The sequence below is a fragment of the Taudactylus pleione genome, unplaced genomic scaffold, assembly GCF_031769625.1.
Source record: "Taudactylus pleione unplaced genomic scaffold, aTauple2 ptg000161l, whole genome shotgun sequence".
Lineage (NCBI taxonomy): Eukaryota > Metazoa > Chordata > Amphibia > Anura > Myobatrachidae > Taudactylus > Taudactylus pleione.
This window is the reverse complement of record NW_028284563.1, coordinates 3,801,717-3,873,805: the sequence shown is the minus strand read 5'-3', so window position 1 is coordinate 3,873,805 and position 72,089 is coordinate 3,801,717.

Here is a 72,089-nt window from a genome sequence, read left to right as displayed (position 1 = left end):
TTGGTGCAGCCCCTGGCTGAAGAATTGATAATTGGTGCAGCCACTGGCTAAAGAATTGATAGTTGTTGCAGCCACTGGCTGAAGTAAGAAGAGTTGACACTGGATAATTGGTGCAGCCCCTGGCTGAAGAATTGATAGTTGGTGCAGCCACTGGCAGAAGTCAGAAGAGTTGATATTGACAATTGGTGCAGCCCCTGGCTGAAGAATTGATAGTTGGCACAGCCACTGGCTGAAGTAAGAAGAGTTGATATTGATAATTAGTGCAGCCCCTGGCTGAAGAATTGATAATTGGTGCAGCTTGATAGTTGGTGCAGCCACTGGCTGAAGTATGAAGAGTTGACACTGGATAATTGGCACAGCCCCTGGTTGAAGAATTCATAGTTGGCACAGCCACTGGCTGAAGTAAGAAGAGTTGATTTTGATAATTGGTGCAGCCACTGGCTGAAGTCAGAAGAGTTGATATTGATAATTGTTGCTGCCACTGGCTGAAGTCAGAAGAGTTGATATTGATAAATTGGTGCAGCCCCTGGCTGACGAATTGATAATTGGTGCAGCCCCTGACTAAAGAATTGATAATTTGTGCAGCCTCTGGCTGAAGAATTGATAGTTGGTGCAGCCACTGGCTGAAGTAAGAAGAGTTGACACTGGATAATTGGAGCAGCCCCTGGCTGAAGGATTGATAGTTGACGCAGCCACTGGCTGAAGTAAGAAGAGTTGTTATTGATAATTTGTGCAGCCATTGGCTGAAGTCAGAAGAGTTGATATTGATAAATTGGTGCAGCCCCTGGCTGAAGAATTGCTAATTAGTGCAGCCCCTGGCTGAAGAGTTGATAGTTGATAATTATTGTTGATGCAGACTCCGGGCTGAGTAGTAGTGGAATACAGAGCTATCAGGGCCTGCTCTAAGGGTGTTCCCCCTGTGCGGTCGCACAGGGGCACCACCCATAGAGGGCGCACCCCTCCCCAACATCCCAATTTCAGCAAAGTGGCCTGCCCACCACAGCAGCTGTGCGGTGGTGCCGGACCCTGGACACTCTGAATGGATGCTGTGCGCATATGCGCGACATCCATTCAGTGACGGGAGAGGGGCTGAGGGAAGCACAGCTAGTGAGCCTACCCCCAGTCTGACGTTATTTGGAGGCGGGCACGCCTCATAATAATGTCACATAGGGGGCGAGGCCTATGGTAATTAGGTCACACCCCCATTTTAGGTCGCACGCGGCTTTGCTGCATGAGAAGATAGGGCGCACTGGAGAGGGCTGGCACAGGGTGCTCGGACCCCTGGAGCCAGCACTGCGAGCTATGATTAGGAAGGAACTAGTCCTGCAACAGCCTTGAGGCCTGGAACTCTTGGCAAGTTGCGGCCGTTACAGCCTTGAGGGCTGGTGAGAACTGACTACAGGTTGCTTTTGGGCCGTGAAGCAGGATGCGGCCTTTGGGTCGTGTAGCAGTCTTAAGGGCTGAGAACCCTTGGCTGAATGTCACTGTTGTGCGACTTGTGCCGTCGGGTTGACACAAAAAGCAGTAATTGGTTCAGAATTTTTTTTTCAAAAAATGAAAGGGGCATGCAGGAGATGCTGTCTGTGGCCATTACAATTTCTGGACATTCATAAACCATAACATTAAAAATGTCAGGCAGCAATGCCCCAACCAGCACATAATGGAAAGGAAAAAGGTGCAAGATGGAATTGTCCTTGTGCCCTCCAACACACCCATATGTTGTATATATATGAAACAGGACAGTTTACCAAACCAATCACTTCAGTGACAGGGACTGCCACTTGTGGCTGAAATGATTGGTTTGTTTGGACCCCCTACAAAACAAGCTGCCAATGCGCAGTGGAAATTGGTGGCAATGATCCCATACACAAACTGGCTTTACAATACATTAGATGTCATCATCGTCATCTCCATCAGTGTGTGCATCCTCCTCTTCTTCACACAATATTAATTTGTCCCCGCTGGAATCCACCATTACAGACGCTTCTGTATTTTTTGGACGTAAGTGCTGGTAAAGGTCTTCCTCGTGGAATTGTAGTTCATTTTGATGAACACCATCTTTTCCACATTTTGGGGAAGTAACCTCTTACGACGATCACTGACAAGGTTCCTGGCTGTGCTGAAAACTCTTTCAGACTACACACTGGAGGGTGGGCAACTTAAGTACAGCAAAGCCAGTTTATCTGACATGCCTATTTGGATGGTATCCCTAAAATAGTCATCCACCATTCTCTGAATAGTGACTGTATCAGACAAAATCACGGTAGACATGTCACTCATTGCAGCCAGTTATTTCAGACCCAACCAGATGTCATGATGTTTTGCTGAGTGATCTGCATCACCACCAGCAGTTGGTCTCTTAAGAAAATGTCATTTTTTCAGCTGTAGAAACTGAAGGAGGAGATGCTGCCGTGTCACGTTCCACTTGAGCTAACAATATTTTCACCACCAGCTCTTTGCATCCTTTAGATTTGTGTTATCGGAGAGAAAGACACAAGGTATGACTTAAACCTAGGATTAAGTATGGTCACCAAAATATAGTGATCTGATTTCAAGAGATTGATGACCCTTGGATCCTGTCGAAGCGAATGAAGGGCTTGATCTACAAGTCCGACATACTTAGCGGAATCACTCTGTTTCAGCTCCTCCTTCACTTTCTCTAGCTGCTTTTGCAAAAGTCTGATTAGGGGAATGACCTGACTCAAGCTGGCAGAGTCGGAACTAACTTCACATGTGGCAAGTTCAAAGGGTTTGAGAACCTTGCACAACATGGAAATTATTCTCCACTGAGTAAGGTGCATTCCCGTTCCTCTCCCTATGTCATAGGCGGCAGTGTAGCCTTGGATGGCCTTTTTCTGCTCCTCCATCCGCTGAAGCATATAGAGGGTAGAATTCCACCTAGTTACTACCTCTTGCTTCAGCTGATAGCAGGGCAAATTCAACAGTTCATGCTGGTGCTGCAATCTTCGACATGCACTTGCTGAATGTTGAAAATGTCCAGGAATCTTTTAAAAAATGTTTCACCACCAAATTCATTGTGTGAGCAGAACATGGGATGTGTTCGAATTTGCCCAGATGTAATGCTCACACAATATTGCTGGCATTGTCAGAAATCACAAATCCTGAGGAGAGTCCAAGCAGGGTATGCCATTTTGCAATGATTTCCCTGAGTTTTTCTAAGAGGTTCTCAGCGATATGCCTCTTAGTGAAACTGGTGATACACAGAGTAGCCTGCCTCTGAATCAGCTGGCATTTGTTAGATGCTGCTGCTGTTTGCACTGTTGGAGGCAATACACATATCCAGTGGGATGTCACAGTCATGTAATCTTTAATTTGTCCTGTCCCACCTGTCCACATATCTGTGGTTAAGTGGACAGTGGGCATGATGGCATTTCGTAAGACATTAATAAGGTTTTATTTAATGTCCTTGTACAGATTGGGAATTGCTATATTAGAGAAGTGGAATCTAGAAGGGACACGGTAGCGGGGACACAGGACCTCCATTAACTGTCTAAAACCCACTGCATTAATGGCGGATACTGGACGCACATCTAATACCAGCTGTTATGGCGTCAGTAATCCGCTATGCAACTGGGTGTTTACTGTTATACTTGTTTGCCAATGCAATGGATTGTGTGATTGTCAATTGTTTGGTTGTACTTGAACTACAAAAAGTAGTCTTCATCCTGGTCCCCTTCTGGGATGAAGATCCAGTCATAGCAACAGCAGTAGCAGCAGCAGCAGCAGCAGGTGTAACACTCAAGGATCCTTCTGAGGAACAACGGATAGGAGAGGAGTCAGTCCTTATGATATTGGATGCAGGACTACTTCTGAGCATGAATGAGGATGTTGATGATGATACAGGTGTTGGTGGTGGAGATTGCAGGTGCTTGGATCCAGATAGAAGGGTACAGCTAGGTGACACTGGACTGATTGTTGTTTGTTTTTTTGTCCTCAAAGTTTCTATACCTTTTCCAATTTGATGAATGTGCCGCAAGTGATGTAACAGGGAGGGGGTTCCAAGATGGTTAAGGTCCTTACCTCTAGTTACTGTTACATGGCAATGGTTTCAAGTGGCTTGGCAAAAGTTGTCCGGATTTGGGAGGAAATGATTCCACACATGAGATGTGGATCTTTTGGTCCTTTGCCCAGGCATGGCAACACTGGGATTTTTCCCACCATGGGCAACTGTTGCCTGATTTACAGTTTTTACACAAACATCCTCGCCATCAACATCCTCATGATCATCAACATCCTCATCATCCTTGTTGTTATCGCCAACTACATAAATATCCTCATCCTCCTCATGCAATTCCACAGAAGCATCCTCGATTTTTATGTCAGCATGTTGACTTGTGCTGCTCATCCCCACACAAATGGTGGAAGGAGGATCCAAAAGGTCAGGCTCACACATGGCAACCGTGGACACACTTGGACTCTCCTCAGGGATTGTGATTTTTCGGAGCACACAGTTGGTTCCGGTGTCTTACTCATCTTTACAATTTTAATTTTTTTGGTACCTCTCCTACAAACAGAGGAGCTTAAACCATCACGTGTGCATGTGGCAGGCTAACACGCACACCCAAAAAATTGTTTTTATTTGAACACTGATGGTGTGGCAGGCTAACATGCACACACAAAAATTTGTTTTAATTTCAACACTGGTGGTGTGGCAGGCTAACGCGCACACAGAAAAAAAATTATTTTATTTTTTTCACACTGGGGGTGAAGAGCACCCCTGAATGAGGCAGCAGCCCCTTGATAATGAGACACAGGCAGCACAGCACCCCTGTGCACCCACGTTGCGTATAAGTGTGGCTAACGGGCGTGCACACACACAGAAATAAAAATACTTTTTTTCACAATGGGGGTTAATAGCACCCCTGATGGACAGAGCACCCCCTGGACAACACAACAGCACAGCCAGCCCATATAGACAACAGCCAGCCAGCCCCTATGGAGTGGACAGGACAACAGCCATCCAGCCCCAGTATATAACTATATGTGGATATTATGGACAACAGCCAGCCCGTATGGAGTGGACAGGACAACAGCAAGCCAGCCCCAATATATAACTTGCTATATATGGATTGGATATTAAATTATGGACAACAGCCAGCCCATATGAAGTGGACAGGACAACAGCAAGCCAGCCCAAGTAAATGGACAACAGCCAGCCCCACCCCCTATGGACATAAGCAGCCAGCCCCTGACACAATAGTAGCCTAGCCAGCCCCTATGCACATATGGACATAATAAGCAGCCAGCCCCTGACACAACAGTAGCCAGCCCCTATGCACAGCAGAACAGCACAGCTCCCAGCTCCCTCCCTCTTCAATCTCCACAGTCGGAATGAAAAATGGTGGCGAGCTTTTATAGAATCCAAAACCTGCGAAAATCCAACAGCGGAATGATGACGTTTTGCCTCGTTTTCAGATCTGAGTCAGGTGGGAAAACCCGAGCCGACTCGGATCGGATCTGACTCGGATTCCCTAACTTCGGGTGAAATCCGAACCCGCTCATCTGTATTATAGACTATTGTTTTTATTGTTCATCTATATTATGCTTCAGATATAAAACTGATGAACTACAAAATAAATATTATTGCATTTTGCACTAGCTTGATCTTACTACGATTGGTAATTTCTATACATGAAGCTTCCACAAACAACCCTGGCACAATTTGTGCAGAGAGCCATAAGCGCAAAATGCGAGTCGCAAGGGCATAAGGTGCACAGCGCAAAAAGATATGCATGTGTAGTAGAAAAACAGCAAGATGCGGGTACGGAATCAGAATGTAAAAATCCATTTCAAATCCATACACAAGAAGCCCAACAGTAGGAGATCCAGACGCCGGCTTGTAAGTACCCTAACCCTCCCCTCTCCCCCCACTAACCCTAACCCTCCCTTAAGGGTGCCTAACCCTAAAACTCCCGGGGTGTGTGCCTAACCCTAAGTTGTCCCCCCCAAGGGTGCCTAAACCTAACCCCCCCTTCCCACACCCTAAACCCTAACCCTCCTGGGGGGGGTGCCTAACTCTAACCTACCCCTTGGGGTACCTTACCCTCCCCCCTAGGGGTGCCTAACCCTAATCTTCCCCCCAAAAACCTAACCTGACTACACTCCTTAAACCTAACCCCCCCACGCGCGCGGCTAATGCTAAGGACGCCCCAGACTTACCTCATACGGGCAGTTGTACTTCTGTGTTCCAGCATTGGGATTCAGACAGATTTTGGTATTTTGACGCCTATCTGAAGTCCCCTGTGGGGCTTCTCTTGTCGAGTTATAAACAGGCGGCATCCCATGGGTACGTCCAACTCTGGATGATATCCTTACTGTATAAAAATGTAAAGTGTGAATGTTATACCATTGAAAATAGTGGCTGAGTACTGAGTAGAGCTGCTTCTGGGGTGGTGTAAGAAACTGAGGCTGCGGACATTGGCTGTAACAGAACTGCACTCAAATACATATTATACCCCACCCTTCCAAACTTATTAAAATGGAGCCAGTTCTGCACATGATATTGTGCGACGTTTGCTCCTTCTGTGAATGGGGTCTTGCTGTAATACCTGTGTGCATTTTTATTTTAAAAAAGGTGCAATTGAGCAATAATAATAATAATAATAATAATAATAATAATATTTTTTTATTTATATAACACCTTTATCCAGCAGGACTCAAGGTTCTCAAATCTGGACTTTATTTATATACTGATGCTTTATACAATATTCCCTGTGGAACCAGTTTTTCTTTTGGATAGACGGAGTTAATCAAACCACACAGACAAATAATCCAGCTAAAAATAATATCTAATATAAAAGTATCAAAGTATATAATAAACTACACTTAGCTGTGGATTTCAGTTGGGTTAAATGTTCAAGCTGCCGTTCCAGGAGCCCGTCTTCATCTGGAGCTGGAAGCTGGGGATAAAGGACACCGATGCAGTCAGTCCCGAGGTGAGACTGCCTGGAATTTGCTATGTCCTAACTCTTATACTATCCTACCTATGGGATCTGGAAACAACTTACAAATATGGGTATAAACATGTTTCCAACTACACTATTGGTTAAATACTGATAATAAAACCTAAAACAATCTAGTACATGCGCAGATACTGAAAGACAATGCCCTGAGGATATATGACGTGTCTTGTTTACACATTCTTTGTACAATCTAATGCAGGGATGGGGAACCTCCTGCCCGGGGGCCGTATAAGGCCCTCTGAATCATTTGGAATAATTTTGTCTGTCCCTCTGAGCTTTTTTCTGCTAGCCTCATCTGGCTAGCAGGGTACCTAGAATGGCACACTGGGGCGAGAACTGTGCAGCAGTGCCACCTGGATCGTCCTTAGGATGCTTTAGGCTGTCACAGCACTGCTCTTACAGCTCCCTGGATCATCCTCAGGATGCTCTGGGCATTGCTGTGATCACCGGTGATTGTGGCCCTGCCCCCCGTGTCAGGCCACGCTGAGGGAGTGTGGCCTGCACTGGGCCCGCAAATAATGTTATATTTTTCAAAATGGCCTTCTGCAGAAAAAAGTTTTCCCACCCCTGATCTAATGCCAGACACACTCATGAAATCACTGAAATACAGTAAGGTCATGGCTTTCTGCAGCCATTTTTTCTCCCTATGATAATTGTATATACTGTAAGTGCATAAATCTTGACATTATTTATATACTGATCCTTTGCACAATATTTTCCTACTTTTGGATTCAAGTCTTGGGCCCGCTTAATCCTTCCCAATAGAGCAGTGGTTCTCAAAAGGGCTGCCATGACATTCTGGAGTGCGCAGGGTACTTGCAGGGGTGCCATAAATTGATAATCCAGTACCAAATTATTTATTTAAGTTAACGTGAAAGCCAAAACCAGTGCCTGTGGCTGCTACTCATAAAATATGTGGACAAACAGAACCAAAACCCTGTTCACAACCACATAACTGAACCTAAGGAAGACAGATAAGCACAAATTTACTTAATTTAATATTTTTTGTTGAACTTCTCAACAAGAAACTTTTGGCCTAGGGGTGCCATAAAAAAAATGCTGATACTCTAGAGCAGTGGTTCAAACTCCAGCCATCCAGCTGTAGAGGAACTACACATCCCAGCATGCACTGTCACAGTTTTGCTCTTAGGGCATGCTAAAACTGTTGCAGGGCATGCTGGGATGTGTAGTTTCACTGCAGCTGGAAGGCCGAGTTTGATACCATTGCTCTAGAGCACCGTGATTCAAGAAAGGTTGGGAACCACTGCAATAGTAAATAGCTACATTACATTTACAGGTTTCTGCTATAATGCAATGATCATTATTACAAAAGTCAGGGAACTTGATACATATAGTTATATAGAGCACAAGGTTAAGAATTCTACCAGCCATTGGGGCTCATAACTAAAACAGCAAATCCACTGGAATCAGTCTAGCTACATACTGTATATAAATGTAGAAGCTCCTATTATAGATAACATGATTTTTATTTTATTTAGCCTAATTATTGACAAAAAAATCAGTGTGTGCAACAAACTAAGGAAATATATAGGATAGTATATAGTATATATTTTTAGGTATCATACTTCAGATGCCTACATGAGAATCTTCTGAATTGGAGATAATTAATGGAAAGTTTATAAATTAGCTATTTTGATAACTAAAATTAAAGTCATTGTTTGTTTGTTTCTAAATTATGCCTTCTGTTTTTCTACTGAAAAAACCATTTGATCTGCTGTAATTAATTTAACAGCCAGATGGAGTACCCCCATCCGAATAGTATATAAAACACAAAGCTGAACAGATGTTCTCTGTATGTACCAGATGCCAGACATTCAGGATAGTTTTTATCCAGTTGGGGGGTGCGTTGGATTAGTTACAGTTATGTATAAATAAAATATTTCAAACACAGCCGAATAGAAATATGTATTGGTTGTCATGCATTATAATTTAATAAATCAAGTTTTTTTTCATTTACTAAGCATTGTAAGGCTGAACATCATTGCAGCTGTCGTAGGACAACAGCTTGAGTTTCAATAATTGCTCATGCCCACTCTATGGAGAGCTAAAGCCATTTCATGTCATGCTTTAATTAGGCACTACCATACTGAAAATGAGTTACATAAAATCCTTGTTGATTACAAATAACTTTCTCATGAAAGAACAGTTGACCTGAGCATCAGGTCTTCAGTTCTTAGACTGGGGCCTATTTCAGAGGAGGACGCTGATGCATGTGCGGCTGGCATTTTCTTCAAATTCGCAGCTACAATAGTATGCAAATTAGTGATGTGCGCAGACCCCTGTGAATTGATTTTGGGTCTCATCCATCATCGTGTTTTGGTTTTTGGCAAAACCACCCTCAAGTATTTTGATCGGATTCGGTTCGGTTTTGGGTTCCTTAAATTTCTATAAAAAGATTGATTAAAAATTGATAAAACATCTAAAATCATGTAACTTGGACCTGTTTCCATGCAATCCAAAACCCCAGTTTCGTTTTTAAATCCAATTTCAGAACTCACTACAGAACCGGACTGGGACGTGGAACCCCAAAGTAATTCTGAACTGGAACTCGATTTGACACAGAACCCCTAAGTTTGGGTGTGTTCATATTTCAGCAAAACCGCACATCTATAATGCAGATGCTAGTTTCAGCCTTCCCCCTATGTGCTAGTGTACAACAGACTAAGCTCTGAGGTGCCCAATTTCAATGCTCATGGACAGTGCAACTCTGCCGGCGGTTGTAAACATTCCACCATCAGAGCACCCAGCAGTGCCGACGCTTGCTGGAGAGGGCCACTAAGGGGTCCGTGTCTGCTGCTCCAACCCCTCCCACTTCCTGTCAATGGCAGCAGAACCCAGCAAACACCCTTGCCATTACCAGAGCCTGGCCAGGGTCTCTACAGCCCTGGGCACACTCTATGTTTGGTGTAGTGTCTCCATCTGAAAAATCTCAAAACATGGCCTCTGTTGTTGTGGATCTGCGTTTGAGAACATCGCCTTGTACACCGATACACCCATGAAACTCCCATAACACGACCATTAGACGGCTTATTTTTGTGCTCACTTCAGGCCACCTTCCAGACACCATACAGGAACGCCCATGGCTCTCTGCTGTCAACTGAAATGGGAGCGATTCGGTATGCAGCAGCGGTCTCTGCATACACTCAGTGGTGCGCATGCACCATGGGGGTTTCCGGGAGTTTTTGCGCATGCGCAGTAGCAAATAATCACTCAACTGCATAGACATCGACACTGTATCCACATGTGGATAAGGCCCCCGGACAGAGCTGATAAGGCAAATGAGTAGGAAGTGGGCAAATTGACTTCAGATTTTGCCAGAGGTATGTGGCCATAAGTGCTTCTAGTCTTCCCAGACCACACAACACAGATGGATTAATGGACTGGCATCACCCCAGCTCTATTAATACTGTATATTCAAATGCAAAATGAGTAATACAGACTTTGTGCAAAGCTAGCAACAGCATGGGGTCTATGGGGGTCATTCAGACCTAGTCGTTAGCGCCGATGCGCTCGGACCGGGTCGATGGCTCCCCACAGAGCATGCGCACGACGGCGCCGGTGCCGTCGTGCGCATGCGTGAGACCAGCTACGACCGACAGCGCCGGTCGTAGCGGGTCTCGATCCAAAGGGGACGAGCTGTCGATGTTGATTGACAGCTCGTCCCGCTTGGAAGGCGGGCCGGGGGGGTGGTAGCCCAAACGGAGGCGTTCCCAGAGAGCTTCTGGCTCAGACAGAGCCAGAAGCTCTCAGGGGCTTACGACAAGGGAGACCCTACCCTAGGGTCTCGTCGTAAGCCCCGATGGTCGCTGTGGGCTCTGACCAATGCGACCATCACCGGAGCGGTCGTTAGAGCTGTGGGTGTTAACCCCCAGCCTAACGGCCGCAACAGAGGCGGGCGGTCAGGATGCAAGCGGCCGCCCAGTTTCTGAGCGACCGCTTGCATCCTCCGACCGCCTCTGAATGAGGCCCTATTTGCTAAAGTGAGAGTCTTTAGAAGTGAAGATGTTGCCCATAGCAACCAATCAGATTCTACCTATTATCTTCCAGAAGGTACTAGTTAAATGATAAGTGGAATCTGATTGATTTGCTATGGGCAACATCTCCACTTCTAAAAACTCTCACTTTAGTAAATATACCCCCAGGACTCAATGATTGTATTGTGCTTGTGAAAATTGGCCTGTTCTGCCACAAAAGTCGCTTGGCGCATGGTTTTGCTGCTATTTCTCTCATCTCTGCAGACAACCCACACTGTCAGGAAGAGCGCTTTTCTGCCCTAAGGCGGTATGTATCAAACATTCAAACTCAGGTAAAATCTCAGACATGTTTTTGGTGGTTTACTGTGATACATATGAATCGACATAAACTTATTAAAAATGTCTGCAGCAGATATCAGAAAACATCGGCTCTACATCAGAAGAGATGTCCCGATGGGTAAATGCATACCAATAAAAAATTCTGGAATGCAGATGAATAGAGGTGGGGCTTGATATATCCAGCTCCTACACTGATAGCCTGTTTGAGGGGCACATGGCCGCAGGGAGCTGACAGCCGGGCTGCCTGTCATGTTGCAAATAAAAAAATTACAGCCGGGTGACGTGATTCGGGGGGTGAGGCAACAGTTGAAAAGCAGCCCCACAGACCAATTGGCCCCACTAAAGGTAGGTGCCAATCCGCCCCTGGGTGTCGGGATTCTGGTGCTCACAGTACTCGGAACTGGAATTCCAATGCCAGTCTGAATCACAAACGTCGGGATTTAAAGTACATCCCAAATCAGGCACATGTATCAAACCTTCTACAGAATGGAGAAGTGGGGGAGTTGCCTATAGAAATTGATCAGCCTATAGCTAACATTTATTAAGTACATTCTATAAAATGATAGGCAGAAGCTGATTGGCTGCTAGGTGGAAACTTCTTCACTTGTTCACTTCTACACTCTTTAGAAGGCTTGATACATTTCCCCCCATATAGCTCCTTCAGTATCACTGTACTATTCCCAAGTCAAATTGCCACTCTGTAGCATTAATTATTGCTAAATGGCAGTTTACTTACTGATCCAATTCAGGATTTAGGGATGCACAATGGACATTCACAAAATAATGAGCTGTCAGTGGGCAAATGGAATTCAACAATGGTTTATCATTTAAGATCCAATCCATCCTCTTGCATCTTATGCTGTGAATGCCTAATTAGGATTCACCAGTCACAGTTAGGTCTTCACAGGTTGTATATATTTTACAGAAATTGGATGTGGGTGAATGTGACTGCCATTTATTATCATTTGCAGATGTATCTAGTTCTGTAGCTCTTATAATTCAAATTTTAAAAGTATCGAATGAAATACATTTTATATACTACATTATGAAAAGTAATTATACATTCTTATTAAGCTGGTCTAGATATTATCCATGATGACAATTGTCCAAGCATCATCGTTATTTGAATGGACATTTAAAATGAAGCAGTATGTCATTTGGACCAGTGGATTGTAGTAATAGGTGACAGGAATCACGCCAAAGTCCTGGGGCAATGTCATGATTCAGGTGTTGATGCCAATTACTGTACCATTTTAAAATATTAGATGTAAGTGAAAATATGCCAGGGTGACATTGGCTGCTCCTGACTGCCCCAGGCATTACAGAAGTTATGCTCGTTAGTCAAATAATTGTTCATATTTCCAAACCTAAAATAAATTGGTGAACAATAAATATATATATATATATATATATATATATATATATATATATATATATATATATAGTGGCAGTATCACCAGAGTTGGCGCTGGTGAGCAGCAGATTCTGTGTGGGGCAGGACATATCCGCCCACACAGAGGAGAAAAGCATTGTGGGAAGATGCCTAATTGCTGCCTTGTGGAGAGAGCTCAGGTGTGGCTGATGAGAAGGCAGACTAGTCAGGCTGCTGCTGGAAACAGTCTGTGTGAGACTGTGGCAGCCAGAGAGCCCAGTGAAGCTAAGCGAGCCATTGGGGGCCAGGAGGCCTGTGTCTGGACCTTGCAGGAGGCAAGGAGGGACCATGAACCTCTCAAACTGTGTGACATTGAAGCAGCGGGGCTGCAGGCTGAGGAAGCCAGGGCCTACTGTATACCTGGAGGATACAGGGAAGGCATAGAGACTGTGAGAGATGTTATTGGAAGATTAGCTGCACACCTTGATAGTGAGCTAGTGCCCTAAGAGAAGGCTAGGTTTTTTGTTATTTTCTGTTTGTTTCCTGACTTTCCATGCTGGAAGTAAAAGCATCATTTATTTACTTGAAAGCTATGTGTGGACTCTAATTCTGCACCTAATCACTGCACCACAGACCCCAGTCTACCGAGCTAATTACCCCAAGTTATCACAATATATATCTCCAGTAGATGGTGAACTAAGACAAATACTACATATCATATAGTCGCTGTCATGTTACTTGCAACCTTTCAGTGTTACTTTAGGTTAAGTAGCTTACTCATGTAGTAGTCTCAAGCCTGTTAATCCCTGAAGGAAAACTGGCAAATATTGTTTGCAAAGACATTTTGTGATCAATGTCTACAATATAAAATATACATCACAATATTAGATGCCAATACTGTCTTAGTAGAATTAGTTCGGCTGAGCAGTAACAGACATCAGTGCGAGCTAAGCTGCGGGAAGACGCTAGAAATTAATAAAATACATCTTACTGGATGCATGCTGTTGTTTTGCATTTTAATTCTAAACGCCTGAACTGTTTCCAAACATAGTTTGTGCTGCTTTAGGTATGACACCCCTTTTGGTCTCACCTCATTCTAAGGCTGGGTACACACTACACAAGGGGCCTGATTCAGACCCGCTCACAAGCGCTATGCGCTCACAAGTGGGTCGATGGAGGGGCACTGCGCACACTGCGTATGCGCAAGCCCCGGCGTGAGTGAGAAATTCACTCGCTCCGGGGCTCGCTACAAACGGGGCGGCTGTCAATGTTGATCGACAGCTCGCCCCGTTTTGTAGGTGGGGAGGGGGATGGCTGGCCAAATGGAGGCGTTCCCAAAGGAACGCCTGCCATTTGAGGGCGGTCCTACTGACATCACTAGTGATGTCAGTAGTGAGCTTTCTGCTCTACTAGAGCAGGAAGCTCACTGGGGCTTGCGGCAGATGAGACCCTACCACAAGGATCTCGTCGCAAGCCCGATGGTCGTGATGGTCGCGACCATCGCAACTGTCACATGGCTGCTCGCAAAAGCTGTGGGTGGTCACCCACAGCTTAGCGAGCAGCCAGGAGGCCGGTTTTTACAAAAAAAGTTGCCACCCTGATTCAGAGTGAACGCTCGCTTTTTGCAAGTGGCTCTGAATCAGGCCCAATGTGTGTACCCAGCAACAACACAATGCGATGGCACGATACATTGTGCCAGCCATACACACTGCATGATGCAGTGGACGATGAGGCAATTTGTAGTTCCATGCTGTCCAACAGATGGAACAATGCGCTGAATGACCCGTGGGCATGCAAAATGGGGGGGGGGGGGATACACACTATGCGATCTGCACGATATGTTGTTCCGATCCATATGATATATCACGCAATGGAACGCGCAGTGTGTACTCAGCTTTAGTCATGCTCAGCGGTGATGTCAGACATAGTGGAGCGACTTTTTTCTTCTGCTCTTTTCCTTCTGCTTGTGAATCTAAGTCGCACTGCGCATGTGTTCAGTCTAAGTGCACACAGAGTTGGAGTTTTGATTGAGGTGCGTTGGGCATTCCATGCCGGTGACAGGGAGGTAGCTTAGTGCACGCACAGAGATGGTGCATTTTAAGGGCGTGTTATGGGAGTGTCGCGGGCATGCCGGTGAAAGTGGTTGTGTACATAGACGCTCAACTGCTCACACAGGAGTCCTTACTTGGATGGAGAAACTGAGGAGCTCATTCAGACCCGCTCGCTAGATGCGTTCGCTTGCAACCAGCGTATGCAAATCTGGCACACACCCAGCAAGGAAGGCGATCGCACGGCAAGGCATAAGCACGCCCAATATGTCTTGGCGTTTGATCACTTTGTGTATGCAGAAGCCCACCAGCCTGTCTTAAGACGTCCACTTGCGCACATCATCTCCAGGAAGTGTATGTAACCATCATTACATCGGGAACCATCAGATGCGAGCTTGAGGTTGACTATACCTTGCCGCAAACACTGTGATCACTTCAGTGTGAAATACATCCAGATGACGTGTGCAATGACGCTGCCTGTTAATTATGAACGCCTCTGAAACGGCGTTAAAACGCTCAATTACGTCTGTGTTCACACCTCCACTCCCCCGTTTCTAGTGGCCTGCCCATGTTACCACCCACAAAGGGCTTCTCCTGTCACTCACTCTGCTGGGCAGTCTATGCGCAGCGAGCGAACACACCCCGAGCTTTCGCACTGGTTTGCGCACTGCGATGCATATGTATGCGCAGAATGTGAACATCGGCCAGCTACAAGTGAACGCTTCTTAGCGTCCGAGTCTGAATCAGTTCCTGATCTGCCTTAGGGCTCATGCAAGTCTCGATGGAGTTACGCACGGTGCATTTAAAGATGCACCAAATGGTATTTCAGAATCTACGGACGCTGACAGTGGGCATCTAAATTGGGCTGATTCTGAGTCATCATTAGTATTGTCCCTTGCACCAGCCCCATGCTAGGTACAAGAGATGCAAATAGAGGGGCTGATAATGAGTTGGGAGCAGCGGGTAGGGAATGGGTGTGTGTCTGTCATTATGCACATGCACAGGATCATGATCCAGCACATGTGCACACATTAGCAAGCTGGCCGACTTCAATGGATTTCCTGGACTGGCTGTCCCAGGGGGAGAAATGTCATTTGCCAGGCGGTCCCTGTTAATGGCAGATTTTACTGAAGGGACTGTAGCTCTGCAGTCACTAGAAGAAATTTGCCACTTGGGAGCAAAGCAAAAAATGCGATTGACTTTGACATGGGCAAATCCATGTTACACTGTAAGGTGGAAGAGCTTTACAATGTTCAGAGAGATTTAAGTTGGATACACAATAGAGGATATGTCATCGAATGGGCCCGACATATCCACATCAGTCAGCATGTACCCACTATGAACAACCCTGGGCCTTATTCAGAGCCGGACACTCTGACCAGAGCGCTCGCTCTGAATCAGGGCCCTCCTACCTAAACTTGGAGAGGCCTCCTGGCCGCTCGCATAGCTGTGGGTGACCACCCACAGCATATGCAAGCGGCCAAAAAGATGGTCGCGATGGTCAAGACCATCGCGACCATCGGGCTTGCGACGAGACCCTGCGGTAGGGTCTCGGTGACCGCAAGCCCTGGAGTGATTTTGGCTCTACCAGAGCCAAAATCAGTCCCGCTGACATCACTAGTGATGTCAGTGGGGGCGGACCCAGACGGTAGGCGTTCCCATGGGAACACCTCCGTCTGGCAGCCACGCCCCCGGCACGCCCACCAAAGGGGGCGTGCTGTCAATCAACATCGACAGCACGCCCCCTTTGGTGCGAGACCCATAACGACGGCTACCCCATCGTTATTCGGGTCTCGCGCATGCGCACGACGGAGCTCCCTCCGTCGTGCGCATGCGCACTAGGGCACCATCGACCCGCTTGCGAGCGCTCAGCACTCACGAGCAGGTCTGAATCAGGCCCCCAGTGCACTCCCGCGGGGTCATTCATCACAGCAACAGATCGAGCCTACATGCAGCTCAATCTGTTAATGTGATGGAACGACCCCATGCATTTGGAGGCGGCTGGTGAGTGACATATCGTGCGCTCATTCACCAGATTGTGTGGTGTGTATGGACCACACAATATGTCGCCCATCGCATCATGGGTCAGCTGGGTACACAGTATACAATCGGAAAGCCGGCTGCCGGAGTCCCGACAGGCGGCTTCCTGACTGTCATATCCCGGCGAGGGTGAAATGGCGGGCATCTATATCTAGACGCCTGTCATTTCCCCGATGACCAGAGACAGGCGCCCGGCATCCGATCGAAGGGATGCCGGGTGCGGCGAGCGGACAGCCGTGGGGCGAGAGGGTTAGGTTTAGAGCACCCGGGGGGGACTTAGGGTTAGGCACCCCCCGGGAGGGTTAGGGTTAGGCTAGGGGGAGGGAGGGTTAGGATTAGGCACCCCCGGGGGGATTTAGGGTTAGGCATCCCCCAGGGGGACTTAGGTTTAGGCAGCGGAGAAGGGTTGGTGTTAGGGTTAGGCACTTAGAGGGGGGATTAGGGTTAGGCACTTGGGGGGGATGTTAGGGTTAGGCACCCCTAAGGAGGGTTAGGATTAGGGGGGTTAGGTTAGGTTAGTTTATACTTACCTTAGCGACGATCGGGATTTCCAGCACTGTCGGGCTTCCGCTGCCGGGAACTCTACTTTTGTCGGCCAGGCGCTGGAATCGAACCGCCGGCCATATTCATCTAATGTGTACCAAGCTTTAGGTTTAAGAGGGGCGTATCCAAAATCAACTCTAAATTGCAGTGTAAAAATAAAGCTGTCCAGCAATTGTGGGCTACATGCGGCCAGTGGTTACCGATTGCATTGGTTTGAGCTTAGGTGCAGAATTAGTTACTTGCTTTTTCTGCTTTGCTCCCAACTCAAAATCAGGCCCCCAATTTATGTCACAGGAAACTAGTTATCGTTACCCTTTATTCACACATTGGACCCCAATGACAGGGAAACTAGCATAAATATAGTAATATATAGTGATAAACCACAGTGTCTTGCAGTATCAGGCCACACACAGGGCCTGATTCAGACCCGCTCACGAGCGCACAGCGATGGACGAGACCCTACCACAAGAGTCTCGTCGCAAGCCAGATGGTCGTGATGGTCGCGAGAGACCATCGCGACCATCACCAGGCCGCTTGCAAAAACTGTAGGTGGTCACTCACAGCTTAGCGAGAGGCCAGGAGGCCATTAAAAAAAAAAAAATACCGCCCTGATTCAGAGCAAGCGCTCTGAAAGAGCGTCAGGCTCTGAATCAGGGCTACAGGGCCTGATTCAAACCCGCTCGCAAGCGTTATGCGCTCGTCAATGGCCGGGCAGTGTGCACGTGTGACTCCCGGATCGATCGAGAAATCACTCGCTCAGGCGCTCGCATCCAAAATGGGCGGCTGTCGATGTTGATCGACAGCTCGCCCCGTCTGGTAGGCAGCCGGGGGGGTGGCGGGCCAAACGGAGGCATTCCACGAGTGATGTCAGTGGTGAGCATAAGGCTCTATTAGAGCCGGAAACTCACCGGGGCTTGCGACGGCCGAGACCCTACCACAAGGGTCTCGTCGCAAGCCCGATGGTCGCGACCATCGCGACCATCATCTGGCCGCTCGCTAAAGCTGTGGGTGGTCACCCACAGCTTAGTAAGCGGCCAGGAGACCGAACAAAAAAAAACATGCGGCCGCCCTGATTCAGAGCGAGTCCTCTGAATCAGGCCCACGGTTCATAGTAATACAGTCCAAGGACCTGATTCAGATGCTATTTGCGGACGGTCGTTCCAAAAAAGGGACCGGCTATTTAAATTGAGCGCTCGCTCTTTGCGGTTTGTTGACGCCTCTATGTCTGAGCGAGCGAACAAAAAAATGCGCTCGCTATTTTGTAAAGACGCCCCTTTGCCGTGGTTGTGGCAGGATTTTCCTACTGCAATCACTGCGAGCAGTTCAGGCTAAAAGACAACCAAGTGGCGTGGTCGATGACGCTCCTTTACTAATTATGCACTCCCATTTTGACCGTTAGGCACGCCTGCGTTCGGATCTCCAATACCCCGTTTTCAAGCACCTTCCCCTGTTACCACCCACAAACGGTACATTCTGTCAATCAAATTAGCAGCCCCTCGCTGTTTTGCGAGTGCACGATTTCCGACCGCAATGACTGGTTTGCGCATGCGCATTATGACCCATACGCATGTGCAGCATACCTGCCGACATTCTGGCTGCTCCTTCCGGGAGGGAGCAGCCAGATCGGCAGGACGGGGTGGGCGTGGCCGAGACAAGGGGGAGTGGCCGGTCAGGTGACGTCACTTGTGGGCGTGGCGGGGGCGGAGTCACGCGCTCGCGTCAGTTTGGCCCCGCCCCCGCTACACAATGCCGATAAAATAGGCATTGAGCAGCAGGGGGCGGGGCCAATATGACGCGAATTGCGTCACCGCCCCCCCGCTGCGGGGGTTACAGGGGTTATAGCGGGGGGGATAGGAGGGGTGAGCGGCAGCCGGGAGAATTGCCTGCCTTCCCGGGAGGCTACCGACCAAATCGGGAGGGTAGGCAAGTATGATGTGCAGTTTAGTGAACATCGCTAAGAGCGAACGAGCGGCCGCTTACGAAAGGCTCTGAATCAGGCCCCAAGTTCGGTACACAGCTAGCAGGGATCAGCAGACAAGGATTATGCAAATGAAAGTCCAATGTCTGGTGCACAAGAAGTCACTGGTAACAGAATGGGATGAGACAAGAGTATGATCCAGGGACAAGTCCAGTAGTTGGTACACAGCAGTGGAAATAGCAGCCTAGGGGATAAGTAAAGTGTGGTCACATAAAAGCCAAGTCGGTACACAGAAATCCAAATAGCAGACAGGGGGATGATTAATGAAGAAGCCAGAGGTCAGAAGTAAATTTTGCATGTGAATGTTTGCAGGCAGGGCCGGTTCTAGACGTTGCAGAGCTCAGGGCAAAATATCCTTTGGTGCCCTGAGCTCAGGGGGCGTGGCCAAAAAGAAATGTGCTGCATGGGGGGGGAAGCTTTCTTTGTCAGGGAGGGGGTCCATTTTCCAGGGGTGAGGAGCTTGCCTAACTCTTACCTTAACTTGAAGGCAGGCGGATCCCTGCTGAAGTTTTGGAGACTGATGTATTTTGCTCTGGACTGGGGAAAATATCGCAAACATACATATAACAACAGAAGAGTAAGGGCCTGATTCAGACCCACCCGCGAGCGCACAGCACTCGCAAGCGGGTCGATGATCCCCCACTGCACATGCGCACGCCGGAGCTCCTGGGCTCACTACAAGATGGGGCAGCTGTCGATATTGATTGACAGCTCGCCCCATTTTGTGGGCGGGTCCTAGGGGGGTGGCTTGCCAAACGGAGGCATTCCCGAAGGAACGCCTGCATTTGGGGGCGGCCCCACTGACATCACGAGTGATGTCAGTGATGAGCTTCCGGCTCTAATAGAGGGGGTCTTCACTGGGGTCTTGTCGCAAGGGTCTCGTCGCAAGCCCCGATTGTCGCAATCATGATGGTCACCCACAGCTTAGCGAGTGGCCAGAAGGCCGGCTCAAAAAAAAAGTGCCGCCCTGATTCAGAGCGAGCGCTCTGAATTAGGGCCTAAATGCACAGAAACATTTCATTTGGTTGACAAAAAAGCCTAGCTACAACTGATGCTTTGACATAGGTTATGATAATGACAAATACATCAATTATTACACATAATGAATTTGTATTGATTGACTGCTGTCACAAGATTGCTTGACACATTTATATTAGCTATAATAATAAAAAAAAATACTATTTTATACATAATTGCCACCTTTTAAACCAGTTAAACTACTACAGCACATTTCAATTACTAATAGCAAAGGTCAGTTATTTCTTTATTATGCATAATCAACATTTTAATTATGCTCTACTTTGGTAATATAAATTCCATTAAATATGCACTGTAATTACCACCCCATCATCACATTTTTAAATGTACTGCAGCTAAAATGGTAAGTAAATGTAAGTGTATTTATAGCAGACATTGTCTAAATTGAAATAAAGGTCTTTAAAATATTTAAAAAAAATGTTTTTATTAAAATACAAAAAAAAATACTTTCTTGTTAAAATGGTAGATTAACTGTTTAGTTTATCCTTCTATATCTCAACAAGGCAAGTAACACCTGGAAGGTTTATGTTTTGTGATCCAGTATCTTGACGGATGAAGGTGCTGATTACTAAAATTAAAGAATAGAAACAGATTTATGTTAAAATTTAAAAACATAATAAATAAATAAAAAATGTTTGGATATGTGACCAAACTATTGACCAATATACACTCTGGTAATTAAATTATTAAATACAATGCAGATTTTTTTTATTGATTATAGAAAGTAACAAGAAAATCCCTACAAACTTAACATAGACTCCTGTCATTGGTTGGAAGTACATGTACTATTGTATTATTAATGCACCTCATCCCTCAAGCTCTTATCCTCTTTTTCCCTGGTGCTTAGGTACCCAAGGAGAGCCTGTAAACACTTTATATTGTCTGTTGATACAGGTATAGCAGCACATTGGCAAACATATATCACAGATATCTGTTTCCAGACTATAGCTAGTTCACACTACGTGATGTCATTTGTACAACCGACGAACGACATATCACTAAGAGCATATGTCCATGTTGGCAGTTCGGCCCTGCAGTACAGCCAATGCCAATCTATCTTGCAGATATATTGGTATGTCTGTCTCGGTGTACAGGGGACATGCCAAACACCCGTACACTGGCCACTGGAACTGCTAACACTGACATCGCAACTGGGAAGGCCAATTTAAATGCCCGCCTAGTAGTGATGTCAGGGCAGACATTTCAAGTGGTCCATATGCAAGTGTGTATAGCTTACCAAATCGGTCGCTCTGTCGGCGGGACGAGCCTTAAATAGTTTCTGCTCATGGACTTGCACAGGAATGTGAAGTGTATGGGATTCACTTGTGCTACACATGGAAGCCGAGGAGTCAGCTGGAGGCTGCAGGGAAGAGGAGTGCATGATAATGATAACTAGGGATGAGCGGGTACGGTTCCCTGAAAACCGAACCCACCCGAACTTTGGGGATCCGAGGCAGATTCGAGTCGATTCGGGTTTTCCCGCCTGACTCGGATCTGAAAATGAGGCAAAATGTCATCATCCCGCTGTTGGATTCTCGCAAGTTTTGGATTCTATAAAGATCCCACGATCGCCACCATTTTTCATTCCGACTGAGGAGAGTGAAGAGGGAGGGAGCTGGGAGCTGTGCATAGGGGCTGGCTACAGTTGTGTTGCTTAATGTACATAGGGGCTGGCTGTTGTTGTGACTGAGGTTGTCCTGTCCACCCATAGGGGCTGGCTGGCTGTTGTCCATATATAGGGGCTGGCTTGTCCTGTCCATAGGGGCTGGTTGTAGTCCATAGGGGCTGGATAGCTGTAGTGCTGTGTTGTCCAGGGGGTGCTCTGTCCTTCAGGGGTGATCTTCACCCAACCCCAGTGTGAAAAAAAAAAAAAAATTAGTTTTAGCCACACTTGTCATCAGTGCAGGAGTGCTGTGCTGCTGTCTGTCAAAGGGCTGCTGCCCAAAAACTAAACTAGTTTTTTGTGCGCATGTTAGCCACACCTGTCATTGGCGAAGGTGCGCAGGGGTGCTGTGCTCCAGTCTTTCAAAGGGCTGCTGCCCAAAAAATAAATAAACAAAATTTTTTTGTGTGTTAGCCACACCTGTCATCAACGTAGCTGCGCAGGTGTGCTGTGCTCCTGTCTGTGAAAGGACTGCTTCTCAAAAAATAAACATTTTTTTTTGTGTGCATATTAGCCACACCTGTCATCATCGTAGCTATGCAGGGGTGCTGTGCTCCTGTCTGTGAGAGGGCTGGTGCCCAAAACATAAATAAACAATTTTTTGTGTGTGTGTTAGCCACACCTGTCATCAATGTAGCTGCGCAAGGGTGCTGTGCCCCTGTCTGTCAAAGAGCTGCTGCCCAAAAAATAAATAAACAATATTTTTTGTGTGCGTGTTAGCCACACCTGTCATTGGCGTAGATGTGCAGGGGTGCTATGCACCTGTCTGTAAAAGGGCTGCTACCCAAAAAATAAACAATATTTTTTGTGTGCATGTTAGCCACACCTATCATCAGTGTAGCTGCGCAAGGGTGCTGTGCCCCTGTCTGTCAAAGAGCTGCTGCCCAAAAAATAAATAAACAATTTTTTTGTGTGCGTGTTGCCCACACCTGTCATCGGCGTAGCTGCGCAGGGGTGCTTTGCTCCTGTCTGTCAGAAGGCTGCTGCCCAAAAAATAAATAAACAATATTTTTTGTGTGCGTGTTAGCCACACCTGTTATCGGTGTAGCTGTGCAGGGGTGCTGTGCTGCTGTCTGTCAAGGGGCTGCTGCCTCTTTCAGGGGTTCACCCCCAGTGTGAAAAATGCAAAAACAAAAATCTTTGTGCGTGTTAGCCATAACATCAGTAAAAAAATAAAAACTATTTTTTTTAGTTTGATAAATATTTTTATTGCATTTTGTAAACAAAACCAGTAATAAAAAAATCTTTTTTTATAAAAAAACAAACATGAATATTGCAATGAAAACAATTTTTTTTAAGTTATTGGGTTACAAAAAGTTGTTTTTTTATCTTAAACATAGCAGAAATGTTATCCTAACAGCTTATAAAATTATATGCTCTAAAAAAACTAAAGCCTATATTTACAAACCTAAATTCTAAAACTGTTCTATTCAAAAACATAAACAAAAGCAAAGTTATAAGTCTAGTGTGTTATAGTGTGTTATTATGATGTTAGAATGAAGAAGGCCAAAATTTGGGTGCACCACACATGGCTGATTGATCAACCATGGAGACTGGATTGTGTCATAAGGAAGAGGAGACTGCAAACTGGGTGTCATGTTATGAGTTGGCCATATGGGGTATGTTGCTGTTAAGGAATCAGGCTGGTTATCAGTGGACACATTATTATAGTTGTTGTTATTCTGGGTTGCCATCTCCTGAACGGTGTTTAACAACGGACAGAGACTACCTATCAGCTCAGGCATAGACACTTCCTGAGGAACAAAGTTCTGCTCTCTGGAGGGAAGCCAAATAGGTGGGAGCCCCTGCTCCAACATCTGAAGCTCTTCTCTCCCCACATCATCTATTATAGATGAAAAAAAATGTAATCGGGGACAACTAGCTCCTCTTTCTGTACCCTGCTCACCCTTTTTGGACAGGTAGTCCAGGATGGATGGTTTGGAAGAAGAAGGCCTAGCAACAGATGAGGATGGTCATTATCAAGACCTGGTCCCCCAAGTGGGTGTAGTCTGGGAGATATTGGTTGGCATACAGGCAGTGGAATAACAAAGGCCTCCATGTTGTCTGTGCTCACTATTCCGTATTTCAGTTTGCGATTCAGGTAGGAATAAAGTCGACTACAGAACACAGAATCACTGGATGTCTTAGTGCATTCAGGCCAGATACGATCCATGACTTCCCAGACAGATTCCGGCTTGTGATAATCTTTGGTAATTCCTGGCTAAGGTGGGTGTTATAGCAAGACACTTTGAAGGCTGTAACTTTGAACTGCTTTATAGAAAGCATGTGAATTAAACTTTTCCACAATGCAGAACATGATGGGGAAATCCCTTGAAGTTCAGCACCTAGAGCATCTTTTTTCATGTTCTCTGAGGCCTCTCCAAACTGTGAAGAAAGATTCTCCACACTGTAGTCTTCCATTGTGACTTTTAATGGTGATTTCAATGTTGTCCACTGGCTGAGATCCATCTCATCTGAGGGTTGGGTTTTCCCCATGCAAATGAAATAATTCACATCCAGAAGGTGACTCTTATGTTTAGCTGTGGTGTCAGTCTCTCTTTTGGCAGAATTTGCACAATCTTGGGGGCACTATGATGAATGCATCCCACCTCTCTTGCCTATTGATCACTTCCTTCCACTCCTGCCTCCAAGATCTCGCCCGTGCTGCTCACTTCCTCTGGAACTCTCTCCCTCTCCCTATCAGACTCTCCACCTCTCTACATATCTTCAAATGGGCTCTTAAGACTCACTATTTCAAAGCCTTCCAGCTCTCATCCTAACCTGCTGCTTACATGCTTCTTCCTCACTGTCTACCCTATCTGTGTCACCCCTGTCTGTCTCCCCCCCTATAGAATGTAAGCTCTCACGAGCAGGGCCCTCTCCCCTTATGTGCTTTTCATTCCCTCACTCATATGATCATCTACTCAAAACTCTCCACAAGGGCACTTTACACTTGGTAACTGACGCCCTACTGCTATTTTGAGTGTTATGATGGCTGCAGCAATGTTTATATACCATTTTCTTATTCTGTATTGTCTTGTACTGTAAGTCACTGTTTTACAAGTTTGCTCATTTGTTTATGTACTTTGTGAGGCACTGCCGAACCCTTGTGGCACCATATAAATAAAGGATAATAATAATAATAATCCTCCAGGGTAAACATCTATTTTGGTGTTGTTGGTATCTATTTCTGTTAAACCTTTTTCTGCTTTCTCAATGATCTCCAGACATGATGTAAAACTTAAACCTTAAACTGAAATGTTGCATTTAATGCTCTGTTCCGCTTGTTCACATATCTAAGTAATATGGTTAAGTGGACAGTGGGAACAACGGCAATTTGAAGGCCACTTACTAACTGTTTTTTTAATGTCCCTGTACAGGTTCGGAAATTCCTTTACAGAAGGTTTGCAAATGATTATTTAAGTCAATTGTTTATTTCTTTTTGGAAAGCATGCTTCCTGGTCCTCTTCTGGGATAAAAAAATCCACTCCCAGCAAGCAGGCATGGCGCTGAAGAATTCCCAAGAAAGACACAATGTAAGACTTAAACCAAAAATCTGAAATGTTGCATTGAATGCTCTGTTCCACTTGTTCACATATCTGATATGGTTAAGTGGACAGTGGGAACAATGGCAGTTTGAACTAAGGGCCTGATTCAGACCCGGACGCTATTTGCGGCTGCTCGCTGGCTAAAAGGGGCCGGCTATTTAAATCATGTGCTCACACTGCATCGCATAAAGCCACCCACTAAGTAATAGCGAGCAGCCGCACTATGCTTTCGCACCTGTATAAAGACGCCACTCGTAACGCACATCATCTCCGGCAGTTGTAGGCTTAATCGGGAACATCGAGAGCCATCGGAGCTGCTCGCAGTGCTTGTGGTAGCCTTTTCCCACCACAACATTGCGAGCAGTTCTGGCTAAAATACAACCCAGTCACGTGTGTAATGACGCTACTTTGCTAATTATGCGCACCCATTAAACGCAGTTCTGATGGTCGTGCACGCCTGCGTTCGCACATCCACACCCCCGTTTTCAAGCACATTCCCCTGTTACCACCCACAAATGACACTATCTGTCACTCAAATTAGCAGCCCGACTGCTGGCTATGGACGAGAACTTTCCCATTGCAATGACTGGTTTGCGCACGGGCATTGCGACATACGCATGCGCTGATTGTGAAAACTCGATCAAAGCGAGTGAACGCAGCTTTGCGTCTGGGTCTGAATCAGGCCCTAAGGCTACTAAAACTAACTCTGTTTTTTTTAATGTCCCTGTACAGGTTGGGAAATGCCTTTACAGAAGATAATACAAAGGATTATTTAAGTCAATTGTTTTTGGAAGCACTCCTTCCTGGTCCCCTTCTGGGATGAAAATCCACTCCCGCAGAAGCAGGCACAGGATTCTCAAGAAAGACTCAACTTAAGGCCTTAAATCAGGGGTAGCCACCCTCGGTCCTTGAGAGCTCACATTTTCCAGATGACCTAACTGGTGCACAATTGTATTCATTACTCACCAACACATTTAGAAAGATCCACAGGTGGAGTTAATTATTATAGTTGTGATTCTGTGAGGAAACCTGGAAAACATTCACTGTTGGTAGCTCTCGAGAACCAGGGTTAACTACCCCTAACTTAAATCATAGATCTTACGCTTTTGACCACTAACTAACTATGTTTTTTTTTATGTCCCTGTACAGGTTGTGAAATGCTTTTTCATGTGGAAAGCACTACTAGAAGTCTTCCTGGTCCCCTTCTGGGATGAGAAAATCAACTCCCAGCAGCAGCAGCCATGCTCAAGGATTCTTCTATTTCAAGGACTGATGTGAATATATCACATTTTTTTGTAAATGCCTCCTCCCCTCCCCTTCTCCCTCATAAATTTTCTTTGGAATCAAAAAATGAAATTTAGTTTACTACCAATCAAATCAACCCTTCCTGTCCCTGTCCTGCCTTCATCTACATACATAGTCCAACTCCCTCAGACCTCTCTTGAATAATAAAAGTGTTTCCTGATGTGCCATGTGTTTGTGCCACCCACTACTGCCACTTAGCTTAGTCAGCCAGCTAGCTTGGTGCAAATTTTGGGCCTAAACTGGATGAAAACAATATAGTGAGCTGTGAGGTGGTCAAAATTGGCTGTAAACGAGTGTAAATAAATGTTTTTGAGGTTAATAATACTGTAGGAACCAAAAAAGGCCAATTTTATGTGATTTTAGCTGTTTTATGATTTTTTAAGAAAAAATCCAGATCCAAAACCAAAACCGAGAAACAAAACACAGAGGTGAAGTTTTGGCAAAAACCCATCCAAAACCAAATCACGGGGGTCAGTGCACATCTCTAATGATAACTAGAGATTAGCACATTCAGTTCCCTGAGAACCGATCCCACTCGAATTATGGGGATCCGAGGCAGATACAAGTCGGCTCGGGTTTTCCTGCCTGTCTCGGATCTGAAAACAAGGCAAAACATTATCATCCCGCTGTCAGATTATCGCGGGTTTTGGATTCTATATAGGTCCCGCAATTTGCCGCCATTTTTCATTCCGGCTGTGGAAAGTGAAGAGAGAGGGACCTGGGAGCTGTGCTGTTGTGTTGTGTTAGGGACTGGCTACTGTTGTCCATAAGGGCTGGCTGTTGTTGTGTCCATAGGGACTGGCTGGCTGTCGTCCTGTCCATAGGGGCTCGTTGGCTGTCGTTGTACTGTCTATAGCTGGCTGTTGTACTTATCCTGTCCATAGAGGCTGCCTGGCTGTAGTGCTGTGTTGTCCAGGGGGTGCTCTGTCCTTCAGAGGTGCTCTTCACCCACCCCCAGTGTGAAAAAAATAAAAAAAATTTTTGTGTTCGTGGCAGCCACACCTGGCTGTAACTGTCATCGGCGTTGCTGCGCAGGGGTGCTGTGCTCCTGTCTGTCGAGGGGCTGCTGCCCAAAAAATAAATAAACAATTATTTTTGTGTGCATGTCAGCCACACCTGGCTGTCACTGTCATTGAGTTAGCTGCGCAAGGGTGCTGTGCTCCTGTCTGTCGAGGGGCTGCTGCCCAAAAAATAAATAAACATTTTTTTTGCCACACCTGGCTGTCAATACTAAAAATACTAAAAAAAAACATTTTTGTGTTCAAGTCAGCCACACCTGGCTGTCACTGTCATTGAGGTAGCTGCGCAAGGGTGCTGTGCTCCTGTCTGTCGAGGGGCTGCTGCCCAAAAAATAAATAAACAATTTTTTTGTGTGTGTTAGCCACACCTGACTGTCAATGTCAACGGCGTAGCTGCGCAGGGGTGCTGTGCTCCTGTCTGTTGAGGGGCTGCTGGCCAAAATATAAATAATCACATTTTTTTTGTGCATGACCACCACACCTGGCTGTCACTGTCATTGGCATAGCTGCGCAGGGGTGCTGTGCTCCTGTCTGTCGAAGGGGCTGCTGCCCAAAAAATAAATAAACAATTATTTTTGTGTGCATGTCAGCCACACCTGGCTGTCACTGTCATTGGCGTAGCTGCGCAAGGGTGCTGTGCTCCTGTCTGTCGAGGGGCTGCTGCCCAAAAAATAAATAAACAATTTTTTTGTGTGTGTTAGCCACACCTGGCTGTCATTGTCATCGCGTAGCTGCGCAGGGGTGCTGTGCTCCTGTCTGTCGAGGGGCTGCTGGCCAAAATAATAAAAATAAAGCCAACAATTTTTTTTTTGTGTGGTTGTGTGCATATTGAGTATGGAGGACAGTCACATGACCGGAGAGCAGGATCCACATACCAGACTTGTAGCTGCCAGCAGCAGTCAAGATGATGATGCAAGGCAGTCACTGTCATCTATGAAGGCCGATGTACCAGGGCTTAAGTTAGGCCAAAATGTCAGGCTAAAAAAATCTACTTTTACCCTGTTAAAGAAAAAAAAATGTAAAGCTAAGTCAGCTTTAGAGAAACACAAAATTTGCAATATGCCATTCACTACACGAAGTGGCAAAGAAAGGATAAAGCATTGGCCTGTATTTATGACTGATGGTTCTGGTGATAATTTAAGCCCCTCTGCTTATAGGAGAGGCAAAAAAATAAATAAAATTGTTAAGACGAGTAAGACACCGGAATACACTATGTGCTCGGAAAAATCAGAAATCCCAGAGGAGAGTCCAAGTGTGTCCGCTGTTGCCATGTGTGAGCCTGACCTTTCTAATACTGTACTTAAAGAGGATCCTCCTTCCACCATTTGTGTGCCTTCTGATTTAGAAATCGAGGATGCTTCTGTGGAATTGCACGAGGAGGATGAGGAGGATATTTATGTAGTTGACGATAACAACAAGGATGATGAGAATGTTGATGATGATGAGGATGTTAATGGCGGGGATGTTTGTGTAAAAACTATAAATCAGGCAACAGTTGTTGCCCATGGTGGGAAAAATCCCATTCTTGCCATGCCCGGACAAAGGATCAAAAAATCCACTTCTCATGTGTGGAATTATTTCCACCCAAATCCAGACAATTTTTTCCAAGCCATTTGCAACCATTACCAAGTAACAGTGAGTAGAGGTAAGGTCCTTAAATTAACCATCTTGGAACCTCCTCCCTGTTACGCCACTTGCAGCGCATTCATCAAATTGGAAAGGGTAATTCAAATTCTAAAACGTTGAGGTAAATAAACCAAACAACAATCAGTCCAGTGTCACCTAGCTGCTCCCTTCTATCTGGATCCAAGCGCCTGCAACCTCCACCACCAACACCTGCATCATCATCAACATCCTCATTCATGATTGGATGTAGTCCTGCATCCAATTTCATAAGCATGACTGACTTCTCTCCTATCCGTGATTCCACAGAAGGATCCTTGAGTGCGACGCCTGTTGCTACTGCTGGGGGTGGATCTTTATCCCAGAAAGGGACCAAGAAGACTACTACTAGTAGTAATTTAAAAAACCAATTGACTATTTAACAGTCCTTTGATAGAGGAAGTAAGTATAACAACTGTCACCCAGTTTCACAGCGGATCACTGACGCCATGACGGCTGTGCTAGTATTAGATGGTGTAATAATAGAAAATGAGGATGATAGTGTGGAGGACGTGCAAAAGGAGGATGGGGGGAAATTAGCTGCTACACTTCTGGTCTGTCTTACACTTCCCACCATCACTGCTGTTTGTGCTCTATGCTGTAAATATTAGAGATGTGAGAGGACCCCTGTGTTATGTTTTTGGTTTTGGAAAAACCACCCTCAAATGTTATGGTTTTGGTTTTTGTAAAACCACCCTCAAGTGTTTTGGTTTTGGATTTTTTATTTTTTTTATTTTATATAAACAGCTAAAATCATGTAACTTGGACCTGGTTTTGTTCCTATAGTATAATTAACATCAATAACATTCATTTCCAGTGATTTCCAGTGAATTTGACCATTTTTTGCACCTTAAATCATGAGGGAGGGACTTACATGCAATCAAAAATACACAAGATCTGGCTTTTAGGTTCGAGATCTGACTTATGGGGAGACCTGAGCAGGGACCCGGTTCTATTCCGAACTTCAAAAGTGACCTGAGTCGGGACCCGGTTACCCAAAGTTCGAGTGTGTTGAGTTTTCAGCAAAATCGAACTATAGTATATATTAATATGAATTAGGATGTATTTTGTGGACAGTCAGCTACACAGTTTTACACAAACACTCATTGTAATTTGAAGACATCATTTTTTCTTCTTTACCATAATTTTGGTCACTGGTAACTACAGTATACCAGTCCAACCCCCTTACTTGTCCATCCTCACTAAACCTACATCCTCTCTCCATTTCACCCTCTCTTGTGTCACCCTCTTCCATTTATATTGCAAGCTCTCACAGGCTGGTCTCCTCTTCCTCCCGAATTCTTACCTGCTCCCATCTTGTCCACCTATGTGTCCTTGTCCTGTACCTCCTGTATGTTATCTCTGTCTCTATGTTTGCATCATGAGCCCCTCAATGTGCATTGCTGAGACAATGTTGGCATTTTATAAATAAAAGATAATAACAATATGTCATCTATAATTACGCTATGCACTGTACACTGTGTTTATTGTCCAGCTTTTAGGTTATCTTATGCCTGCATGCTTCCAGTATGTCTCTTGTTTAGCTGTTCTATCTTATGTAACCTTTGTTATATTTGCTTTATTCCCCATTGTGTTGCAGGCTTATGTGGTGCAGCAGCCTTATAAATAAATAATAAAAGTCATTGTAATAACAATAATTATACCAGTCTCAGACTAGTACTACACAACAGTAATAAAGCTTATTAGAATAAGTGCTTGGCACAGCTGGGCAATGTAGGAATTCCTTTGAACATTACATCATTGTTCTACAGTAAGAAACAGAACATAACCTTCACTTTTAAAGTATAAGTGGTCTGTAAAACATACCAGTATACATTTCATAAAATAAAGTAATAATTATATAAAATTAGAGATATGTAATGACCCCCATTTTTTGGTTTTGGTTTTGTATTCATCTTCGTGTTTTGGTTTTGCAACCCTCAAGTGTTTTGGTTTTGGTTTTGGATCTGGGATTTTTAAAAAGAAAAAAGTGATAAAAAGTTTTTTAAAATAGCTAAAATAATGTAATTTTTGCAATCCAAAAAACTCCGAATTGTGAACCATGGGAAGATAAGAACCACGACTTTGATTTGTCCGGATTCACAAAATTTGGATGGATTTGGATTTCTGGGGAACCGAACCGCATATCTCTATATAAAAGTAAACATCCAATATTATTTATTAACAGTTATTTACATAGCGCCCACAGTGGTGTATCTCTGTGGGGTCGAGCGGGGCACGTGCCCTGGGCCCTCAGCGATGTGTTTGTTTTAGCATTGCAGCCAACAAGAGTCAGACAGACTCTTATTGGTTGCTGCTCCCAGGGCCAGAGCCAGGCTGGAGCTCACTCATGAGCTCCACCTTCTGGCTCCCGCAGTTGGTGAAGGGAGAGACATCATGCCATCTCTCCCATAGTGCTGAGTGGGACTGGAGAAGCAGACAGTGGCGGGTGCAGGAGTGGAGATTTGGTTAAGTATAATTATATGTTTTTGTGTTTGTCTTATGTGTATGCGGCACTACTACTTGAGGCACTGTATAAGTGGCACTGCATAAGGAGTGTTACTGAAGGCATTGCATAGGGGCAATACTACTGGGGGCACTGCATGAGGCACTACTGGGGCCACTGTATAAAGGGCACTACTGCGGGCACTGCATAAGGGGCACTTCTCAGGCCACCATATAAGGGACACTGCATAAGGTGCACTACTGGGGGCACTGTATAAGGAGCACTACTGGGGGCACTGTATAAGGGGCATTTCTGAGAGCAATGTATAAGGGGCACTACTGGGGACACTGCATAAGGGTCACTACTGGGGACACTGTATAAGGGGCACTGTATAAGAGGCACTACTGGGGGCACTGCTTGTTAAGTGTTATATATTATTTTAAATGATGTGGGGCCCCCCTAAAACCACAACCAGCCCCGCACTTTTCATAGCCAGTCCTGGTCTAAGTACAGGGGAAACATTGCGTAGGGTTACCCTGTACTTAGCGCAACCAGCACCAGGCTCTGATCATGTCCTGGAATTACAGGGGAGAAAAAGCATAGGGTTCCCCTTTAATTTCCGCAACCAGCACTGGATCCTTTCTAGTGGTGGGGAGGATAATGTCACAGCCAGGGAAACCCTATCATAACCGCTAGTCAGTCGCAGGGTTGCTAAAGGTTAGCCTGCAGTTCTCACCATTAACTTCAATGGTGGGAGCTGTTCACTGGCTGAGAGAGGCTGGGACTGACCTCTCTCAGGCAATGAATGCTCAGACAGGGCACTTCAATGGTAAATGCTGTGTCTGAGCCCGTCATTCGGGAGGTGCCATCCTTCGAGGATGATACTTGAGTTCGTTGGTCGGTTTTTTCATTTAGTTATTTTCGGAAGACCAAGGATGCCTACAGGGAGAAGGGGACCGGTCCAAGTAATGTAGGTGAGTGTGTATGTATGTATTAAATGTATACTGTCACGGTGTGTGTGTATTGTCTTTATTTAAACATTTCTTTACAGGTGAAATACAGGTACAGTACCAGTGGGCCTTTAATGCCTCGCATACTAGTACTTGTGGTTCTCCAAGTACCAGCATGTGAGGGAGGCTTGCTGGGAATAGCAGTTCAACTGGTAAAGACAATGTTTACACCTCTTTTTACACTACACTTTGACACTATCAACCCGGCACCCACGGCTATCAGCCTAGGCCTGGGGTACCCTGGAGAGGGGACCCCTTTATTGAAGGGGTCCCCAACTCCCCAGGGATCCCAGGCCTGGGCTGACTAGTGGTCAGGAGTAATGTTTCAGCCGGGGGAACTAAAATCGAAAACATGTAGCTCTTTTGGGGATTTGCAGTTCGATTTGGTGTTCGTTTTTTCATTCGATTTGCAAATCGAACGTTAGTAAATGAAGGGATCCTATACACATCGATGTTTTTCAGAAATTCGATTTAATTTTAAATTAATTTTTCTGTTCGATTTGACTTTCTATTTGGGCTTTAGTAAATCCTTTCATAAAAAAATCTAAACAAAACTGAAACAAAATTGAATGAAAAATTGAACAGAAAATAAAATTGAACCTTGGTAAATATGGTAACATTGGATCCCAGAAGACATACTAGGGGGTTGAGGTCCTGGACAGACCTCCCTTAAATGTAGGGATGAGCTGTTTGGATTCTGTGGAATCCGAACCGCTCCGAACACTGGAGATCCGAGCTTACCCGAGCCATGGCTCAAGTGTTCCCGCCAGACTCGGATGCCCAGCTGAGGCCGAACGTCATCTTCTCGGAGTCAGATTCTCTTGGGACTTGGATGGCTTTGCATCTTTTCACAGCACGCGCGTACTTTGCTGTGTTCAAGGGGCTGTGGGCCTGATTCAGAGCTGGACGCTATTTGCGGACGGTCATTCTGAAAAAGGGGCCGGACATTTAAATCAAGCGCTTGCTCTTTGCGGTCTGTTGACGCCTCTATGTCTGAATGAGCAAACAAAACATATGCTCGCTATTTTGAAAAAAACTCCCCCTGGCCGCTCACATCATATGTCATCTCCGCTATTTATTAGATTAATCGAGTACAACGAACGGCGTATGAACTGCTCGCTATTCTTGTGGTAGCTTTTTCCTACCGCAATCATGCGAGCAGTTCAGACTAATAAACAACCAAGTGACATGGTCGATGACGCTGCTTTGTTAATTATGCACACCCTTAAAACGCCCGTTTTGACCGTTTGGCACGCCTGCGTTCGGATCTCCACTCCCCGTTTTCAAGCACCTTCCCCTGTTACCACCCACAAACGCCTCATTCTGTCACTCAAATTAGCAGGCATTCGCTATTTTGCGAGAACATGAATTTCGACTGCACTGACTGGTTCGCGCATGTGTATTACAACCCATACGCATGCGCAGATGTGCGAACATCGCTCGGAACGAGTGAGCGGCCTCTTACGAGCGGGTCTGAATCAGGCCCTGTGTTCAGATGGCTATGTTCACGTGGCTGTGTTCAGGTGGCTGTGTTCAGAGCCAGGCGGCTATATTCAGACGGCTGTGTTAGGGGCTGTGTTCAGGCCGCTATGTGTATAGGAGGCATGCTACTGTTTGCTGCACTGACTCTTCATATATAATATATATAATATAACATTTAACAATGGCGCCAGTATCTCACAAGGGTTAGAGCTGTAGCCATTGTGTGTATAGGGGGGCATGCTGCTGTGCTGTTTGCTGCGCTGACTCTACATATATTATTTAATAATATATATTAATTTAACAACTGTGCTGCTGTGTCCAGAGGGCCTGATTCAGAGCCGCTCATAAGCGGCCGCTCGTTCGCTCCGAGCGATGTTCGCACATCTGCACATGCGTATGGGCTGTAATGCGCATGCGCCAACCAGTCAGTGCGGTCGGAAATCATGTGCTCGCAAAATAGCGAATGCCTGCTAATTTGAGTGACAGGATGAGGTGTTTGTGGGTGGTAACAGGGGAAGGTGCTTGAAAACGGGGAGTGGGGATCCGAACGCAGGCATGCCAAACGGTCAAAACGGGCATTTTAAGGGTGTGCATAATTAACAAAGAAGCATCATCGACCAAGTCAGTTGGTTGTCTTTTAGCCTGAACTGCTCGCATGATTGCGGTAGGAAAATGCTACCACAAGAATAGCGAGCAGTTCATATGCCTTTTGATGTACTCGATTAATCTAATAAATAGCAGAGATGACGTATGATGCGAGCGGCCAAGGGGCGTCTTTACAAAATAGCGAGCGCATGTTTCGGATGCTCTCTCAAACAAAGAGGCGTCAACAGACCGCAAAGAGCGAGTGCTCAATTTAAATAGCCAGCCCCTTTTTCAGAACGAGCGTCCGCAAATAGCGTCTGGCTCTGAATCAGGCCCAGCGTCTCACATGGGGCTGTGCTGTATTCAGTGTGTATAGTCAGCACGCTGCTGTATGCTGTTCTGACTCTGCTATATATATATATTAATATAATAACTGTGCTGTGTCCAGAGTATCCCACCTTGTATATAAGTACTGTGACTCTGCTGGCCAAACCCCACTGTGTATATAAGCACTGTGACTCCTTGGTCCTTAGCCCTCTGTGTATACAAGCACCATAACTTCTTGGACTTTAGCACTCTGTGTATACAAGCACCATAACTCCTTGGGCCTTAGCCATCTGTGTATACAATTATGGTGACTCCTTGCCTTTAGCCTTCTGTGAATACAAGCACTGTGACTCCATGTGCCTTAGCCTTCTGTGTATACAAGCACTGTGACTCCTTGGGCCTTAGCTCTCTGTGTATACAAGCACTGTGACTCCTTGGGCCTCAGCTCTCTGTGTATACAAGCACTGTGACTCCTTGGGCTTTAGCCCTCTGTGTATACAAGCTCTGTGACTCCTTGGGCATTAGCCCTCTGTGAATACAAGCACTGTAAATCTTTGGGCTTTAGCCCACTGTGTTTACAAGCACCATAAATCCTTGGGCCTTAGCCCTCTGTGTATACAAGCATTTTGAATACTTGGGCCTTAGCCATCTGTGTATACAAGCACCGTGACTACTTCGGCCTTAGCCCTCTGTGTATACAAGCACCATAACTTCTTGCGCTTTAGCACTCTGTGTATACAAGCACCGTAACTCCTTGGGGCTTAGTTTTCTGTGTATACAAGCACTGTGACTCCTTGGGCCGTAGTGCTCTGTGTATACAAGCACCGTAATTCCTTGGGCCTTAGGACCTCATTCAGAGTTGGTTGTAAGCGGCCGCTCGGTTGAATGCATACGATTTTTCCATTCTACGCATGTGCATGGTTAGTTGTGTGCATGTGCGTACGAGGCTTTGCAATCCAAAATGCTGTAGATCATACGGCTTACGAGCAGGAAGTGGCTTCCGAGAGTTGATTGACATGAAAGGCCGTTTGTGGGTGTTGGCGGGGGTGGTGGTCTGAAAATGCAGGCGTGCCTCAGCGTTTTGAGGGTGTTTTAGGGGCGTACATAATTTACCTGCTACGACCGACATAGAAGGCCAGAAGTAGTAAAACGTCACTCTGCGAGCAGGTTCGAGGCCTGACTGATCATACAGCTTGAAATTGGGTACGTGCTCTCGCAAACCCCAGAGTACAATCGATACTATCGAATGTTATTGATGTTAGGATTGATGTTTCTATTTTGAGCCACACAATGCAAGCAGCTAATAATCATTTGTTGAAGCTAATAACACTGCTAATTGGCTTGTAATTGATTCAGCTGTGTTAGCATTAGTGAATAATAAGAATAAATAAATTTCATGGGGATGGCTTATTCTATGCGTTTTTTTGTTCATTTTAAAATGCATTTAACAACAACACAACATTATTATTCCAAAATCCGGGTTTAAAATCTTTTTAATTTACAAACCAGTAAAACATCAGCATGAACTAAATGACATTTAAACAATACAAAACAAGCGGCCGCAACCATCAGAAGAAAATTAACATACAGAGACTGACAACGACTGACAACGATTGACTCGATCGCTACCTAGAGGAGGTGCATTGTTCACGTATGGGTGTCACTTTGGTTGCGACCGACCGGCCGTACGATTGCTTCCATTTCAGTTTCTCGGTCGTTAGGCGTACAACCGAGCGGCCGCTTACGACCGACTCTAAATGAGGTCCTTAGTCCATTGTGTATACCAGCAATGTAACTCCTTGGGCCTTAACCCTCAGTGAATACAAGCACTGTAACACCTTGGGCCTTATCCCTCTGTGTAAACAAGCACCGTAACTCCTTTAGCCTTAGCCCTTGGTGTATACAAGAACTGTGACTCCTTGGGCCATAGCCCTTTGTGTATACAAGCACTGTGACTTCTTGGGCCTTAGCCCTTTGTGTATACAAGCACCGTGACTCCTTGGGCCTTAGCCCTCTGTGTCTTCAAGCTCCGTAACTCCTTGGGCCTTAGCCATCTGTGTATACAAGTATGGTGACTCCTTGCCTTTAGCCTTCTGTGAATACAAGCACAGTGACTCATTGGGCCTTAGCCCTCTGTGTATACAAGCACTGTGACTCCTTGGGCCTTAGCTCTCTGTGTATACAAGCACAGTGACTCCTTGGGCGTTAGCCCTCTGTGTATACAAACTCTGTGACTCCTTGGGCCTTAGCTCTCTGTGTATACAAGCACAGTGACTCCTTGGGCTTTAGCCCTCTGTGTATACAAACTCCGTGACTCCTTGGGCCTTAGCCCTCTGTGTATACAAGCACTGTAAGTCCTTGGGCCTTAGCCCTCTGTTTATACAAGCACTGTAAATCTTTGAGCTTTAGCCCACTGTGTATGCAAGCACCATAAATCCTTGGGCCTTAGCCCTCTGTGTATACAAGCATTTTGAATACTTGGGCCTTAGCCATCTGTGTATACAAGCATCATGACTACTTCAGCCTTAGCCCTCTGTGTATACAAGCACCGTGACTCCTTGTGCCTTAGCCCTCTGTGTATACAAGCACCATGACTCCTTGAGCCTTAGCCCTCTGTGTATACAAGCACCATGACTCCTTGAGCCTTAGCCCTCTGTGTATACAAGCACTGTGACTCCTTGGGCCTTAGCCCTCTGTGTATACAAGCACCGTAAGTCTTTTTTGTCCTTAGCACTCTGTGTATACAAGCACCATTACTACTTGGGCCTTAGCCCTCTGTGTATACAAGCACTGTGACTCCTAGGGCCTTAGCCCTTTGTGTATACAAGCTCTGTGACTCCTTGGGCCTTAGCCCTCTATGTATACAAGCACCATAACTTCTTTGGCCTTATCCCTCTGTGTATGCAAGCACCATGACTCCTTGGGCCTAAGCCCTCTGTGTATACAAGCACTGAGACAACTTGGGCCTTAGCCCTCTGTGTATATGAGCACCATATCTCTTTGGGCCTTAGCCCTCTGTGTATACAAGCACTGTAACATCTTGGGCCTTAACCTTCTGTATATACAAGCACTGTGACTCCTTGGGCCTTAGCCCTCTGTGTATACAAGCACTGTGACTCCTTGGGCCTTAGCCCTCTGTGTATACAAGCACCATAAGTCTTTTTTGTCCTTAGCACTCTGTGTATACAAGCACTGTTACTACTTGGCCTTAGCCCTCTGTGTATACAATCACCATGACTCCTAGGTCCTTTGCCCTTTTTGTATACAAGCTCTGTGACTCCTTGGGTCTTAGCCCTCTGTGTATACAAGCACTGTAACTCCTTGGGCCTTATCCCTCTGTGTATACAAGCACCATGACTCCTTGGGCCTAAGCCCTCTGTGTATACAAGCACCGTATCTTTTTGGCCTTATCCCTCTATTTTAACAAGTACTGTAACTCCTTGGGCCTTAGCCCTCTGTATATACAAGCACTGAGACTCCTTGGGCCTTAGCCCTCTGTGTATACGAGCACTGTATCTCCTTGGGCCTTAGCCCTCTGTGTATACAAGCACTGTAACATCTTGGGCCTTAACCCTCTGTGTATACAAGCACTGTGACTCCTTGGGCCTTAGCCCTCTGTGTATACAAGCACCGTAACTCCTTGGGCCTTTATCCTCTGTGTATATAAGCACTGTGACTCCTTAGGCCTTAGCCATCTGTGTATAATAGCAGAATAACTCCTTGTGCCTTAGCCCTCTGTTCATAACAAACAAGTACTGTAACTCTGCAGTGAGTGGTGATTAGTAAATAAATAATGTTAGTAACTTATTAGTTTTGTGCAACTTGATTGTTTGCAGCAATATGGATCATGACAACGAACAGAGAGGAGAGCAAAAGCAGCAAGCAAATGCTAGCACTACTGCTGCTGGAACCAGTCATGCTGATTATACTAGTCCTTCACTATCATCTAAAGCTCATGCTCAAGGGTGTAGAGGCTTTAAAAAATAGGGTATCTGAAATAAAACAAAATAGATTTTATAGGGGTTAAGACAAACAAACCTTTAAAGGTTAGTGCAGAAAAACAGAATATTGGCAACATACCATTCACCATGCATAGTGGCAAGGAAAGGCTCAGGCCTTGGCCTTTATTTCTGAATGGTGGTTCTGCAACTGTCACTGAGGCATCTTCTGCCTCTCATGACAATGAAAGACCTTTCACTCAGACTATGGAAGTGTAAAAAAAGGAATACCACTAAGGCAGTAGATCAAACTGTGTGTTCAGAGACACAAATGTCAGAAATCCATGAGGAAAGTCTCAGTGTGTCCACAAGAGCTATGTATGAGCCTGAACTTTCAGAGAAGCCACCTTCCACAGTTTCTGCTCACTCTGTATTTGTGTGGATGAGCAGCATAAGTATTGCTGATGACATAGAAATTTAGGTTGCCAACGTGGAATTGCAATAGATGAGGGGGATATTTCTGTAGCTGAAGCTGGCACTAATGAGGATATTGAGGATGAGGATATTGTTTGTGTAAGTCAGACACCAGTGGAAGCAGCTCTTGGCCATGATAAGAAGAAGACCATTTTCATGCCTGGGCATAGGACCAACAAATCCATCTCTTATGTTTGGAATTATTTTTACCCAAATCCTGACAACATTTGTCAAGCCATCTGTAGCCGTTGTGGAACCACAGTAAGTAGAGATAGGGACATTAAGCATTTAGGAACCTCCACATTATTATGTTATCTGCAGTGAGCTCATGACAAGTATTTGATAACATCAGAAACTGGTGCTAAAAAAATAACAACAAGCAGTCCAGCATCTGCTAGCTCACTTCTCTCTACTAGATCCCAGCACCTGCAATCTCCACCGCCAACACATTCATTCTCAATATCCTCAGTAATGATCAGAGGTAGTCTGGCATCCAATTTGTTATTGCTAGGTGACTCCTCCCCTTTCCAGGGCTCTTCAGAAGAATCCTTGAGTGCTAGGCCTGCTGCTGCTGCTGGGGGTGGATCTTCAACCCAGAAGTTGACCAAGAAGATTAGTAGTAGTAGTTTAACAAAACAATTGACTATTAAACAATCCTTTGCAAGGGGAAGCAACTTGGACAGCTCTCACCCAGTCGCACAGCGGATCACTGACGCCATGACAGCTAAGCTACTATTAGATCTGCGTACAATATCTGCAATTAATGCAGTGGGTTTTAGACAGTTAATTGTGATCCTGTGTCCCTGGTACCAAATTCCATCTCGGTTTCATTTTACCCTAAAAGCCATTCCTTGGCTGTACCAGGACGTAGAAAAAACCTAATTATTGGCCTACAAAATGCCATTGTACCCAGTGTCCACTTAACCACCGATATGTGGACAAGCGGTAGTGGGCAAACTAAAGATTACATGACTGTGACAGCTCACTGGGTGGGTGAATCGTCTTCAGCAGTGGCAGCAGCAGTATCTAACAAACAACGCCAGTTCATTCAGATGCAGGCTACTCTGTGTATCACCGGATTCCATAAGAGGCATACCGCTGACAATCTCAAAAACTAAGAGATGTCATAGAAACATGGCTTACCCCACATGGACTCTCCTCAGGATTTGTGATTTCTGATAATGCCACAAATATTGTGAAAGCATTACAGCTGGGTGAATTTCAACACATCCCTTGTTTTGCTCACATGATCATCTTAGTGGTGCAGGGTTTTTAAAAAAATGACATGGTGTGCAGGAGATGCTGTCTCTAGCCTGAAAAATGTCAGGACATTTTCGGCATTCAGCAACAGCATGCAGGGGATTGCAGCACCTGCAAGAACAGTTTAATTTTCCCTGCCATCAACTGAAGCAAGAGGTGGTAACAAGGTGGAACTCCACCCTTTATATGCTTCAGCGGATGGAGGAACAGCAAAAAGCTATACAACAAGCAATGACAATGGGAGAGGAGGGGGAATGTACCTTAGCCCGAACAATGGAGAGTACTTTCTGTCTTGTGCAAGGTGCTCAAACCATTTGAAGTAGCCACCTGTGAAGCGAGTTCAGACACTGCTAGCTTGAGTAAGGTGATTCCCCTAATTAGCCTTTTGGAAAATCAGCTGGAGAAATTGAAAGAGGAGATTAAACAAAGCGAATCCGCAGTGTATGCTGGACTTGTAGATCAAGTCCTGTATTCGCTTTGCCAGGATCCACGGCTGGCCAATATCTTGAAATCTGATCACTGCATTTTAGCAACCGTGCTTGATCCTAGGTTTAAGTCGTATGCTGTTTCTTTCTTTCCAACTGACCCAGAACTTAAAAGATGCAAAGAGCTCCTGGTGAGCAAATTGGCAGCTCAAGTGACACATGTCACTACGACGTTTCCTCATTCATTTTCTTCCGCAGCAGCCAGGAAAAAATTCAGCTTTCCCAAAAGACCATATGGTAATGCAAATAAGTCAACCCAACATTTTGACATCTGGTCATGTCTAAAAGAATGGCCCAACATTATTGACACCTCTACCATAACTCCATCTGATACAATAGGATTATTGTCATGACACCATACAAATAGACATGTCACAGAGTCCCTTCGAGTACAGAAAGGAAAAAAAGACAATTTTGAGGCCCTTGTACAAACTGGCTTTGCATTACTTAAACTGCCCACCCTACAGTGTGTACTCGAAAAGAGCACAGCTGGGAACCTTGCGAGTGACCGGCATAGGAGGCTACTTTCTCAAAATGTGGAAAAGCTGATGTTCATCAAAATGAACTGGAAATTCCACGAGGAAGACCTTTCCCAACAATTATGTCACATTACAGAGACTGCTGTGATGGTGGATTTCAGCGGGGATGAATTAATATTGTGTGAGGATGATGTACACACTGAAGAGGGTGAGGATGGCAATGACGGTGACATCTTGCCACTTTAGAGCTATTTCCTTAAGCCGATTGGTAGCTTGTTTTGTGGAGGCCCAAACAAACCAAGCACTTCAGTCACAAAACCTGCAAAAATGGGCTGGCGCACATCTCTAATATTTATATATACTAATGAAGTGTATCACTCATGAAATAATGGGTAAACATTACAATCTGAATTTTGAATGTGAAGTGATTGTTGGCGCTCGCAGTAGCAGTGTAAGCATTAACACAAAAGCTGCACTGGTGATTTGTTTGAGTTCAGCAGTTGAGTGTACACAGAGTGGACCATCAGATAAAATACTGGGCTTGAGCACAAGGTCTGTGGTTAGAAATGGCTACTGGATGCTCAAATGGACTGGAGAGTGACCAGACTCGTTCAGTCGCACAGATAGGCAAGTTGCATCAATCTACCAATAATCTGCATCAGGGAACAATTCTGATGGCCTGTCATACACAGCACATTACATTGTATGAGCTACAGAAACTGAAGGCTGTCCATATGTCATTGCTCTCTGCTGCAAACAGGGCGAAACACCATCCAGTTTTCTCAGGAACACAAGAATTGGAAAGTAAATGTTTGGAAATGGGTCATGTGGTCTGACAAAACATGTTTTTAATTCCACCATGCAGATGACAGGAGGAGGATATGGAGACAACAGCACAAAAGCATGTATACAGTATTTCTTGCATTGTGACAACTTTTCAGGCTGACAGAGGCAACGCTATGGTATGGGACATGTTTTTAACTTTTCATGGGAGTATCTGGACTCTTTGATTAATGTGGAGTAACGTGTGACTGACCAAGGTTGTTTAAATATCTTTGCCGATCAAGTGCACCCAGTAATGTTGATGGTTTTAACAAAACAAAGATGGACACTTCCAGCAGGACAATGACCCAGATCATAAGGGTCACATTGTATGCGAATGGCTTGTGGAGCACGACAAAGACTATTCTCTGCTGGCCTCCTCAATCTCCTGATCTTAGGGCCTGATTCAGACCCACTCGCAAGCGGCTGTCCGCTCGCAAGTGGGTCGATGTTGTGCACTGCACATGCGCACGACGGCGGGAGCTCCATCGTGCGCATGCGCCAGACGCGACGAGCGAAGGAAAGTCCTTCGCTCGTTGTGTCTGATCAAAGGGGGCGTGCTGTCGATGTTGATTGACAGCACGCCCCCTTTGGTGGGCGTGCCGGGGGCGTGCCTCCCTGAAGGGGGCGTTCCCAAGGGAACGCCTACCGTCAGAAGCCGGCCCACTGATAGAGCCAAAATCACTCCAGGCCTTGCGGTTGAAAACCTCAACCGCAGGCTCCGGCTCGCAGTTTCGATGGTCGCGATGGTCACGACCATCGCGGCCATCAAACTGCACGCTCGTATAGGCTGTGGGTGGTGACCCACAGCTATACGAGCGTCCAGGAGGACGCTCCAGAATTATGGAGGGCGGCCCTCATTTAGAGCGTGCGCTCTGCTCAGAGCGTACGGCTCTGAATGAGGGCCTTAATCCCATAGAACATTTGTGGAATGAGGGCCTGATTCATTATGGTTCGCTATTGCAATCGCAGCTCTGTAATTGTGCACAGATCCACTGTGAAAATATGGTAATGTTTGCAATCGCAATGCCATCGCAGCCTAACATAAGGACACCCACATCCCCTTACTCAGATCTGTAATACTTAGCAAAATAGTGAAACCATCGGTAACATCGAGTGCTATCGGTCCCTCACGCAGAATTACAGCAGCCCTGACCTTACTTAGAAATTGCTAACTTCATTGCAGTGAGTACTCAAGCTGCATATGGCTAATTTATGCATGCCCATTCAATGGCATTCAAGTGCACTGCCCCGTCTGCGTTTCCCCAACCACCCCCCCATCACCACCACCAAACGGTCACTTCCTGTCAATCACTTTGCAATGGGTCCTCGTAGTCACTACCATCACAGTCAGATAGCAACAAGACCTTCGCACACACGGACATTGCGATGCATACACATGCACGGAAGGCAACAATTGGCCGACTGCGTGCGTAATCGCAGTTGCGATCGGTAGTAAATCAGGCCCTGAGGTCGTAAGGAAGATCTGTCAAATGGATTCGTTACCATCAAACCTACAGGCTAATATTCCTAATGAAACATAACAACGGTTAGCAGAATCCTGCCTAGAAGAAGTCAAGTCTAATTAAGGGAAAAGGTGGCAACAAAGGGCCTGATTCAGACCCGCTTGCGAGCTAATAACGTTCGCAAGCAGGTCGATGGCAGGGCAGTTCGCACGCGCCAGCCCCGGAGCGAGCGAGAAATCACTGGCTCCAGGGCTCGCTACAAAACTAGGCAAGCTGTCGATCAACATCGACAGCCGCCCCGGCTGTCGATGTTGATCGACAGCTTGCCTAGTTTTGTAGGCGGGTCGGGGGGTGGCTGCACAAATGGAGGTGTTACCTTAGGAATGCCTGCCATTTGTGGGCGGCCATACTGACATCACACGTGATGTCAGTAGTGAACTTCCTGCTCTATTAGAGCAGGAAGTTCACTGGGGCTTGCGATGGACGAGACCCTACCACAAGGGTCTTGTTGCAAGCCCGATGGTCGCGATAATCGCGACCATCGCCAGGCCGCCTGCTAAAGCTGTGGGTGATCACCCACAGCTTAGCGAGCGGCCTGGAGGCCAGGGTTAAAAAAAAAATGGCCCACCCTGATTCAGAGCGAGCGCTCGCAAATAGCTAGCGCCTCTGAATCAGGCCCAAAGTACTAACTCAGTGGTCATAATAATTTGGGCAGTAAATAATATAGCGATATTCATCTATATGTAAACCTTTGCTCTAGAAAACCTGCATTTGCAAATATAAATCAGGTTAGAAGTTACAATATATGTATTCAGGTCGTACTAGTGATTTCTCTCAAAATATATTTTGTTTTTTAAGATTCAGTGTTAAAATTCCCATATAAAAATGCAGTGAACTAATAAAACCAGCACAGACACCTCATTAGGAAAGGTCAAACTGACTGATAATTTACCAAAGTGTAAGCACGGTATTAAAATACCATACTGCTGTAATTAGGTGGAACATTTATAGATATGCAGAAACAGTCAGGATTCTCACAACGAAACACTTTTATAATTGGAGCAGTTGCAAAGAAGAAATATTGAGCTGGTCTACTTTAACCTACTTAGTTTTTAGAAAAATATTATTCTATTCTAAGAATCACTTCAGCAAATTTTGTATTCATTTTTAAATTCATCACTATTTGCTTTGATCAATAAAACATGACGATCCACATTAGAAATCATCTTGAAAACAATTAAGTAATCCATTGCCATGAATAAAACATGTTCCTGTTTCATTCTGACATTGCAGAGCCATTTTTGTTGTAGGCTAAAAGTCAGAAGCTGATTCAGACCTGTGCAATGGCTATAAATATAGTGCAAATTCCTGTCACGTTAATATTAAAGAAAAAAGGGTCATGGACAGTAAATACAGGAAGAGCCTTCAGCGTGTGTTGGGGTGGCTTAGTTCTGTATGACGCTTTTTATATTATTTAGTCTATAAAATAGAACAATAGCATTGCAATGAGAAAGTACTCTTACTTCGAACAATCAGCACTTCCCACACTGCAATTTATGACTCAGTGTCAGGGAAATGGAATTGTAAACATAAATCTGCTCAAGTGACAGGTAAACGTAGGTGGTCCCATGTTTATATGAAATGCCAGGATGTTCAGGTGACCTGAAGCTTGCTCAGGTCATAAAGACCTCCTATTGCACTTTTAGGGGGTAACTAAGGTCAATCAGTTATAGCAGTGGTTCTCAAACTTGGTCCTCAGGATCCCACACAGTTCACGTTTTCCAGGTCACCCAGCAGGAGCACAGGTGTATTCATTACTCACTGACACATTTTAATAGATCCAGATGTGGAGCTAATTATTTCACTTGTGTTTCTGTGAGGAGACCTGGAAAACATGCAATGTTTGGAGTCCTGAGGACCAAGTTTGAGAACCTGTGAGTTATAGTAATGAATCCCCAGTTATCCTGGTATCTTGTGCACATCAGGGTCTGAATTTCAGGAACTTGGAATCACAAATGAAACATTTTTGCTGGAGCAAATGGGATAGTGGTCTGTGCTTGCTCCCCAGGATAAAATGTTCCAGCCAGCCCATGGCCTGGGACACAGACTTGAGGTTGCAGGCACTGGGGATGCAGACAGGAGGGTGCGGGTGCTGGGGATGCAGACTGGAGGTTGCAGGCACTGGGGATGCAGACATGAGGGTGCAGGTGCTGGGGATGCAGAAATGAGGGTGCGGGCGCTGGGGATGCAGATATTGAGGTGTAGTTGCTGGGGATGCAGACATGAGGGTGCGGGTGCTGGGGATGCAGACATGAGGGTGCGGGTGCTGGGGAGGCAGACATGAGGGTGTGGGTGCTGGGGAGGCAGACATGAGGGTGCGGGTGCTGGGGAGGCAGACATGAGGGTGTGGGTGCTGGAGATGCAGACATGAGGGTGCGGGTGCTGGGGATGCAGACATGAGGGTGCGGGTACTGGGGATGCAGACATGAGGGTGCGGGTACTGGGGATGCAGACTTGAGGGTGCGGGTGCTGGGGATGCAAACATGAGGGTGCGGGTGCTGGGGAGGCAGACATGAGGGTGTGGGTGCTGGAGATGCAGACATGAGGGTGCGGGTGCTGGGGAGGCAGACATGAGGGTGCGGGTGCTGGGGAGGCAGACATGAGGGTGCGGGTGCTGGGGAAGCAGACATGAGGGTGCGGGTGCTGGGGATGCAGACATGAGGGTGCGGGTGCTGGGGATGCAGACGTGAGGGTGCGGGTGCTGGGGATGCAGATATTGAGGTGTAGTTGCTGGGGATGCAGACATGAGGGTGCAGGTGCTGGGGATGCAGACATGAGGGTGCGGGTGCTGGAGATGCAGACATGAGGGTGTGGGTACTGGGGATGCAGACATGAGGGTGCGGGTGCTGGGGATGCAGACATGAGGGTGTGGGTACTGGGGATGCAGACATGAGGGTGCAGGAGCTGGGAATGCAGACATGAGGGTGTGGGTGCTACTGATGTAGACATGAGGGTGTGGGTACTGGGGATCTAGACATGAGGGTGTGGGTACTGGGGATGCAGATATGGAGGTGTAGTTGCAGCCTCCTTGCCACTCGCTAAACTGTGGGTGACCACCCACAGCTTTTGCGGATGGCCAGGTGATGGTCGCGATGGTCACAACCATCGGGGCTTTCGGCGAGACCCTTGTGGTAGGGTCTCATCCATCACAAGCCCCAGAGAGCTTCCTGCTCTAACAGATCAGGAAGCTCTCCACTGTCACTGGTGATGTCAGTGGTGCCTCCCACAAACGGCAGGCATTCCTTCGGGAACACCTCCTACCGCCTACAAACCAGGGCGAACTGTCGATCAACATCGACAGCTCATCCCTTTTGTAGTTAATTCTGGAGTGAGAGAATTTCTCTCGCTCCGGGGATTGCGAATGCGCGTGGCGCGCAGTACCCAACCATTGACCCGCTTGTGAGTGCTATGCGCTCACGAGTGGGTCTAAATCAGGCCCAGAGTGCTGGGGATACAGACATAATAGTCATAGGGACAAACACTGGTGTTTCAATGTGGATAAAATGGGTAGATGAGGTCTTCAGAGGTAATGTCTAGTCTCTTTCTTGGCATTCATCACAGGGCCGAAAGACCACACCCTGTAAGGAATGATGGGGGGGCATCTTAAGTAAAAAACAAATGCCCACTGTGGCTTCACTGATCTGATGCTGTGTCCCAAGACATGGTTTTCAGATTAACTGCATGAACATCGGACATCTGAGTAACTTTAAGGTTACTCAGGATATCCGGGTAAATCCAGGGCCAGTGAAGCTATGTCTAGGGACACAGCTACTGGCATCGGCACACTCCTTCCCCGCCTTAGGGCTCAGACACAGCAGCTGTGTTAACATATGCAAAAGCTTCAAGAGGCATCTTGTGTAAGAAAAACATGCCTACTGCTGTCTTCAGTGACCCACTGCTGTGTCCAAAGATGTAGCATCGGATCCACTGCGTGAACTCCAGGAGGCCATCTGAATAACCCTCAGGATAGACGCTCACTGTTGGCTTTTGTGATCCGCTGCTGTGTCCGAGGAGGCAGCATCAGATCAACTTTGCGACCATCTAAGCAAGCCTCAGGATATCCAGTTATAGATGGCCGCTGAGTCATTTTCCCGGAGACCTGCACATGCGCAGTAGTCTCTGGCACAATGATAGAGTCTATTGTGCTCAATGCGCTGCTGGGACGAGAGGAGGGGGCCCTGGACGGAGACTGCACCTGGGCCCCCTCCTCTCTTAAGATGCCCCTGGCTGTAACGTTTCCTGTCGCCGGCCCTTTCCTGCCCCTAAATGTCTCAGGGAGCACTGCGAGCGACATCGCAGCCCGAGATCTGCACATGCCCAGTCCGCAGTACGCTTGCTGCTCGTGCTGAATCCACACAGATCTAAAAACACATAGAAAGCCATGTTTATCCTGTAGAAAAAGAGTATATATATATATATATATATATATATATATATAATGTGAATTTTGATAGAAATAAAAACATTATGCAGAACAATGCAGTGAAAAATCAGGGCTGTGTGTAGTTGGTACAATAAACCTTTGTCTCTGACTCCTCTATTTCTGTACTGTCCAACTCTGACCCCTTATGTAGCAGATGTATAGTTAGTAATTACTTTTAATTGACCACAAATTAGCTGTAGTAAAAAAACGGTAGCTCAAGTTATTTCATCACCACCACCACATAAATTACCAAGATACTTGGATTGATTGAACATATAATACATTTATTTGATTAAAAAACTTTCTAAACTTTGATGGATGAAAGTGCGGTAAATGTCTTTTTTAAATTGCCAGCTCTCACAGGAGCATTTGTGCCTGATTCTGATTAGGCTGCCATGGGGATGTCAGACGTAGCGGTGCAATTGTTTATCTTCTGCGCGTGCATCCATATTGCGTGCTCGCAGAGTCACCATTGCGATTGAGGTGCACGAGAGACCTACGGTCTCAAAAATATTTTGAAAATGTATTAGCCGTTCTCGGGTGGTGAAAGGGAAGTGAGTAAGGGAACGCATGGAGATGGCCTGTCTTATGGGCGTCTTATGGGAGTGTTGGGTTGTGTACTGAGATGTACAATAGTTCATATAGGAGGCGATATTTAGACAGACAATCTGCACCTGCCAAAGAGCTGGAGCAAGTTTCGATCATGCTTAGAACGGTGGAATCTAAAGACGCACCAAGCGATATTTCGGTGTCTATGGATGCTGAAAGTGGGTGTCTCAGCCTTGCACATTTGGATATATGGATGTACACCAGGGAATGGCTTTAAAGTGGCATTTGCAGAAAGTTGTAGACGTGTGACTGGCAAAAGGAGGATAATTGGTATGGCTGCCAGAATATGCTCTGATCTTGGCATCACGGCATTTGATTTCATCTGAGTGATGTATCATACACTGACACACAAAGATCCTGATTCAGAGGTCATGCAAACCACACTCGCCGCAGATGTGCACGTAGCTGAGCAATTATTGGATACTGCTCAATAATAATCTGAAAACACCAACTGCGCACACAAAGATGCTGTTACATATGGGACCCATGGTATCTGAATTTGAGTGGTAAAACAATGGGCATTGCTCAGCGGTAACTGGGAGGTGGTCTGAAGTGAATGTCAAAATATGTCTTGTGGGCATGTGATAGGAGTGTCGGGACGTGCCAGTGAAAGCGGCTGTACTCCCAGATGTATAGCCGCTTCCACAGAGTCCATATACAGATGAAGAATCTGCACCGTGACAATGTTGCATGTGCTGATGCGCTGATGGTGGCGTGTCACTAGCGGTGTTACAGCATGCATGGGCGCTGAAAGTGAGGGGTCTCAGGGCTTGGGCATTCAGGTGCACGCTAGTACACCAGGGGAAGGCTGATACTAGCATATTATTGATTCCGTGACTCCAGCAACAGACGCATGTGCGGACGCAGCAGCATCCACCCCTGGATCAGCCCCAAAAATATTTTCATCCTGAATTAGGGTGAAATGTTGAAATACTGCTGACTTAAAGAAAGTTTCTATGTAATTGTGAATTAATATTAAAAAAATATATATTCATCAAAATGACGAATATTTGTTTCTGGAAAAAATATATAATTTAAAAGGAATCAGTTTGAATGACCACCAGCCGCAGAAGTGAAGATCCCGCCAGGTGATTTAGGTAAGTACAACAAACCCTGTGCCCCCCCTAACCCTCCTTAGGGGTACCTAACCCTTACCTCCCCCCCTAGTGCCTAAACCTAACCCCCCCCAGTCTCGCAGCCTAAACCTAAGTCTCCCAGAAGGGTGCCTAACCCTAACCTCCCCCCGGGGGTGCCTAACCCTAACCCCCCCCTTCCCCTAGCTTAACCCTCCCGGGTGGGTGCCTAACACTGAGTCCCCCCCAGGAGCCCCTAAAATAACCCTCCCCCCCGAGGCTATGCGCCCGCTGCCCGACTTGCCTTTGTTCGGTATGCCGGACGTCGGTCTCCCAACGTAGGGATAGTGATAGGCCTCGGGATTTCGATGCCTATCATTAGACCCCTGCCGGGATTGCACAGTCAGGAAGCCAGCAGTCGGCATTTCGACCATTGGCTTCCTGACTGCATCCCGATTTAAAATGGCTTGACAAATAAAAAAAAATGTAAAAAATGTAAGTATTAAAATAAATAATTAACGTTATCTACAGTATATAAATATTTTGAGGCCAGAGTTCAGGTTGGCACATTTCTACCAATTCCAACTCAAAATTGATTCCGACTCCAACTTCACAATCATGGTGAAATATATGTAAAACTAGCTGAAGTATCTTCAAGTTATTAAGTTTTATTATGTGATGTCATCCAAATCCATCTAGTGGAAAGCACAGAACATGCTCCCCGGATCAAAGTTCTACCCAGTGCACTCCTCCATGAGGTCCGACCAGGACCCCAACCACTACATTAGGCATCCCAGACCAATTGCCAAACCTCTGTGAAGTTTTCATCCGAATCCATCCAGTGGAAGACCCAGAACAGGCTCACCGGGTCAAAGTTCTGCCCAGCATACACCAATGGGAGGTCCAACTGGGACTTCAACTCCCCAGTATGTCTTGTGGGATCCAATGTTACCACTTTGTAAAGTTTTCATCCACATCCGTCCAGTGGATGGCTCAAAACAGGCTCCCCGGGTCACAATTCTGCCCAGTGCACACCATCGGGAGGTCTGACCGGGACCCTAAAATCTGGCCAGGATCCAACTGGACCTCCTAGCTTGGATAATCAGACAAACAAACAAACAGACCAATTAATTGTATATATATGATAGTATAGCAATGTATGTTTATAGAAAGATCGCAGCACATAATACCAGCAGTGAAACAGTTTAGAGCATGTTACTGTATGTTTGCATTATAGACACTCATCCTGCATAGGGCACCATTTATTCCAAATAAGGCTATTCACTGTCATAGCAACTATTCTGACATTAGCTACAACTGATGACCTTCCATCATTTCCTTGCAACAAAAAAATCAAATTTTTTTCAGAAGAAAAGTGCTCAGTGAAAAGATTATTCAATAAATATAATATGTACGAAATTTCAAGCACCATTCAGATTTAGCCAGTTAACCTGAAGAAAGTTCAGTGATAATGTTTAGATTAGAACAGCAAAAAGGTCAAGAACAAAGGGTCAAGTTTAGAAGATTGAGTCTGACAACTTGTGATTTTATTAAATGCAATTCAATTGTGTTACATTGTCTCCCAGCCTCACTATGCATTTTATTACCATTTCCTATTCTAGGAGAAATATTTACAGTATTTGTCCTCTCATTTAGTTTTCAGCAATAAATGTGACTTTGATTGGTAATATGAATGGAGAATCAGCCAGTAGGGACACCAGTGGGCTTATGTACTAGGATGCGACTGCTGGAACTCTTGGGAGTGTGCCCGTATATTTAAAGCGGCAATCATTTTATAGTCAAAACCAGCTTGGTTTGCCTCTCTAATGATTGCCGCTTTAAAAATATGGGAAGACCCGAAGGAGTTCCGGCAGCAGCTGCAAGTCGTACCCTATCACATAAGCCCCCAGGTTTTGTTTAACATTCTAATTTAGAGCCTGATTCAGAGCCACAAGCAATGCCGTGGCTCACGAGTTCAGTGTTTTGGTGTACACACAAAGGTGTTGTAACGATCAAGATGGACAGTATCGGAAAATGTATATAGAAACCAACAAAGAAAGTGATCTCGCACCAATAAATATAAAGATATATTTTGTCAGAGAAGATTAAATATATCATTTATTATTCTAGGCCCATCAACTTCATTAGTATTATTATAATGCTTATATACATGAAGGTGCCACCTTGGAATCCTATAATCATCACAAATTGAAGAAACAAAAGAAAAGATAGGATTTTCACAGTGCATAGATGGGGTCTGAATATCTCAGTTACAAGTGTATCTCTGAATTTATATTAAAACATGACTTTTATTAGATATGACTTAAAATAATAATAGTTAGGTCCAAAGTATAAGGCGAAATATTGTTAAAACAAATAGATACAGTTAAGGTGTGTATGCATATGTAGAAAGATTAGAAAAGTGATTAAAATTCCACCTGATACCGGACTGTTACACGTTGTTAGATATGATATATATCCGATGCTAAAATAGGGTGACTTGTAATATACTCACAGTATCAATATTTTATTGCACATGAAAATAATTGCAAGTAAGGGCGGAAAACAGGGAGAAAAGGATGATGTGTATGTTGTAAAATATTATCAGTATAGTTTCATAATGTTAGATCAATATCTTTCCCATTTCCACAATATTTAAATGTTATAATGAGTAGTGTTCCAAAGACATTGCTTTAATTCAGCAATGATGTTAAATTTCATTGCTGAGTTTCATAGTTTTTCTTTTTGTCAGTGTTTTGAAACTTCTGACATCTAGATCTCATCAGCAACAGAATTACCACACGTATTGTATTTTGGATGTATAATGTTCACAGACCTCTTAATAAGTGGTGTTTGATATAACTGGCTGCTGATTTCAGAGTTGTTCCTTAGCAATTGTCATTGAACTTTAAATATCTTATCCTATAATGTTGTAGCGTTCTGTTAACAATTGAGTCTGGTTTTAATACACTCGTATCTCACACTCCCAACTCTTCAAGTCAGTAATAATATATTAACAGTATCTTGATTTATCGATTGTGTTGCCAGTAACATTACACTTATTAAAACTGTGCATCCCCCTACAATACAATATTGTGTGCGCTTTGAATGTAGCAATATTATAACAAACAGTCTGAGCTGGCAATGTTACGTGCACTTAGAGTATTGCAATATTGTAACAAACAGTCTGGGTTCACTTAATATGCTCGTGTCACAGTCCCAGCTTTCCCTAAGCTAGCAGAACTATTAAACAGTCTGACCGCTTACAGCATCACACTATTTTTGACATACAGAGTCCCCTTATAGCCCGGTATAAATATATAAAGTGATTTGATCAATAACGTGTGTAGCATATAGTTGTGCTACAGTCCGGCGGCAGCGTGCTTGCCGACGCGCGTTTCGCCGATAGCTGCTTTATCAAGGCATAAATAAAGCAGCTATCGGCGAAACGCGCGTCGGCAAGCACGCTGCCGCCGGACTGTAGCACAACTATATGCTACACACGTTATTGATCAAATCACTTTATATATTTATACCGGGCTATAAGGGGACTCTGTATGTCAAAAATAGTGTGATGCTGTAAGCGGTCAGACTGTTTAATAGTTCTGCTAGCTTAGGGAAAGCTGGGACTGTGACACGAGCATATTAAGTCAACCCAGACTGTTTGTTACAATATTGCAATACTCTAAGTGCACGTAACATTGCCAGCTCAGACTGTTTGTTATAATATTGCTACATTCAAAGCGCACACAATATTGTATTGTAGGGGGATGCACAGTTTTAATAAGTGTAATGTTACTGGCAACACAATCAATAAATCAAGATACTGTTAATATATTATTACTGACTTGAAGAGTTGGGAGTGTGAGATACGAGTGTATTAAAACCAGACTCAATTGTTAACAGAACGCTACAACATTATAGGATAAGATATTTAAAGTTCAATGACAATTGCTAAGGAACAACTCTGAAATCAGCAGCCAGTTATATCAAACACCACTTATTAAGAGGTCTGTGAATATTATACATCCAAAATACAATACGTGTGGTAATTCTGTTGCTGATGAGATCTAGATGTCAACAGTTTCAAAACACTGACAAAAAGAAAAACTATGAAACTCAGCAATGAAATTTAACATCATTGCTGAATTAAAGCAATGTCTTTGGAACACTACTCATTATAAAATTTAAATATTGTGGAAATGGGAAAGATATTGATCTAACATTATGAAACTATACTGATAATATTTTACAACATACACATCATCCTTTTCTCCCTGTTTTCCGCCCTTACTTGCAATTATTTTCATGTGCAATAAAATATTGATACTGTGAGTATATTACAAGTCACCCTATTTTAGCATCGGATATATATCATATCTAACAACGTGTAACAGTCCGGTATCAGGTGGAATTTTAATAACTTTTCTAATCTTTCTACATATGCATACACACCTTAACTGTATCTATTTGTTTTAACAATATTTCGCCTTATACTTTGGACCTAACTATTATTATTTTAAGTCATATCTAATAAAAGTCATGTTTTAATATAAATTCAGAGATACACTTGTAACTGAGATATTCAGACCCCATCTATGCACTGTGAAAATCCTATCTTTTCTTTTGTTTCTTCAATTAGTGTCGGAAAATGTGATGGGTGTTCCTGGGTGGAACTGGGAGGTGGCTTAGCTCATGCACGGAGATAGTCTGTCTTATGGGTGTGTTATGCTAGTATCACGGGTGTGTCAGTGAAAGTGGTTGTGTATACAGATGCTCAACCACTCACATAGGAGGCCATACTTGGTCAGAGAAACTGTACCTGCCATAGGGCTGATGCAAGTTTCAATAGTGCGACCAATGGTGCATTTAAAGATGCCCCTTATGGTAGTTCAGCACCTACGGACGCCAACAGTGGGCATCTCAGTCCTTGCACATACACCAGGGAAGGACTATGTAGCAGCATTTGCATGAAGTCACAGACGGGTGATTGCCAATAGACATGACCATTGGCCGCTTCTCCGTCCATTTCTGAGTCAGCCCCTGTGAGTGGTAATATGAATGGAGAATCAGACAGCTAGTAGAGACATAGGGGTATATTTACTAAAGTGTGGAGATGTTGCCCGTAGCACCCAATCAGATTCTACTTATTATTTATCTAGCACCTTCTAGAAGATAGCAGCTAGAATCTGATTGGTTGCTATGGGCAACACATCCAAACAGCTCATTTACAAATAATTACTTTCGCACCTTCCTGTGTTTCATCTTCTACATGCTGCTGTCCAAGATGATACTGTGGAGCATGGAACTTACAGACTTCGGAGGGTCTTGTAGAGAGAAACATTTGTGTCTCATGTATGCACAATATATATGTTACCTGAGCTTCTATGTCTTCAGTTGTTTTGTGCTGGCTGGGGGAGGAAAGGGTCTAAGTACAATAGCATTAATGTTTTTGGAGTTGTTAGGGACAGCACTGCATTGGTTGCTGGGCTTTTCAGGCTAACTGGGATTATTCACTGACCTTGTGCATCAATTGTTTCATTACATAGACATGCACCCATGTTTGTGTTCACATGCTCTCCATTCACCTGGTGGCTTGTTTTATGCTGCGTGCTTGGTGTTAGTTTCTATAAACATTAGCTTCAGTAGGTCATTGCCAGTTATAACTTTACGTGCCAGTTATAACCTTATCCCGTGACTTTCCTAAGTCCTAGGGACAATCATGTACTGGTGACAACATAGCATTCCTTGGGAACAGGGATTTATGTAGGGGAAAGCCATGTCAAGACTATATAACCAGCCTGATGTTGGGAACTCCATTGTCACCAGCTCAGGTTTTGGCCAAACAGCTTCGAGCATTGACATATAGTCCATTATATACAGCCTCTCTAGTAGACTTCCTATTTAAGAAGAGTCGTTTCACGCTCAAGGAAATGAGATTCATGAACCTCAGCTAAACTTTCCTAATTAATTTGGCAACAGAGGGATGTTATGCAATTTCAAAGACAGGTTTGGAGGTACATGTGGGAAAAATAATTTCTCTACTGCAAGGAGATCCAGATCTGTGGATATAAAAATTGGGATCCTGATAGAACTATAATTTTATCTTTAATTTCCATTCCTCAGGCTCTCGGTATGATGCTCCTGATTAGGCTCCTTCTGTAGAAGTACATTTGCATTACATATTGTACAGAATTTCATTGTTGGTCATCAGACTGTGATGAATCATAGCTTAAATTGGGGCAGAACAAATTACGATGCTTTGGTTCAATATCCAATCCCCAATTCATTGGAATTTTTAATGTGCTGTATGTGTTAATTTAAATTGATAGGCAGTTTAATGCAGGAAAGAATCAACTCCTATCTTAACTTCTTGGTTAAATATTGAGCCTATGGTTGTGGCTCTCTCTTGGCTTACAATTGAGGAGAGGACCACATGCCTCAGGGGCCATATTTTTATTGTGGTGGCAAAAGGAACTTTGTTGAGTAACATGAAGCTGGGAGACTTATCTGCATAGCTGATAAGAGCAAAGTTCATCTGGTTCCGATTCTGTCCCTAGGAATTTTTCAGGTTTGTTTTTGGCTCTGAAGATGGGATTCCCCATACAATCATTTGCTATTCCAGGTTTAGTTTTTGGCTTGGTCTCATGATGAAATATTAATGAGAGAACTATTCAAGTTAATCTTTCTATTTCATTACTTACATTATTTGTTATTTTTCTTAATTGTACAGTATCTCCTATGTATCAATTGATTCAAGGGTTTCCCTGGTTGTTTAAACACGATCCTATGTTTTAATGGTCAATGGGAGATTTGACTTTGCACTTGCTAATAGTTTCAATCATTTTGGCATTCCTGAGAACTGGGAAGCCATGATTTTTGGTGGCCAGTAGGCCGTGAATGGCTGCGATATGGACAGATCTGTGCTTGGTTTGAGAGAACCTGGGAGTGGTTTGAGCAGATCAGGTTGTGTCCTATTAAATCCTGAGTTTCCAGTAAGGAAAGCTATCAAGTCAGTACCAGACAGATAATAAAACATTCTAGCTTTACAGAAGGGAGCAATTACAATGTACTAATGAAATCCTAATTTTTTAATACAATTATTTGATGCATTCATTCATAATCATGCAGCATCAAAGACAACTGTGTCAGTGATAATAAACAACTGCAGGGAAGAGAAATTGCAGTAGGGTGTAAAATAAAGTATAGCACAGTATTTCCGCTAACCAATGCGAGGCTCATCTCCAATATAATGTACAGTCTACATGAAAGTATCCTGGCAGTTTTATCTAAATGTTTCATTGACATCAGCATAAAATCTATTCTCTGATTTTATAGGAAATATCTCTTACAATTTATTATAATAACTGTAATTTGGAAATGGAATACATTAAATTAAAGCATGGAAGAACACTCAGTAAATCATACACCACATTACCAAATCAGAAACACTAGTTAATGTTTTTCAATCTTTTATTTATATCTGCGATTTAAATTGTGTATGAAAAATGATTGCTCTACAGTTCCGATGAATTATTGATTAAGTGCATATACATGACGATCTTGAGTTTACTAATGATAGATTTATGCTGAGAATATCATGGGAGAAGCGCAAGATGCACAATTAACTAAGAGCAAATATATAGATAAAATGGTCTGTAAAGCAATAAACAGAGCTATAGTGGGCGATTCAATTGTTTTTTGGGTGGCTATTTGTTTTGGGCGCCCGACAGAGCAATTCAATTGATGCTCCATTTGGCCGTGATAGCCGCCGGTGCCGGCATTTGTGCTCTCACCCTCAGGAGATGAGAGAGATTGAGAGAGAAATGTGAATCACATATAGATCAAGCTGGATGTATGGACTTTCATGTAGAGGTTTATTTGACACCACAGTCCAGTACCAGTGTGGCGATAGCTTCACATCACCACTATGTGCTGCTTCTCCTACTGTATAATCTAACATTGTGGCTTCCAGCTTACTTCCAATCCACCTCACACTTTTTTGTATAATACTTTGTTTGATTGGTTACAAACAATGAGAAGTACTGTAAAACAATTAAGACATGAGTAGCAGATATAACCCGTTTTACAGCAGGGTCATGTACAATGGAATTGGTATGATTTACCGCCGGCAGCCGGGCACCGTGAAAATCCCGATCGTAAATTCAGGTAAGTATTGCTAACCTTTCTAACCCCTCTAACCCTAACCCTCTCTTAGGGGTGCCTAACCCTAACCTCCCCCCCAAGTGCCTAACCCTCCTCTAAGTGCCTAAACCTAACTCCCCTTCCCTACAGCCTAACCCTAAGTCTCCCGGGGGGCGTGCCTAACCCTAACCCCCCTTCCCCTAGCCCTAATCCTCCCAGTGGGGTGCCTAACCCTAAGTCCCCCCCAAGGAACCCCTAACCTTACCCTCCTTTCCCCGCGGCTGTCCGCGCCCAGCTTACCTTCGATCGAGATGCCGGGCGCCGGGCTTCTGACGTAGGTAAAATGACAGGCATTGGGATTTCGACGCCTGTCATTAGACCCTTACCGGGATTAGACAGTCGGGATGCCGATGGTCGGCATTTAGACCATCGGCATCCCGACTGCATACCTGTACAGTACGTTCTACTAGCACAGACACAGAGATCAAGCAGGTAAGACATGAATCTCTACATTTCCTCTAAGTGGGGTGGGAGGGGCAACAAGTGTATATGGGCGGCATAGGACTAGCAGAAAATAGAAACAGTTCTGCTTACATACCCTAGAATGGAGGTATAAAAAGAGGCTGCCGAGCATTAGAGAGGCAATATGGGGGCTGTAGGTGCCATAATGGGGGGGGGGTGACTGTAGAATGGAGGGAATGAGTTACCATAGCGTATGGGTCTGGCTGGATTTCTATGGAGCAAGGAGAGTAGGCAGAGGGCCGCCTCCAAGACAGAGTCATGGAGCCCACACCTGGATGAACATGTGGCCCCTGTCGTTCAGGTAATAGGTACATTTTTTGATAACCACAATCTGCTAAATTTGGGTCATTAGGGCAGATAGGGGTGGAGGATATAGACTCTTTCAGTATTTTACAACAAGACTACTCAATATGTGGGAGTCTAGCTTTACAGATAATTTGCTGAGATCTTCAGGGATACTGTAGCAATAAAGAAATGGATCTTTCGGCACTGGGGCCTCAAATGGGTTATTCAAGATATTATGAACCACAATCCAATAGGGGAAATCACTGGGCAGGTCCACCGAAATATGTACTAGGGTATCCCAAAGGGCACAGATTCTCTAGGAGGTGGATGAGGTACCACTGATAGCTTGCAGGATTATATGTCCTCCCTCGTGTCTTTATCGGTGCAAGAAACTAAAGTCTCCATTGCAATTTCATTATAGTTCATTATACATTAAGGGGGCTTTGTCTTAATCATGAATAAACAGTTTACTGACTCCCTTAAGATGAGAACAGTCACATCCTGAGTCTGTTCTGCTGTGAATATTTCAAATTCTTTCTTGACCCACTTCAAAACTGATCACCTCTGGGATGTAAGTGAAGATTGATATATGTAAAAATTGATATATATTGTAAATATACAAAATATAACATTCAGGCACTCACAATGAGTGATGATAACTGACACTTTACAATCAATATAAAGTAATCTGAAAATAGCTGCTCCTAATATGGAATATATCTGTAATTCCCACCTGATATAAATTATAAAGATCTGAACGTAACGTCAATTATTGGAGGGTCTGACGAAACCGCCATTCACTTTAGCGGAGAAGCGCGTAAGGGCTTTCCCTTCAACATACCAACCTGGTTCCTGGTTCCTTATGCTCCAGCTGCCAGCAGCGACTCGATCACCGCAGCACAGGTGACAGGCATGAACCCCGTCCAGGACGCTTAGCCTGAGGAATTACTATCCACACCCGGGTATTCTATGAGCGTGGACTATCTATTACCGACAGAGCGAATTATTCCAAACATCAGCCGGCCGGCGGTAAGCAATAGTGCTCTGCATGATTGGGAGAGAACTGACTGTGATGATTATACAGACAGACGAACCCTGCCACCTGTACTAAAACAGATTGTCCTCTATGACAATACGCTAAAGAATAAAGTCTTTTCTATTGTATGAACTATATTCATACTAAACACGAGGACCAAATGCTTTAAGTGGACAGAACTAAGGCCCTCATTCAGAGCCGTACGCTCTGATCAGAGCGCACGCTCTGCATGAGGGCCGGGCTCCATTTTCATGGAGCGTCCTCCTGGACGCTCGTATAGCTGTGGGTCACCACCCACAGGCTATACGAGCGTGCATTTTGATGGCCGCGATGGTCGTGACCATTGCGACCATCGAAATTGCGAGCCGGAGCCTGCGGTTGAGGTTTTCAACCGCAAGCTCCGGAGTGATTTTGGCTCTATCAGAGCCAAAATCACTCCCACTGACATCACTAGTGATATCAGTGGGCCGGCTTCTGACGGGAGGCGTTCCCGTGGGAACGCCCCCGTCAGGGAGGCACGCCCCCGGCACGCCCACCAAAGGGGGCATGCTGTCAATCAACATTGACAGCACGCCCCCTTTGATCGGACACAACGAGCGAAGGAAAGTCCTTCGCTCGTCGCGTCTGGCGCATGCGCACGACGGAGCTCCCTCCGTCGTGCGCATGCTCAGTGCAGACCATCGACCCACTTGCGAGCGGACAGCCGCTCGCGAGTGGGTCTGAATCAGGCCCTAAATCTGTTTAAGATCCGAGCCAACACATAACAATATTTCCATTTATGAGAGAAAGGATGGATTCTTTGTTACTATTATCTGATCAGTGCTGTGTGGAGCTGGAGCAGGCATGGCTATCTAAACAACTAACCACATTTTTTTCTTTGTAAGAAACACCTACTGCAGGGGTGAATTTATTTTGGTTCTATATACATTTAAGCCAACTTATATATATATATATATATATATATATATATATATATATATTTTTTTATCATGCTATATGTATACACGTGTATTTTTCTATACATATGATGTTAATAAATTGTCATATTTCTGATATTAGCGCTCTTTGTCTGACAAGTCTGTATAAGTTGATACCAACACTTGATATTAGTGTTAAAACCAATCTAATAATTGACGTTACGTTCAGATCTTTATAAAAGATTGATATATAATAATATGATGACTGAATGTAAAAAAAAAGCAATAAAAATTACTTGACATTTTATTTGTGTTTCTCCATGTGATTGTATGTTATGTATTAATTAATTCAATAAAATAAAAAAATCTATAAATATCTATATGATTAATACCTGCAGTGCCTGATGAATAGTCAGCTTGTCTGTAATGAATTTTTATTTTGTGCACCATGTACATATGTGTCCTTATATACCGAGTGTACTGTAATGTGCTATATGGTATGAGATGCATGCTGTGACTTAGATTTACTAAGCAGTGTTAGGAGACAGAGTGAAAAGTGATAAGGTGCCAGCCAATCAGCTCCTAACTGCCATCTCACAGGCTGTGTTTGAAAAATGACAGTTGGGAGCTGATTGGCTGGCACCTTATCACTTTTCACTCTGTCTCCTAACACTGCTTAGTAAATAGACCACTTAGACACCAAGCCACAGATAGCTAGTTGTGGATTTTTGTACTTTAGCATCTCTTTGCCTTGCAGCAATGTACTGACAGGACTCTAGTGTACTGTGGGATTATACTTTGTACTTTTCCTGCAAACTATGGCACAATGTTACGCGGCTGGACTCAGGGGCGTATTAAGAGAGAAGGGGGCCCGTGTGCACAGGGCCGTAACTAATGTGGTGCTCTCTGTGCCAGGGCCTTAGCTAGGGTAGTGCGGCCAGTGCCATCGCACAGGGCACCACAGGTCAGGGGGCGCTGTTTGGACCTGTCAGATTTCTGTTTATGATCATTGTTGATTGTAGCTTCCTCTTATTTCATCCCCAACATCTCCTGGCCTCTCCTATCTCTTCCCATGAAGCCATTCCCCTTTCTTGGATGCATTATATCCCTTTGAAAAATGAGGGGGCGCCAAGGCTCTTTCTGGCACAGGGCACCAAAAAGTCTAGTTACTGCTCTGACCTGTGCCATGGCACAGGGCACCGCAGGGCAGGGGGCACTGTTTGGACCTGTCAATTTTCTGTTTATTATTATTCTCACTTGTAGCTTCCTCTTATTTTATCCCCAGCATCTTCTGGCCTCCCCTATCTCTTCCCTGGCCCTTCCCCATGAGGCCATGGCCCTTTTTTGGGTATGTTATGTCCCTGTTTGAAAAATAGGGGGGCGCCAATGATCTTTCTGGCACAGGGCACCAAAAAGTTTAGTTACTGCTCTGCGTGTGCATTCCCCATCCAGGGCCCCCTCCTCTCTACCCGGCTGCCGGCAGCAAACTGATGGCTGGCCACAGCAGCAGTTGACTCTGGGCACTAGTCTGTGCCCAGAGTCTACTGCACATGAGCAGGTCACCAGGAAAATGGCAGCCAAGCCATTTTCCTGGTGTTTTTCTCACTGTGCATGCACAAAACGTGTTTTATGCAGGGCTGAGATACTTGCTGCGGGACCTCAGAGAGGTAAGTATTAAAAAATATGGATGCAGGGTGTGCGGTGTGGGATCCCCCTGGACCCAGGGGTCTGAGTGCACCACACACCCTGTACCCATTATAAATATGCCCCTGGCTGGACTCATGGTGCAGCTCAGTCATATCCGGTCTCTTACCTTTTTCTCAAACTGCAATAGCACACAAATCCACTAGTATAGGTACTTTGTGGTTTTTTCACGTTAACTGTGCAAAACTGATGCAAGTATAGTAAAAATAGTGATGAGACGCAGGGAGTGGCGTAGCCATATTTTTGTGACGTGCCAAATGGGCTATTTGGTATCATTTGAAGATAGGTAAGGGCACATCTAGACATGAAGATGTGACTTGCAGGAATGAGGCTTAGTTCAGCAACATTATACTGTACAATAATAAGAAGTATTCCTAGAAGTTGTTATTTACATTTTGCTCCATATAATATAAGTCTCTACTTCCAGTAGATCTTCATTCCTGTCAATACACACCACATGCTTTCAAACATTAAAATAAATATATTGTTAATGTGTTGTGTTTACAGCTGTTGGTTTAAGTTTATACATGTCTGAATAATCAATTCTTCAAAGATTTATAGAGAAGCTTTGTCAATTTATTTGCACATATGAAACCAATTAAAATTGATGTACATCTTCTAATGCAGAGACAAGCCAATTTACAGTATGACTCACTCCTGTATGTTTGTGGTAAATGCTGTATGTGGAAAGATCCAAACCATTATGATAATTGTATATACACATAAATATGAAGCATATTCTTTAAAGGGAACACACCTGGAAGATGATCTGAATATCGGAGATGAGTTTAGTCCTTCGTGATTACTTCTAATTACTTCTAATTCTAAATCTAATTCCAGGTAGGAAAATGCATGGACCCCAGTGTTTTGGTTTTTGCCAAGACCACCCAGAAGTCTTTTTGGATCGGATTCAGATTTGCCTTTTAGAAATTGATAAAGACAACTAAAATCACGTAACTTGGACCTGTTTTTGTTCCTATAATATTATTAACATCAATAACTTACTGTACAATTCCAGTAATTTCCAGTCAATTATGACCTCCTCACTGCACCTGAATTCACGAGGGAGGGACTTAAATGCAATCCAAAACATGCGAGATCTGTTTTTTAAATCCTAGTTCCGAATTGCGAGAAGACCCGATTCGTGACCCTGTTCTACTCGGAACCCCTAAATTCGGGTGTGTTAGTTTAAAAGAAAAAAACATTCTAGTTCCAGGTTTAAGTCAGAGTTAGTGGATGATGCTATATACCAGTGCTAATATAATTATTATCTTTAATTTATATGGTGTGTGATAGGATCATTGGTAAAGTGGTCTGTGACAGGGACATTTATCCCAGATTCCTGTCTTATGTGTTTTAAATCCCCAGGAGAAAGTTTGCAGTGTAGCAGGCTTGAGTTTCGGCTTTTTGAAAAGCCGGTTTGGGACCTGGGGGTTGTGGGTGAGAGGAGAGGGAGGGCTCCACCCACGGCCACTCCAGGTTTTGGTTCTCGCAGCCTGGTAACAGACTTGTTAGGGTTCCTACCTGAGAGTGGCCAATATAAGCCTTGTGTGTTTAAGGCTGAGTGTCTCACCTGGGAGAGCAGACAGGGAGTTTGCTCAGAGACACTTGAAAACCTAACTGTAAGTGTTGTGCTATGCTTTTGTTGCTGGTGAGGGCATTAGGCCCTGCCATGTCCTTGTAGTGAGGGAAGTCACTTGTGAAGTTAGTGCCCCAACAGGGCTAGGATTTATGTTTTGTTTTCTTTATGTTATTTCTGACATTGTACAATAAAGACTGGCGCCGACCAGCTTGTACTCGCATCCAGACTGGTGTGCTGCTTCCCTGCTGCTGTGTGGGTGTGTAAGGAAGGAGTCCCCTACCCAGGAGAGAGACCTCCTAATCTGACTGTGTCACAGGTGTCACAAAGTTCTTAGTGCTATACATATGGGTGAACATATAGTATAGCATTTGTCTGTTTGCTTTTCTGGTGTTTGCAAGTGTTTCATTCAGGTGCTCGAGTTTTCTTTCCACAGTTGAATTGACTGCTGATAAAAATGGAGCTAATTGGGGACAGAAACTGACTTGAATGATATACTGTATATGGTGGCACAATATAAATGAACAATAATAATCAAATACAAAATAAATAAATAAGGTAAATATAAATCAATGCAATCTATCTAGACATAAAAGTGTAAAACTGTGAATACCTGTCATCATATATTTACAATTTTTGTAGAGATGTGCATGTTCAGTTTTAGTTCAGTTTTATTCGGATCTTCTCGCCACATTAGCGCAAGTTCGGATTAGTTCGGATTTACCCTATTGGCTATCCAAAACACGTGAGATAAACCTAAACTAATCCAAACTTGCGCTAATGTGGCGAAAAGATCCAAGTAAAACTGAACCCGCACATCTCTAATTTTTTGTTTCTTTATTGAAAGAAAAAGTACACAAGTCAGCAAATCTCCTGTTTGGTCAACTGCAATTTCAGGTCAATAGTTGTATATATTTTTGTAAATTATTACAATTCTAAATATGCCACATGTAATGGGTACAAGTGTTCATTTCCTCTTCCCCAATAGCCGCAACATTTCCCGGGAAACTTCAGAGCAGCTGGTCCTTGAAACATGGTCACATGACCTCTTACGATGATGCAGGGGCTCATACCGGTAACCAAATCTTATTATTTTTTTCAAGAAAATATGAGAGTCGTACAAGATAAAGAAAGAAGGGGTCCAATGATAGGTAGATGTAAAATCATATTATAAGGCATACAGTATATATTCCTAAATAAATCTCAGCTTGAAAGGGCAGGTGAGTGAAATTCAATATATCCTAAAATGAGGGTGGAATTAAAGGGTTTTGGGTTTTGAGAAGCAGAAAGGAGGAGAGAGAAAAAAAAATGTTCATCAGGGGAAAATAGGGGTAGAATTGGACCTGGCAGTAGAAAATCCAGATAAATTGTGCAGAGGTAGTCATTTTCTTATATTATTCAATATTGTTGATGAGTTAGACGAGGCTTCATGATAAGAGTTCTGTAAACTTAAGTTGGAAGGTCATAGAGTCTATTTTTAAATTTGCTCAAGATCATCAATTTCAATTAGAGATTATTAGGCCATTAGCTGCATTTAGGATGTACTGTATATACTAAATTCTGGTGTGTGCGTGTTATATCCAGACGTGATCGGTAGAAGACAAAGAATGAGGAGCACATCGGCAGATTTACTACAGGCACAAATGAAAGAAATTGCAACTATCCCATAAAAAATAACCACTCTTGGGACAATGCAACCACACATGGGACAAGGTAATTCCTTACAATAGATTGTCCAACATTTATCAGTATAATCAGGGTAAACTGAATGTAAACACACTGGAATTAAACACAACTTGTAGATGGCGTTTCCTTCAGTCTAATATACAGCAAATTTTTGGCTATTTCTTTTCTGACTTGGGAATCGTACCTCTGAGGTCTTCACTATGTGTGCCTTCCACTTCAATTTGCTGGGATATTTTTTATGGGCTGGCCATAAGAGACATATGATTGGTAAAATATGACGACAAGACCATTATAGTATTCCTATTGCAAGCTTAAGGCCTCTAATGGAAAAGTTGACTCATGAAACACATTGAAGCTGAAGAGATCCAAATACTGCCAGGAAGACTGTAAAGCGAGTTGAAAGGAGTCTTGAAATTTACTAAATTGTGGAAATATGCAGAGAGGACCTGTGTCTGGGGATTGGATGTAATATTGTGTTTAGTACATGGCTCAAATGATTTATGATCTGATCCATGTGGTAGCATGTTCCAACGCAAAGTTCTGAATCAGCTTTATGTGCACACATAATGATCCCAAATGGACAGATTAGTGGGCTGTTGGGGTAACAGCACGAGGAAGGACCTACATTGTGATACAAACATAACAACATATATGGGAAATGTATACCCATTAATTCCCCCTCAATGTCCACCTAAAGGGATTTCTTTACTAAACATCAGCTTGTGAAAGCAGCCACTTCTTGGCATGTTTAAACCCAAATTTTACATGGCAATGTTTTTAAATTTTGGGCTTAAACAAGCTGGGAAGAGCAAATTCAACACACTGAAGAACCATCCTATCATCTCCTCGACATTGTACTTTGCATGATGAACCAAGGATTTGAAATGTTTATGCATTGGGCAATGAGACCTTCTTCCTGTCTTCTGTAGACCACTAGCAGTGCTTCATGGCCCAGGCAAACCTCTTTTTCATTAAGAGAAATCAAACTCAATGGGTGCTATTTATATGTATGTAAATTGTAAATATCTGCATCTGTTTGGGATAAACCTCTATGAGATTTATATTTAAAAGCAAGATCTCAATAAATGAATAAACAGCGCTAAAAGGTCTAAAAAAGACAGATGGTTCCAAATATATTTAATACAAATGATGCACACAAAAAAAAGACAACGTATTTGCAACACTAGCTAAACTGTAACTAAACATAAAACAATGTGTCAAGCGGCTGGCTAGAACACATAAGCAGCTGGATAAATACTCCTATGAAAGTCAAATATACTGCATATAATTGCTCATCAAAAATGCAGACAAATATATACGCTTTGAATGAATCCATAGCAGCCCAGCATTCTGTAATTTATATTAAGCAGTTAATAAGTTGTTTGCTGTGTGAGCAGAGGCCCTGATTCAGAGCCGGACGCTCTGAAAGAGCGCTCGCTCTGGATCAGGGCATTTTTCTTTGTGCTGTGATGTCAGTGGGGCCACCCCCAAACGACAGGCATTCTCATGGGAATGCCTCCGTTTGGGCAGCCACCCCCACGGCCCACCCACCAAAGGGGGCGAGCTGTCACTCAACATCGACAGCTCGTCCCCTTTGTTGCGAGACCTGGAGCAACAGAGTGCCCGTCACTATCCGGGTCTCGCGCATGCACACGATGGAGCCTGCTCCGTCGTGCGCATGCGCTCTGGGCCACCATCAACCCAGTTGCGAGAGCTCAACGCTTGCGACCGGGTCTGAATCAGGCCCAGATTCTGTATAAGAAGCTCCATCCCATTATTCCAGATATGATATCTACAAACCGGATAATTAGGGGCCCGATATAAGGGCCTAAAGAGCCCCTCTCTTTACAGTTACGTGGAACTATAGTCTCCATACTCATAAGTCCCAATAAATTAAATGGGCCACTGATTCCACAATGTGTCACCGGTAGTAATGATCATAGGCAGCATTGTGCCGTCTCAGTGCAACACAGAAGCAGAATTCTGGTCCCGACCGTGACCGTAAAAATATTGCTGGTAATAACGCTCAACCAAAAGCCACGGGGATATCTCATTTGCGGCAGATAGGTCATCAACCTTTTGCTTGTTCCCTGAAAACGGCCTCTTTTTTCTAATTTTGAAACTTAGTTTTCAATTTTTGGTAATAGAAACTTTTTTTTTTTAACCTATAGAAATTTATGGATGTGTTCTAAAATTTTTGACTGTTAGGCTTATAGTTACAAAGCGGCAGGTTGGAGCTAATGATTCAACATTCAGTGTTAAGGTTGTCATGCAGCTTTAAATTTTCAGCTCCAACTCGCAGCTTCGTAAATACTGTATAACCCTAACAGCCCTTAGTGTATGTTTGATTGAGACTAGCCATGTCATGATTTGTGCGTGTTCCTTTTGTATATCTCTATATTTTCCCATGATTCCCTGTATATCTAAAGTTTGTTCTAAGTTACAATCTTCATCAATTTAATATTTACTAATTCAGACATTTGGCATTTTCTATTTTCAAAAGTTCTATCTTTCTCCAGTTATTTATTGATTTATTCAATTTATTTTTTCAGATTTTCTGTATAGTGTGAATTTAATGAATATATTTCCTGTATGCACTATTCTACCATAGACCCACTATCATTCAAACTCCAATTATCTTACATTTGTTTCTTCTTACATATCTTTACTATAAACTATAATCAATGCAAATGTTCTCACTTTTTTCTCTGAACAAAAAATTGCAGCGATATAGGGCAATTTTGTTTCTGTCAGATAAAGAAATATTTCCTGTGAAACTGTAAAAGCTGCATATTCTTTTTCCTACAAAACAGCCCAAAACTAACAACCCCTCCTTTTCAGTAATCAAACTTTACTGTGACGTTTTCTTTTATCGAGCTTTTCCTGGCACTCACAGATGGTTTTAAAAAACTTGAGATAAAACTTTTTTACTGTTCAGATTTTCTCACTTACTTACATATTTCTTACATATTTCTCAGATTTTTTTTAACAAGAAACATTACAAACTGCAAACTTAAAACCATGTTTAAAATTTTTGCTTTTACTTAAATGTTAAAAGTGTTTGAAAATACGAAACCAGCATGGCTTAAAGCAGTGGTGAAAATATTCCTTTTGTTTTTAGAATTCAATTGCGCCAATCATAGTACATTCATACGCAGTAAGCACAGTAGCTTTATAGCACAGGCATATATCCTCTATATCACAGGTTCTCAAACTCGGTCCTCAGGACCCCAAACAGTGCATGTTTTCCAGGTCTCACACAGAATCACAAGTGTACTAATTACCTCCACCTGTGGAACTTTTAAAATGTGACAGTGAGTAATGAATACACCTGTGCACCTGCTGGGTGACCTGGAAAACATGAACTGTGTGGGGTCCTGAGGACCGAGTATGAGAACCTCTGCTCTATATAATGTGCCACAAAACACTAGTCCAGTGGTTCTCAAACTCGGTCCTCAGGACCCCACACAGTTCACTTTTTCTAGGTCTCCTGACAGATCCACAGGTGTATTCATTACTCACTGACACATTTTAAGAGATCCACAGGTGGAGTTAATTTTTTAACTTGTGATTCTGTGTAGAAACCTGGAAAACATGCACTGTTTGGGGTCCTGAGGACCGAGTTTGAGAACCTGTGCACTAGTCAATACAACAAAAAAACAATTCAAAACTAACCAGTCATAAGCTGCATACACACACAATGATATTGTTACCAACGATTTTATGAACGATTTTCTGTCAGATTATCTGTCAGATTTTTTAAAGTGTAATGAATGATTTTTTTGAACTACAAACGATTTTTGCATATTAACTTACTGAAAATCGTTTAATTGACAAGTCTGACTGAACTACAAACTATAAACGTGAACGCGCATGAACGATAATCATTCATCGTTTGACTCAGAAAGTGAACAATTTTTTCAAACGATTATCGTTACACAACATCGTTTAACGATAATCGTTCAAAAAATCGTTGTGTGTGTATGCAGCTATAGAAATAGAACAAGGACATACAAGGTTGATTGAGAATGTGCAGACATGAGACACAGGGTAAAAGGGCAGCTGTTTGTGAAAATTATCTATCAGTGCTTCCCACACAAAAATCATTTGAAGACATTTATAAAGTATAAAAAGTTATTTACATTATACATTTGATGAATTCGGTACTTCTGAGTGGGGAGCGCTTTTAGAAATTGTTCGACAGCATTTTAAGAGGAAATTTTGTACTGAATGCAAAAAAATGTTTTCTGTTACAAACTCAATTACTGGCTGCAAAATGCTGATTGAAAATAATTTCCAATGGTAATAGATGCTGTATGCAAAAACAAAGAGTGTTACTAGTGATGAGAACTAATGGAGATATGCTAAAATGTACTGTTACAATTAAATAAAGAGGAACCACTTTGAAAGATTTTAACAAGAGTGGGATAAGAGCATCAATCTTTAAAATGAAATGAGCACAAGCATTAACCGTTACGGCTAAATATAAGTGAATCTTTCCTTATTTGCTGACCACATTATGTTTACCTATGTGCTATGTGTATTTGTAATAGACATTAATTTAAGTCACTAATCAGATTGATGTTATCATTGCTGATCGTACCATAAGCTAATGTCTTACCACTAGATGTCATTGTCTATCTGTTTGCTGCACATGGATCTAAAGATTTCCCTATGTTTCTGTGATACTCTTTCTCCCAATCAGCGGCACAGTGAGAAATCTTCCTGTCCAAGTAATGCAAGGTGTCAGCGTGTGAAATTGGAATGTTTTCATACAAGTGCTAGTTGATTAGTTGTTACTATGCATTGACTGTTGCACCTGTGTAGTTATTAGTTTGACTCTTTTTTTTCTCTCTCCTTTGAGTAATCCCATTGTAGTTTGTTTTCTTTGTGAACAAATTATCTTTTTTGTTAAAGTTCTAGCAGACTCATTTCATAAGCAGTATACTAGCTCTGTTCTAGCAGCGATGTGTTTATTCTAGAGATATGGCAGATCCTCTTGTTTTGGTTAAAAATCATTGTCGTGTTTTAGGCTTTTGTTGTGGCAAAACCACCCTCAATGTCTCCATTTTGGTTATGTATTTATTTATTGCTAAATTGCTAAAAACAGCTAAAATCATGTATATTGGACCTGTTTTTGTTCCTATAGTATTATTAACATCAATAACATTCATTTCCAGTCATTTCCAGTAAATTTTGACCACTTCATAGCGCCTGAAATCATGATTGAGGGACTTAAATGCAAGCCAAAATATACAAGATCCTTTAGATCTGGGGACCTGATTCAGACCCGCTTACTAGGATGCATTCGCTCGTAGCTGGCCGATTGTCACTTTCTGCGCATACGTACACATCGCAATGCGCGTGTGCGGACCAGTGCGAGAGATCGGGAAGCGTTCGCTTGTTGCTCATAGACAGCCCAGCAGAGTGAGTGACAAGAGAAGCCATTTGTGGGTGGTGACAGGGGCTGGCCATTAATAACGGGGGAGTGGAAATGCGAACGCAGGCGTGCCTGAGCATCTCAACGCCATTTCAGAGGCATGCATAATTAACAGGCAGTGTCATAGTACATGTCACCTGGTTGTATTTTAGACTGAAGTGATCGCAGTGCTTGTGGCAGGGTAGAGTCAGCCTCAAGCTCTGCGTTCTTTTCTGATGGTACCCAATGTACCGATGATTGCATACACTTCCTGAAGATGACGTGTGCAAGTGGGCATTTTAAGACATTCTGGTGGGTATCTGT